This window comes from Musa acuminata, chromosome BXJ1-4 (genome assembly GCF_036884655.1).
Source record: "Musa acuminata AAA Group cultivar baxijiao chromosome BXJ1-4, Cavendish_Baxijiao_AAA, whole genome shotgun sequence".
NCBI lineage: Eukaryota > Viridiplantae > Streptophyta > Magnoliopsida > Zingiberales > Musaceae > Musa > Musa acuminata.
The window spans coordinates 25,621,951-25,694,039 of record NC_088330.1 but is presented as its reverse complement, the minus strand read 5'-3'; the positions used below and the strand labels follow the sequence as shown (position 1 = coordinate 25,694,039).

At 34.9% G+C, this 72,089-nt stretch overlaps 5 protein-coding genes across 5 annotated transcripts in view; 2 read left to right on the top strand and 3 right to left on the bottom strand.

The window, feature by feature from the left end:
* LOC103981825 (transcription factor MYC2-like) overlaps nucleotides 1–577 on the bottom strand; it is a 2,965-nt gene extending 2,388 nt beyond the window's left edge. Inside the window, exon 1 of the mRNA XM_018824179.2 lies at nucleotides 1–577. This exon is cut by the window's left edge and continues 1,798 nt beyond it. Within this exon, the coding sequence (XP_018679724.2) occupies nucleotides 1–443 (443 nt within the window). The 5' untranslated portion in view covers nucleotides 444–577.
* Nucleotides 578–11,531: 10,954 nt separating this feature from the next.
* Nucleotides 11,532–37,839, top strand: LOC135651144 (exosome complex exonuclease RRP46 homolog). Its single transcript, XM_065170997.1, has 8 exons — nucleotides 11,532–12,062; nucleotides 14,386–14,499; nucleotides 32,713–32,813; nucleotides 32,910–32,930; nucleotides 34,023–34,095; nucleotides 34,172–34,239; nucleotides 34,930–35,062; nucleotides 37,197–37,839. The coding sequence occupies exons 1-8, from the start codon at nucleotides 11,948–11,950 to the stop codon at nucleotides 37,310–37,312; spliced, it is 741 nt and encodes a 246-aa protein (XP_065027069.1). The 5' UTR covers nucleotides 11,532–11,947; the 3' UTR covers nucleotides 37,313–37,839.
* Nucleotides 37,840–39,547: 1,708 nt separating this feature from the next.
* On the top strand, nucleotides 39,548–41,206 carry LOC103981827 (E3 ubiquitin-protein ligase Os04g0590900-like). Its single transcript, XM_009398575.3, has one exon. It carries the CDS (start codon nucleotides 39,762–39,764, stop codon nucleotides 40,839–40,841), a length of 1,080 nt encoding a protein of 359 aa, XP_009396850.2. The 5' UTR covers nucleotides 39,548–39,761; the 3' UTR covers nucleotides 40,842–41,206.
* Nucleotides 41,207–48,068: 6,862 nt separating this feature from the next.
* LOC103981828 (mitochondrial carnitine/acylcarnitine carrier-like protein) lies at nucleotides 48,069–62,112 on the bottom strand. The gene is made up of 3 exons (XM_009398576.3): nucleotides 61,973–62,112; nucleotides 53,272–53,663; nucleotides 48,069–48,773 (listed from the first exon to the last, which is right to left on the bottom strand). Exons 2-3 carry the CDS (start codon nucleotides 53,661–53,663, stop codon nucleotides 48,275–48,277), a joined length of 891 nt encoding a protein of 296 aa, XP_009396851.2. The 5' UTR covers nucleotides 61,973–62,112; the 3' UTR covers nucleotides 48,069–48,274.
* Nucleotides 62,113–70,770: 8,658 nt separating this feature from the next.
* Nucleotides 70,771–71,854, bottom strand: LOC135672479 (heavy metal-associated isoprenylated plant protein 4-like). The gene is made up of 4 exons (XM_065180956.1): nucleotides 71,689–71,854; nucleotides 71,381–71,562; nucleotides 71,217–71,301; nucleotides 70,771–71,145 (listed from the first exon to the last, which is right to left on the bottom strand). The coding sequence occupies exons 1-4, from the start codon at nucleotides 71,792–71,794 to the stop codon at nucleotides 70,835–70,837; spliced, it is 684 nt and encodes a 227-aa protein (XP_065037028.1). The 5' UTR covers nucleotides 71,795–71,854; the 3' UTR covers nucleotides 70,771–70,834.
* Nucleotides 71,855–72,089: the final 235 nt, after the last annotated feature.

Genomic DNA, 72,089 nt, shown 5'->3' with positions numbered 1-72,089 from the left:
AGCACCCGCTTGCGGCGAACCTGCTCCGCGGCTGACGCGGCGCTCGCCGCCGCCGGCTGCTGCTTCCTCTTGTCCTCCTCGCAGCCCTTGTAGCAGCCATCGGCCCAAACCAGGAGCGATTCCCCGGTATCGGTGTCCACCGACGACTGCCAGAGGATGACGTATGTCCAGCTATCCCTCACCCCCTCGATCAGTGCCTGCAGCCGCTCATGCAGCATCTCCTTGTCGAGGTGCGGCGCCGGTACCGGTGCCGTCGCCGTGGCGGAAAAAGACCTCGACACATCGGAAGGCGTCACGGGGGCCGGCGGCCGAGGAGGAGGAGAAACGACCGCCCAAGGGCATCCCTGAAGGTCGGCGGCGGTGGCGATGAGGGCCTCCATCATGGAAGCGCTGTCGTCGGCGCACAGGTTCATTCCCGCGGCTGTGCTCGGACTCCACCACATCCACTGTGTCCGCCAGGGTCCGCTCACGAAGCGCTCGTTATGGCTTCCTCAGGTCCCGGCGCAGGGGGTTTGCAGGGGAAAGGAGGCGACGGGGAAGGAGAGTGAAGCGGGCAAATGAACGGCGACGCTTCTTTCGTTGGAGGTTCGATGTGGAGCTGAATTGGGTCCCCTTTTATACCTCCCAATTTCACTGCTTCGATTTCTGTCTTTTAGCTCCCACGCGGATTCTGTCAACCGACGGCTTTCGCGATGCCTGGCGACGTGCTTTGAGATTACCGAACCGACCATGATGGGACACTAGGTGGCTAGAAGAACGGCATGCGGCCGTTAAACCCCGCTCTTAATGGCTAATCCAGTATTATAACTTGTAGACATTAGATGTTGCTTTCTATCATTGTCACTGATTGCGTGGCTTTCGTTTAGCCGATGACAGCAGCCGCCACCTGGCAAGCGACCGTGACGTACCCGAATGGGACCGATGAGGCCGCAAAGAGGAATCAAAAGGACGAAATGATTAGGAAACATTAATCATCCATTCCCCTCCTCACACGGTAAGTGTTCCTTCAATTGCAAATATACATATATTTCCGATAGCATTGGATTTGATGTATTCCAGTTTGGTGCCAAATGACAACGTGTTAGTCTATGTTTCTTCTTTCGAAATTGTCCCTTTCAATTTAACTTTCGTTCATAATAATATATTAACAAGGTTTATTTCTTAAGTTATTTGGGTTACTACCTGTACATATTGTAGATTTAAAAGTAATAGTTGAGGTTGTTGTTATCATGTAATGTTTAATTGCTTAATGGTTCAACTTCTAAGTGAATTAGGATTATGACTTGTACTTCTACTCAACCAAAGCCCGAAGAAGGAGACTTGGTACATAGTAGTATGAAAGCGAGCAAGAGAAGGAACAAATAACCTTTTAACGTTGTCAACCATTGGGTACCCAAACTGAGTTCGATCGAGTTTTGGCTAACAACATCAACAATGGATACGACTTGAATTTAATTGTGTTGTAAGTGTTTCCAATTCTAGTTGTCTATACACACAATGGATGTAGCTATTGCTGGTTTTTTTTTTGGCAAATATATAGTAATAATTTTTTATATTGTCTAAATAATCTGTGTCTCCTTTCTTTCACCTAGTTTACATTTTATTCCCCTCTCTCTCTCTCTCTCTCTCTCTCTCTCTCTCTCTCTCTCTCTCTCTCTCTCTCTTCACTTCGAGATACTTTCAAAGAGCACCTCTTAAGACGTAATTATCCATGTGATTTAGTATATGTCACGATTTAAATTGATGGAATAATTGACTCATTAATTTAATGTATATCCAAATGTCTGAACATGAATTAATAATAATAATACAGTACTTAATTTAGATTTTCCTCACTTCCAATAAACCCAAACTCACGAGGCTTAAACTCTAACTATCTTCATCCATGAGAAATAATATCATTTGTCATAATTCAATACAACATGTTTAAGCCTAAATTACTACTAGCAATAGATGTGTTTGTTGGACTAAACTCGGAAAGTACGATATCAATATCAGTTTTGAATATCTATTATATTTTTAAGTTATATACATGTTTCATTAGATATCACTAGACATCCAAAAGACATAATGATGTGAATAATAACATAATTGTCTATTAAATATTTAAAAAGGAAACTAGACCTTTGTACTTCACAAGCCATAATCCACAATAACTAGATACTAAGATGAGTTGGTTGGGTTTAGTTGACTTTTGGTGGTAGATCCTAGTCTAATTAGTCACTCATGACTTTGGACAATAAAATTGATTAACTAACCAATTGGTCCTTGATTGGGATTTCAATATCGTTTTGTACTCATCTGTTGATCATTTATTTCACTTGTCTTATATTGTATTTTATATATGATAATATTCATATTTTAAAGAATATATAAACTATTGTAAAGTTAAAATAAAATTTATTATTTGGATACATCGTAAAAATATGTATTAAAATCTTCCATTCATACATGAAAAGAAACTAATATCATAATCATCCACCTAATCAAACTTTGGTTCCATATTCACTTACTCTAGACTTATAAGACTAATCAATTTTTACTTTCTTAAGACTTAAGAAAAGGCCATTATTACATTCTTCTAATTCTTCATTCTCATATTGGTGTTTATTTTTTTCTTTATATATTCCTAAAATAGGTTTCTCCCAAATATTTTTTTTATCTTATATGACTCACAAATATGATTAATGACGTACATCAATGAGTTTCTCAAGACTTATATATATATATATATATATATATATATATATATATATATATATATATATATATATATATATATATATATATATATATATATATATATATATATATATCATTAGATCTCCGAGTAATATATTATTTTTTCTTCTATCAAATTACAGATGCGGTCTTATCTTAAGGAAGAATAGAAATGAACTGATCTCTAAGTAGTTACTCATCAAAGTCGTTGCACAAGGAAAGAATGAGCATGAGGGCCACCATTGTTGACCCTCTACTTTATTGGAGTTGTCATTAGTAGCTCTTACATAAGGAAAGAGGGGGAATGAGGGCTATCGCTAACCCTATGCTCTTATCTATTACTCGTGGCCCTCACGCAAAGAGGGAGGGGTTACAATGCCCATCACTATCGTCTCCTTACTTGCATGAGAGCTACAGTGAATCTAATAAGGCAAATGGCAACAGTAAAATAGAGGGATGACAATAGCCCCTGTTCCTTCTCCTTTCTCATTCAAGGATTATGAACAGTGACTCTAACGAGGCAAAGGGTGATGATAGAGCAGAGGATCAACGACGACCCTCGTGTCTCCTTCTTCATAGTGCGAGTATTATAAGCAAATAGCTTCAACGAGGTAAGAGGAGTCATTGTAGACAATGCTATTGGACAGTGACGATGGGTCCAACAAAACAGTAGACTATGACAAAAAAAAAAAGGTGATAGTAGATAAGTATTATAAATTTTGATATTTTTTAAATTATAAGTATGATTTACAAAAAAAAAAATGGCTAATTGATTGAAAATATCCTAAATAAAGATACCCACGCAATGGGAAAAAAAAAAATAAATCATTAAAATGATTTTTAGTCAAATAAAACGATGAATTGTAGTCTCACCAGCCAGGAAACAGTTTTGCCTTTAATTTGTTTCCTTTGCCATTGTCTGAAAAGGAAATCGAAGTGACAATTAAATTGATGTCAGAACCATCACATTTGATTGATATGACATCATTTAATCGGTGAGGGAACTGTCCAAGTTCTCGGCCAACATGTAGGAAAACGCAATGTGACCTCCCTCGGTAGAGACCAATATATCTTTACTGTCTCCACTTGCACCACACATCAAACACAAAGGGGTCCTTTTCATAGCTATATGCTGTCGAGAGGACTGCTTCGGCTGGTGAAGGAACCACACTCGGCTACATACATCCACCCTTTTTCTTTTTCTGTGTGTGTGTTTTTGGTCTCGTTACATCCTGCGCACTGTGATTCACGTGGGGGAATGCATTAGCACGGCGCTCCCCATCTTTCCTAGATTCATGCACCTCCATCAACTGGGTTCAATGGGCTCGATGAATTGTTTATTCCCTTACCTGTTCCTCGTACAACTGCTCTATCTCTCCTGGCATCATGCGGAAACAAGCTGAGTTAGCTTCATGCATCCTTATCCCAGGCTCATTCATGCACCTGCAATGGATATGCAGGTTCACTGGCCTCTATGCATCCCTCACCTTTCCTCGTCAAGGTTCATGCATATGCATGAATTATATGGCGTCAGTTCATATGTATTTGGACTTGGGGACATGGATCCAATTCGAACGTTTCACAGGGAAAGAATGTTCTAATGATATATATATCTCCAAATTGTTTTCATTCTATTTTTTCATCCCAACTGCCACTATGTTTTGATTATATTAATTTATATATTTTTTTATATAAGATATAGCAGCAAAGAAGAAAGTCATGTCGATTCGACCATTATTTTAAAAACTACTCAAAAAATCATAATCGAACTGAGTATCGTTTCAATATTTTAAAATTTTTATGCTACTACATAAGTCTTCATGAAAAATTTAAAATAAAATTTAAATATTTTTTGAATAAATAAAAATTAAAAAAAAATTAAAAATAGAAAACCTATGATAGCATCAACGAATGTTGGTTGGTTAAAATTTACAAAATGAAATTTCAAAAAAAAGAAAGATATGATACATCATCATCAGCACTAAATCAGTGTCTTTTCCTTACTGTTTCAAGGAGTTGGTCGTGGATGTCTACATGTCACATTTGATGTCAAACAAAGAGGTGTCGATGGAAGGCTAGGATTTGTTTCTCAAAAGGAAACGGGAATCTCAAAAAGTCATTTGCTTGGGGTTCATTGAACTCTCTGCCTATTCGTGTTCTTGGCGTGCCACGTCGCACTCATGCTTCGGACTTTTGTTCCATTGGTCCAACACGGCAGCAGCACGGCTTTCCCCATCTGACGTTGTGTCTGCTTGTCCTTCTCTCCTCTTGCAGAATCGGAAACCCATTGGGTCTCCTCACAATTGAGAGAGAGAGAGAGAGAGAGAGACCCATTGGGCCTTCCTAGACGTGAGTGGGGACGGTTAATTTTGGAACACATTGGGTCGAGTTGGGGTCCAAATTTGTCTTGCATCTGGACTAGAGTCAAGTTCAGATCGGATTTAACTTGATAGTTAACATACATATTTGATTAACATCTAAAACAATGATCATAAGGTGATGAATTCACTTACTAAACGTCAAGAGTATTAAAGCCTAATCCAACATACTTTTTGGTGGCATTACCAAACTCATAATTTTTACATTTATAATATTAGCGTGATGAGGGTGTAATAGACCCATTTATTAAAAGTTGAGGGCTTAAAATCATCGTCATTTTCTGATATATTTTTTATAATATACTAACAAGTTTAATTGGTAAAAAAAAAAAGACTTTGTTAGATTATCACAAAATCCTCTAGGTTTCATAAAACAATTATTAATCTTTAAACACATTAAGTGAGTTAGTTTAAACTAACAAACTACTATTAATCTATTAAAAATGTAAACATATACCACTTATCACATAATTATAACACGTGGTATTCAAACAATACTTCCTCGGAAAAGACACTCAATAATACAAAATCACATCGATTGTAAACTAATAATAATAATTGAACAGATATATCATCATCACTCTACTAAAGCATGAACAAAAGCAGTGGTACTCAAACAATACTTCCTAGCAAAAGAAACTCAATAATGCAACATATGGTACTCAAACATGTGGTTCAATTATTATTATTATTATTGAAATATGTGGTACTTAAACAATACCGCCTCGCAAAAGAAACTCAATAATGTAAAATCACATGGATTACAAAATAAAATAATAATAATAATAATAATAATAATAATAATAATAATAATAATAATAATAATAATTGAACAGATATATCATCATCACTCTGCTAAAGCACCAACAAAAGCAAGCTCGAAATAGGACACAATGGGGGCTTTTTCTAAAGGTGATGAGACGATGATGTCTTTAGTAAAAGTTTACTCTAAAATAATTGTTTATGTGGTGATATTAGGATCTTTCATTTATTTACATATGATGCTCTTTATTATTTATAAGATTGAGTCGAACAACCCAGGTATTGGAATGACTGCAGCATGTTGTTACATTCTATCTATTGCTATTAGTTTCCGAAACTTGCCGGTGGTTGGGACACCTCCATCATTGTGTGTGTGCTATTCAATCATTTAAGCCAATTTCTGTGTCTTTGTTCTACTTCGCGAATCGGGAGTGTGTTTGTCCCTTCGATTTCAATCCTTGTCTATCATATTATATACTCTCATTCTTGTTAACTTGTTGGGTGACTACAAATTTGGATGTCTGAAACTTGGAGGATTGTTTTAGCTTCTGTTCAAGTAAGCCTGATGTAGAGCAGTGGAGGTTATTCCACGCATGGAAGCGTGCTGCTTCTCTTATTCCACACCCATCTACAATAAACTAAGTGGTACAATGGAACTACACTAGTAGTTTTTGTTCTTTCTTGCATGCATATAATGAGACTCGCTTTATACGACTGCTAAAGTTGTGCGATCAAGATCACTTTAATTGTACTTGTTATGTGATAGGATTTAACACCTTATATCAACAAACATCTTCTTTCTTCGAGGAAAGGAGGATGAGGACACCTCCAAGGAAATAGGTAAAGAAGAACTAGGCTTAGATATGTTACTATAATTCACATACTGATATCTCTCATCATTTCCCTACAACCTTCCAAACCCATAAAACTAGGCTTAGATGCTAATATGCTTAACGAAATGTTATGGAAAGAAAAGCTAATCTCTTCACTCCATAAAAATTCATGTAAAAAATGATTCTAGAGACTCAAAATACTTGTCCAAATTAAAAATAAGATAACTAAATCGATATGGATTTTGGACCATAATTAGACCTTAATTTGGACTCGTAATATAGTCAAGAAAAGATAATGATGAAAGGACATTACTATTGCTAGAGTAATCTTTTACTCGGATTAAAAGTAGAGGATGGCTACACAATGTATCTGATGAATGCTTCCACTTCTGAAGTTGCCCATGAGCTAAACGTCTTTTTAGTGTGCTCAGCGAAACGTAGGAATGACCCTTGTTGGCTAATTATCCCCTGTGATATTTGGATGTTGCATCATAACATAACACAAAGATCATAAAAATGATTTAAGTTATTGAGATTAATGGTTTTTATACGACTTTTGCTTCAAAAGAAATAGATAATTTTCGAAAGAGAAATTAAGAACGAAAGAAAAGAAGAACAAGGAGAAGAGAAAAGATAAAATAAAAAAGACCTACGATAGAATATATCATTAATAAGAACTCACAAGACATTTATTTATTAACAAACTTACCCTCACCTCTTACCTTCACAAACAAAAGGAGGGCTAAACTAAACAATGGTTTATTTATAGAAGTTGATTGATGGAAACATATTAACACATCCCAAACAAATTTCCTATTGCTAAATAATAATTATCCATTCCTGAGTAGGAAATAACTACTGCAATTTATGCTATTCCCAATTAGGACTTTTTAATAGGAGACCATTTTTGATATATGTAGCCTATGCCACTTTTGATGCAGCGTCATCAAATACCACTAAAATTAAGAATTAAAAAAAATAAGAGTAAATTTGACTCGTTTCAAAAGATACAAGAGTAAGTTAGAAACCAACATGATTTTTTTGTTACATCAACCTATGTCTAGTCTTAGGCTTTTCAACTCCTAAGAAAAAATTCACAACAACCAGAACTAATAAATTTCTTATCAAATATCTTTCTTTTGTTGGGCAGATAACTTATTATTCGATCCACAATAGATTTTAATAACCCATAGCTCATTTTAGCAACTCTTTCTTCTTTTAATAACCCATAGCTGTGAGCTCGGCTGAAAAATTGCATCAACATGGTTGAAAAAAAAGAAGAAAATGATAAAAAAATAAGATAAGAAAGAAATGGAAGAAGACAAGAACAATGCATAGGTGGTTCTCAATCATCCAAGTAATATTATCACCTCAAGTTAGATCAGATTTATAATGAATTCTTACTGTAATTACTTGAAAAGATTTTAAATATTATACATAGTAACGTAATCTTTGTATCCTAATTATTCTCTCGTGATTGTTAGTTAGATTTTGGACCAGATATTTTAAGTTTTGTATATTCATTATTTTTATAGTAAATTTTTTCTAACTTTTCTTGTGGTTTTTACTATTCACGTACGTTGGAGAGGTTTTGTACGTAAATCTTAATGTCATATTTGATTATAATTGTTATTTAATTCTGTTGTGTATTATGGTTTACTTATATTTATTTATATATAAAATTTTCTTTTTATCCGATCGTCTCTGTAAAGATTTGCTCTTCCAAAATTTTACGTTTGAAGATCTTTTGTTTCCCCCTTAAGCTTAGTTTGAATGCTTCAACCCTTACGTTGAGACTTAGGGAGATATATCTATAAACAATATATTTTGTTAAACTAATATTCAAGAATCTTATTTCAGTTTAAATTTTCTTCAAAAAAACGTTTCTTGTCAAGTGTAAACACTTACGTGATAATATATTCACTGGATTAATGTTGCGATTGCAATTAGTAGTTTTACCTCTTGGGCAAAAAAGGGCATGACTTACGCTTTTCTTAAAAATCTATCCGAGTATTTGATTGGAGACAATTTGATTATGAAATTGCTTAGATATAATCTCAGTGGCTCTTACTCTAAAATTAATCAAATCAATGTTTGTGGAAAGGTATCATATTCTTACATATTGCTATATAAGCATTTAGTGTAGAGCAAAGATGATAGGCCAATTTCAATATTTTTTATATAAAAATAATGTAAATGGACACATAATGTAACTATTCTCAGATTGCTGATTCTTAAAATTCCTGACTTAAATCATTTATAAATTACCTGTAGGTGACATATTTTATATATTATTATATTAAATAATTTTTTTAATAAAATATGGTTTTGACTCCCTTTGTTGTATTTTACAAAGAAAATATGCACTAAAATTTGTTAGGTATACTAATAATTTAAATATTATCAAATAATTGTAAGAATATTAACATTATATTTATTTTTTTGCTAACATAAGCATTTATTTACATTATTTTGTAAAAGAGCATTACACTACAAAACTAATCCAATTATAAATCACTTTTGCAAGACACGTTTGATATATTAGAAGGATTAAATATTATTTTTGAAAAAAAAAGATTATCTTTTGCTACTATTATATAACAAAAGTGTAGACAACAAATTGAAGAAAATGAGGTTATAATATAATTTTTTGACATTTATAAGAATCTTGTCTAAGCTACATATGTTTTAGACATACTATGTTTGGTGTAGATTATTAAATAAAATAGGCCATTTATATTGTTTTATTTAACAATGTCATGCTCCTTAAAAAAATTATGAGAGTATTAAAATACAACTTTGTGTATGCTTCCATATTGAGCACAATATACTTATTTATATAAACAATATATGCATTTGAGATTGAATTTTTATGATTAGTTTTAAAGATTTGTAATAATGTAATTTATTTTCTAATGTTTTCCACATTTTTTTTTTATTTTTGGTGCAATCATTTATGTTAATTTTTAGTTATTTCAAACATTGGACAGTTTTTGGAATTCTATATTTTTATTTAAATATTTATTATCAGCCAGTCATCCAATAGAAAAGAAAAAAACGAAAAAAGAGTCAATTTTTGGATATTTTGGGTTATTTAAAACAATGGGACGCTCTTTGCTAAAAATCCCAAAATGAGCACTTTACGATAATGACAAAAATTATAAGTTATTTAGACAAAATACTTATGAAATTTTATAGAGCAATTAATAAAAAACAATTTTTGGGCATTTCCCCCCAAAAAAGATACCCACTTTCCTACCAATATTTTTTTAATAACAATATATTGTTTTAGTTCAATAAATAAAAACATTAGTCTATTTGAAATATTTAAACATATTCTTCCACAATGAATGATTACAAATACTATGAAGTTCTCCAAAATATATAAAATCAACTTTAGGACAGTGAGAAAAAGTTAATTTTTTTGTCATCCCTTGTTTTTTTAAAAAAAATATGGATCTTCTTAATTTCCATCAAACCCATTAAAAATCTCATATATATTTCTTTACAAAATTTTTAAAATTATAATGATCAATAATTAAGATTTATGGGGATTCAAATTAATTAGGGCTTGGTTACAATATTATAGTGTTGTTGTGGTTCAATAATAAAAAGATATTATAACTAGTATTTGATTATAATAAGAAATTTTACCATAGTTTATTCTGAGACATGTCCAAATTTTCTTAATTTCCATCCAAAACCACACAAATTCTTATACAAATCATTTTCCAAAATATCAAAACATGTAATAAATTTGATATTTAAGATTGGTGTGAATTTAAGCTAATTAAGGTTTGGTTACATTGTTTTTAATAAGGTTAAAAAGCAACTGCATATTCATTCAAAATTTTTTAATAAGGTTAAAGTGTTTGGATTCAGTCAAAAGCCACTGTATTTCATTCAAAAACACTTTAGATGAGTAATATCTCCTTTCTTGTCATCATTTATTTATAATAAATCAATAAAAAATATCATATGATTTTCTAAAATATATAGACCTCAATTTAATCAAGTTTAAGTGGAAAAAAAAGTAAGAAATCATTTATTTTGATTAATGCCAAAATAATATATTTTCACCTAAAACAATTCAAAAACTCTCAAATAAATTATTTTATAGAATTTTAAAATGTATACTAAAGTTAATAATTAAGATTGACAGGGATTCAAACGAATTGAAGTCTGGTCATAAAGTCTTTTTGATGAATTGATCGAATCCAACAGCGTATTGGAAAACGATTTTTTTATTTTTATTTTTCTGACTGAAGAGTATTTTGGTTATTTGAAACAGAAAAAAATATTCGAGAAAAGCTCAAAATCTGAGTTTTTTTTTTATGACGAATAATATTGATTTCATATTATTCTCCTCCTTGCCTACCGCCCGCCATCTCCTCTTTCTCCTCTCCCCTCCTTCCTCGTCGCCCGCCCTATTCTCCTCCTCTTCTCTCGTCGTCCGTCCTTACCCCTCCTCTCCCCTCCTTCCCCGCCGTCTCCTCCATTCCCTCTTCCCTTCCCACCTCCTCCTCTCGTGGACGACAGGCCATGGATGGCAGGCGGTGAACGGCATCTGATGGTGGCGACGGGCGACAGAGGTGGAGGGGTGAGGGTAGTTTTGGTATTTTGAAATTAAGGATTTAAAAAAAGAAAATTAGGGATATGGTTCTGAAAATATCCAAATATAGGTATTAAAAAAAAAAACAGCCCATAAACTTATGTTGGAAGGATAAATATAAAATAATTAACTTTTTTGCAGGTATATGTAATTTATATTTAAATAATAATTTATTTTTCGCACGTCGAATGGCCTGAAACTGGAGGATAATTTTGTCCGCCGTTGAGATCTCACATCTTAAAGATGTGTTTTCGTCGATTTTAAAGATGCACGATAGAAAACGCTTCGAACCTTTTCGACCCAAACCTACGGGGTTTTCCGCCCCCATCCGCCTCTGGCACCGTCGAAAACCTCACTTTCTGGGTTTTCCTTCCCCACGATCAGCCGCCATACATCTCGGCAAAGACCTTTCTTCATGTCTTCGGCACCAGACGCGCCCTCCGCCTTCTCCTGCACCTCTTCCTAGCGCCTGTGGGCGTCCGGCGACCTCTGTATGTTTTAGTCCCCTCCCACCTCCGCCGCGTCGAAGTCTGGCCACCTCTCGCTGACTCTCCATAGTCGTACGGCAGAAGACGTACACCCGCCGCAAGTAGCAGACTATTTTGGTTGATTCTTCGGCTGTGAGTGGTGTAGCGTGGTGAATGGGAGCAATGACGGTGGATCGGGCGGACGGACGTAGCGTCAATCAGTTGAGGCCGCTCGCTTGCTCTCGGAATATCCTCCACCGAGCTCACGGCTCTGCTCGCTGGTCCCAAGGTAACATCCGTTCGAATTTTGTGGTGAAAGGAGATATAATTGTGTGGATTTGATACTCTTTCGGGTGTCCACTGTATGTTTGATTTAATGCCTTCTTTTCCTACTCCACATTTGGCAACGATTCATAATGTTTGGCACATGTCTTCGGCATTGATATCACTTTTACTTTGAGTCATTATATAACGTTTAGCATCGACCCAGAATATCTTGCCTGATTATGCTAAAATGAACTTCAATTTGTCTTTTGGATCCTATGGAAATGCAGCTTCAGAGATTGTTGGGCTATCATCTCTTGTATTTTGCTTTTGGTTTGGTTGGCTGTTGTTGTATTCCTAGTTGTAGCCATGCCTTTAGGATCTCTCGTCTAATATGCTATTCACCTCATTCCCTTCTGTTAGAATCCAAATTACAGTATTTCTTTTTCAATAATTCTTGAAAATGGATTATACTGTTTAAGCCGATATATGCAGATTGGATAACCCAAAAAGTGCTAGTAGTAAGATACACTTAAAATGAAAATCAAACTTGGAAAGCTGCTGAACCAACATCAAGAGTACTGTTGTGAAATCTCATATTTTAGGTAACCTGTTTGTTCATATTGCTAACTTTTGCTTTATAGCCTTCTTTGGCTTGAGAAACAACTTCTACCACGTATGCCTGGTGGTCTGCATTGCTGGTAGCATTAGTTGTTGTTTGTCTTGCTGTTTATGATCAGATATGTTGGTATTGCTTAGAGGAACAATGTGCTTAATCTTTTTGTGGTTTGTTTTAAATAGACTAATGGAAAGAATAAATTTCATGGGTAATAAGGTCAGATCTAGTGTGTCGATTTATGCTTTGGTGGAGCACTTGAAGTTATCGTTAGCTTTCCAGAATGTATGACTTTAGCCTTGACATTCTAAAAGAAGTCGTTCCAAATATTTGTAGATTACCAAGAACTTGAGGAGCCTTAGCATCACGGTATGGTTGCTCAATTGTGAACTTGGTGATCACAGTTCGTATGATGGATGTTGCTTCCTTTACTTATAGTGGTAAGACTACATATATTGAAACTCCTAGACCCATATTGGTAGTAACCTCATCCACCAGGCTCATCCTTTTGTATAGTTAGATATTTTAGAAGGCTAACAGGAGAGTTTAGATGGTTTTAGACATAAGATTGTATTTTATAAAATAAAACTTCTAATCATAGGTGGATAGATAGTGGAGTTTATGTGTAACTTTGTTTTATTATTAGGCCTTTGGTATTTATTTCTGCGGCAGTATTATCACTTGCTGTGAGTATCTTGGATACATGATTAATTCGGGAAATAATTAGATGTTTGAAGGGATTGCAAGACAGTTTAGTTGCATTTACTTATTTGATTTGGAGAAAAAATCATACTCTATAACAAGCTATAGGTGGATTTTATGGTTGTGGTGGAAATCTTTGTACTTCTTGGATATGATGATGCATCATAGCGCTTGTTTAGATTTTTTGGAGTAAAATATGCTTGTTTATGCTCAAGTAGAACAAGGTAATTTTTGCATTGCATCAATTCAAGTCATGTCTCTTCTATTGTTTCTACCTTTACAAGGATTGTGTTTCATTGTATAGGATTTTACTGTAAGATTCTGGATTCCTTCTTCTTTTGCCCTTATTTTTGGTCATGTTATGGAGATTGGGTTTTAGGGATTATTGCTCCTGTAATGTTCAAATTTATTGGAAAGTGAAATTTGGTTCTCTCGGATCAAGATTTTACTTCATATCTAGTATTCAAAAGCTTCCAATTGGTTGTGTAGTTGGTTTATTTGGTGTTTATGGTTTTTTCTTCCGGAATCTTCCATTTCAGAGTAAAAAAGTGGAATCTGACTACTCAATCAGATATTTATCAAGTATCAGTTCAATTTGACATACTCAGTCTCACATCAAACTCTCTTTTAGGGATGCAAGATATATAGATCGTGAAACAGAATTGGTGTGTCTTTTTGTTCAGGATGTTTTGAATATTTTTCTTCTTGTCATTTGGATTAATGTAATACAGTAATTATTACACTTTTACTTTTTTCAAGTGCAATAAAAATTCATATAAATTTTTTGTTGTATTTAATTTTTACCAAATGATAATATCTCTCTGCTTGTTTGTATGTTCTATATTGTTGCTAGTCATTTTTCTTATAATCTGATTACCTCCATATGTATGTGCATAGAATGAGCTTATACTTTGTTCTTTAAGTTGTGATTTATGTTTGGTCATATAGTTAATTTCTGTCTTTTACTTTAGCTTGGGTGTACAGAAATTGCTATTTACAAGTGATTATATTCTTCTTTCCTTGATCCTAGGTGATACAATCGTATTGGCTGCAGTATATGGACCAAAAGCTGGAACAAAGAAGGGTGAGAACCCTGAGAAAGCCTCTATAGAGGTTATATGGAAGCCTAAAACCGGGCAGATAGGTATTTCATATTTGCTCATTTATAATTTTCTCTCTGATCTCTTGCACAAAAATATGAATCAAATAATGGTTTTTTTTTTTAAATTATTTGTTTGCTGAGTAGCTGCATTAGATTGTTTAATGTCTTAAAAATGACTGCAATTTGTGTTAGTTAAGGTTTTGCATGGCACATTTGTGGTATGTACATCCAAGGTTCATGGTCTCGTGTCAATCCACAGTGCCGGTCCTAGTTCGGATCTATATGCACTAGTTAGTATCGGTGTATCATGTGTTGGTATGTCGGAATGCATCAACAAACAGGAAAATCGCCAGAAAAGCCTAGAAAATACCTAAAAAATAAAAATAATCTTATTTTGGATTTTTTTATTATAATTTAATACAATTTCAATAAGATAAGTCGCAATAAGGATAAGATAACAAATTTATCTTTATTTGAAGTTGAGGAGCAACTTTGCTGCATGCTCCTCTGTTTCTTCTGTTGATGTTGAATCATTTACAAAGATTTGAGTTAAGATGTTAGATTACGTGTCGACACTTTAAGATTTTAACATATTAAGTAATAAATATAATCATATTTTATATACTTGCTTCGACCACTAAAATGAACAATCAAAATGAACTATGGGACTGCATAGCCCATGGATCAGGGTCCTCGATCCTATGAATCTATATATAGTGTACTAGTAAACTTAATGCCATTGGTCTTTAACGTAGTTAATGGTCGTTGCCTAATCATCCTAAATAACACATGTTTTTGGAGTCTCCTGAGGCAAGTATGACTATATCATGTATGACTGGGGTGTTTAGAGTACACTAGACCTTCTGATGATGCCATTGACTTGCTACTTGTATCAAAAGAACGATCAATCTTGGAAAACAATGATCAACTATCATTGTACATTTGTCGGCCATAGGATCCTCCATAAAATGATGGTTGCGAATACGACAAGCTTCTGCGTCATAAGTATAAACGTTATACATGGATCATCGAGCTCCGTGATCTATCCGTTGATCATTGGCAAAATGTTACGTGGGTATAATCTCATATGCCTGTTGATCATTGGCAAAATGATGTTGAAAGTATGAATGAGATTGATATTCTTCAATAATATTATAAATCTTATTTATAAATTAAAAGTAAAAATGGAGTAAATTACTTAACATATGAGTTTCAAGGAATATATATATATACATGTTAATTATAATAAAGGAAAATGATTGATACATATATATATTGTTAATTACTACAAGAGAAAATTATCATGGAATATATATATATATATATATATATATATATATATATTATGACAAGAGAAAATTATGAATGAAAAGGTCCACTAGATCACATATATTATTATTATTTTTGATTAGGTATATTATTATTTTGGCAATATAACGTGTCTTCTCTTTTCTTTTTGTATTCTTCTATATTCTTCTTCTCTCCCCCTTTCTTTTCCTCCTCTAATATACAACGCCATAGATCTCAATTATCTCTACTATCGCTTTCCGGGGAGTGAGGTTGGAATATTGATGAGAGGAAGAATTGCCCTCTTCCGTGTGGGGTGCACTCACCCTCGCCTCTTGTCTTCCTTGCTAGGATTGCTTATTGTTCCCCTCCTCTCTTAGGTCGCTCTCTCCCTTGAAATCCTAGCAAGAATCTATTCTCGTCTTCGATCCGTCCCCTTTGATTCCTTCTTTTCTCCTTCCTTGTGAACGACGTTCTCATTTTGGTTGTGTAGGATTCTTCGATGGTGGTCGTGTGCCCCTATTCTGGCTGGAACTCGATGATGACGAGGATTGTCTCCTTCCCATCTTAGGTACCTCTCTTCCTTGCTACTGAAGTCACCGAGCGCTCACTTATGCGCCCAGGCGAGGTGAGGTGAGGCCCAAGCCACCTCGAAACTGGGTCAGGTGGGCTCTTTCAATTGGTCATGGTCCAGGTGAGCGCTTGGGTCTAAGGGCTGGGTGGGCCAAACTGTCACGAACTTAGCTGGAATTGCTTAAATCGTGAGGCACCCTTGCGGCCAAGACGCGAACTTAGCTTGGGTTGCCTAAGTCACAAAGCACCCTTGCGCCAACTTCTCAGGCTTAGCTGGGATTGCTTAAGTCATGAGGCGCCCTTGCGACATATGCGTTCGCAAAGGGTCAGCCTAGTTGCAATCTCGTATAGGTCCCGAAGGACCTGTAAAACAGAAAGTTGATTAGATTGAAAACGAGCGACGGACAAGTCCCGGTGTCTCACAAAGAGGGAAGCTTTACAAGCAATTCAGCAAACATCTTGTGTGCACAGGAGAAAATAGAGGAAGGAGGAAAACAAGGACTTTAGAACGTAGGACGAACAGTTGCAAGTCTACAAACAACTGCTCATCAGGTGTCGGGCGCGAAAGCAAGTTCTCGTCAAGTAAATGTGCGAACTTGTGAAGAGTTTTTCAACGCCCGACAATATACCGAAGTCCCATCCAGCCCTGTGCCACCCGAGGGGTTCCAGGGTGTTGAGATGGTTGATGTTTCGCGTGCAGCTGCGGCTTGTAGAAAACAAGCCGTGGCACGCGAAAACGGAGCTGTTTTATGCAGTTCGGCCCGGCGCGGTGAGCGGTCGCACTGCAATGCTGCAACCTGTTCGTACATGCATTTTTACAAGCAAAAACATATAAACTAAGGCAAAACATGCTGCCATGTCTCGGTACAAGCATGCAAAAGCGACGAACGGTTCGTTGAACGAAGTTGTTGCGGGTGCGCGACGATCGTTCGTGACAAAACGTGCGCTTGTTAAAGGTTAGGCTTGGTTGGATCTTTGATCGAGCCTAATTCTTGATGGTTCGGGTTTGATTGAACTCTATCATCCAGTTCTAAAACCCCGTGCGCACATGAACAAGCCCTAATATGGCGTCATCCTCTCTAACGAACAGCGACTACAGTGTTTTCCAATGCACCGACGAACAACAATTGCAACGTCTTCCTCTCCATTGGTAAACGATGACGACGATGTCTTCCTCTGACGAGTTCTTCCTCGGTATCTCTCTCTTCCTCCTTTGTGGTAGCACACTCCCCGGACCACGACAACACCCTTCCCTCCTTTACCGCAACCGCTAACATCTCCCTTCGTCGCAGCTCCCTTATCGTCCGCACTAGCATTCACTAGCGTCTTCCCCTTCCCCCATCCTTTGTCACAATTCCCCCTTCCTCACTAGCATCTTCCTTCTCCTTGATAACTCTCCTCCCTTCTCCCGGACCATAGCCCCCTCTCCATCCTCTCTCCTCCCTCTTTCCTGCCCAATGCACAACAACCCTCTCCCAAACCTCCTCCCTCTTTGAACGACCAACAATCGGTATTATCCTAGCGATGGCAATGGTGCAACACGACTCCTTTACCTGCCATCAGCCTTCGTTGCCTTCCCCTACTCTCAATCGACCTGCTCCTTTTCTTACCCTCCCTCCCCTACAAAATTATTTTTTGTTTGTGAATAGTTAATACTTATGAATTGTTTATGAATAGTGTTAATTATTGTATTTGTGACTGTGAGAATTTTGAATTGTTAATTTTTGCTATACTTTTGCATAATGTTAATTTTGATGTTAAGCTTCTTTTGTTTTGTTATTTTATTATTAGATTCAGACAATTTAGCACTTTAATATTTTGTATATGGTTAAATGAATGTAATTTGATATTTAGTAGTGATAATTTGAATATAAAATAATGTAAAACTCATATTTTGTCTAGTTTTTATTTTAATGCTTAACTTTCTTTTTAATTATATTTTTTATTATTTCTATATTGGTGAGCACCTCGCTTCACCGCACTTAGTGCCTTAGGCATTTTTGAACCTTGCTGCTTTTTAGCGCTACCTTTAACAATACTATTCCTTGCAAGAATTCCTTCTTACCCCAAAAACTCTTGCAAAAATCCTCACTCACCCCAAAAACCCATGCAAGAATCTCTTCTCACCCTGAATATCCTTGTGAGAATCCTCTCTCATTGCGAAACCCTTGCAAGAATCCCTTCTCACTACAAAAACCCTAGCAAGAACTCGTCCCCTTCCCATATCTCTCTTCGAAAACCGTAGCAAGAGTCCCTTCTTCCCTTCTTAGGCCACTTGCTCCATGGAAATAAAGCAAGAACTTTCCTCGTTTACTCTCTGATTGGGGTCCCTGTTCTTGTCATCCAAGAACCGCACCGAGGTGGTTGCGTGCCTTGATCGAGGTTGTTGGAACTCGACTTTGACGACAAGACAGAGTGCATGGTTACTCTCCATCAAATGAACGACTCAATCTTTGATTCATTTTCATTTCTGGGTTTTCCGTAACCCCCTTAACCAGTTTGTTTCATCTCCTTATCCTTTCTTCTCTTGTGCCTTTGAAATTATATTTTGAAGAACATGTAGTTTTCTCCATCAATTTTATTGCAAATATCTTATAAAACATGTTTCTTCCACATGATATCGCTGAAGATTTAGGTGAGCGAATGACAAAGAGATCCATTTTGGGTCAAAACACAAGTGAAACTCCCCATATATGGGTCATCATTGCAAATAAGAAAGAGATTGAACTTAATGCTGGTTAATGAAGTGCATGTTTAGGTTAAAACACAAGGATGCACTAACATAATCACCTCACTATATTTGGGTCAACATTGCAAATTGCAATTTAAGCATTCCTCATGGCTTTCCATTCTGTTCTTGATGCAGCTTAGCTGAAGACATACAAGAATAATACAAACTTCTGGAAAGTGTTTGTTTCCTAAAGCAAATATTCATCATAGATATAATCTTAGAGGTTAACTCCTTTGGTCTCATTTGTTCCCTACTTCCCTGCAACATTGGCCTGAGAATAACTAACTCTTATTAAGTCATAGAAGCATTTAGTGGGGCGAATTGTCTTTTGAATCATTTGTCCATAATGTCAAGGAAAATAGTATATCCTTTTAGAAGGAAGTAACTGCCTCAATGATGCCCTCCCCCCCATGAGACTAATTTACTTTTTATGAACCATGTACTGGACAAGTTCTTATTTCATTTATAGCAACATGTTTAATTTTCTCAGGATATCAGCATAATAAATTGAACTTATCAATTGATTAAATAGATTATATTGATGTTATTAAAGATATGTATGATAATGTAGCTATTAGTTTTAGAACTATAAGGAGTATGTCTAGTGAGTTTCCTATTAGTATAAGATTACATTAAGGATCTGCATTTAGTCTCTACCTTTATATAATGATAATGGATAAACTCACTAGTCATTTACAAGAGAAATATCTCAAGTGTATGTTATTTGTTGATGATATTATTTTAGTTGATGAGAGCTAAAATGGAATTAAATATAAACTTGAGTTATGGAGACAATCCTTAGATAGTAGAGAATTTAGATTAAGAAGGACTAAAACCGAAAATATAAGATGCAATTTTAGTAGTACTAGGAATAGACATGAGGATATAATCAAGTTGGATAGTCAAGAAGTTCCTTTAAGTAAAAACTTTATTGTAACTTGGATCAATTATTTAACAAGATGGAGAGAAAGATGAATATATTATTCAGAGTAAAAATAGGAAGGTTAAAATGGCGAGGGGCATCATGAGTGTTGTGTGATCATTGAATACCTTTGATATTAAAGGAAAATTATGTAAGACAATTGTTAGATAAGAATGTTAAGGTGAATGTGTGAAGTTACTCGGAAAGATAGAAAAAATAAAATTTTTATTCATGAACAATTAGGTATCATTTCGATAGAGGATAGAATGAGAGAATTATTTAATATGGTATGAGCATGTGCTTATGAGACTTATGGATACAATAGTTAGAAGAGGTGAAATGATTAATGTTAGTGGTACGAGGAGAGGTGGAGGAAGACTTAAAAAGACATTAATAGAGACCATATATAAATATTTAACTACTCTTAACTAAGCATATGAGTTTTCATAGATCTTAATGTTTTACAATTTTGTTGATGTATATTCCTTGACAATTTTCTCGTCCTAACTAACTTATATATATATATATATATATATATATATGTATATATGTATATATATATGTATATATGTATATATATATGTATATATGTATATATATATGTATATATGTATATATATATGTATATATGTATATATATATGTATATATGTATATATATATGTATATATATATATATATGTATATATATATATATATATATTCCTTGAAACTCATACATACATACATACATATATATATATATATATATATATATATATACATACATATATATATATATACATACATATATATATATATACATACATATATATATTCCTATTCCTTGAAACTCATACATACATACATACATATATATATATATATATACATATATATATATATATACATATATATATATACATATATATTCCTTGAAACTCATACATACATACATATATATATATATATATATATATATATATATATATATATATATACATATATATTCCTTGAAACTCATACATTAAGTAATTTATTCCATTTTCATTTTTAATTTATAAAATAGCATCTACAATATTATTGAAGAATATTTATCTCATTCAGACTTTCAACATCATGTTGCCAATTTTCAACAGACAGACTATGATAATATTAATCTCACTTCCATTGTATCTTAGATGACATACATAAAATGCTACCCTTAGTCCATGTCCCACCCAAGGCTAAGTAGATGGAACCACCAACTGGTCATCGTCGGTGTCATCGTTGGTTAAGGCATTGTTGTTGACATTGCTACGGACGTTGCAGAGTGTTGACAACGGTAGAGATGTCTTGCCACCAGGCTAAAATTATTGCTCATCAATTCTTTCCAAGGGATCGGCTGATCCTATTGCCTTCCCCTTCACCTTTGCACAAGCATACGACTATGATTGTTGGTTGCCATGACCTTGACTAGATGGACTCGAGTTTGTTTGATCGCCAAGTTTAGATTGAGGGGATCTCCTCTTGCTAGGATGTTGTTTCTTTTCTTCAATGGCATTGGTGATAAAATGAGATAGATGTGGGGGGTCTCCTATCGCATCAAGCAAAGGATTCCCTTTGTTCTCTATTGCTTTTAACCTATTTTGATTGACGTTGAAAATATTCATTGGAGAACTGGAGGTCAAAGAGATTAATCTCTGGTTCCTCTGGCTCCTTATCGAGCTCGACATATCACAGCATTAGACACATCTTGTAGTGCACATATACAAGCTTCTATGGCCGCCTATATGATTGCTTGTTGCACGCCTTAGTGTGAATTAAGGTTAACATTGTCCAAACGATTTGGTCAATATAACATGTTGTAAGTACAAATTATTCAGATTCTAAATGAAGTTGAAATTAAATATAATTGCATTATGAATGTCTTGGTCCATATGAACTATTGTCTTACGATTGATCATATGTATATACTGACTAACCTTCCACTTATTGTTCAATGCTTTCTTAATCTCCTCTCTAGTCGTCATCAATATATGTCTTAGGTGGGGCATCTATGGACGCTTCTCCATATTGATTTTGTGGAGGATAGCATAAAGTGCCTTGAATAATGTTATAATTTCAGTTCTTGAATCCCTAAATCTTGATAACTGAATATTCTTCTTAATTTTTTTACAATCAAGTGATTTTTAATAATGAGAATTGGTCCATTCTTGTGACTTGACCATTGCCTTTAGTCTATGTCCCTTTGTTGAATGAGCTTCAAAGCAATGAAGTTTATTACAAATCGAGTGATGTCAGGCCAGAAGATCTCTTTATCTGTATACTTTTGCATTAGTTAGTGCACCTAACGATGGTTGTAGATGAACTTCGTTATGGATTGTGCCTTTGCTACTGTCCTTCTGAATGATGTTAGTTTGTCAATATCTTTTATCATTGAGTTCATGCAATGAGCTACACATCAAGGCCAAAGAAAGGCTTCCTCTACTCTCTATCAACTACAACCCAACTTTCTTAAAATTTGCTATATTAACGATGACAATCTGCACAATTTATTGTTGGCCAATCTCCTCTATTACATTATCCATGAGGGTCTCTATAAAGTTTGCATCTTATATTTTTTTTGATGCATTCATAGACTTGTGAAAGACCACCTTTCTGTTGCAATGCACTAAGAAGTTGATGATGCTTATTCTGGTCGGTCCAATCGAAGAATCACACATAAGTGTCATCCCATATAAGTCCCATTATTTTTTGAATGATTTAATCCAATCTTCGAGTTCTGCTACTTGCTCATCTAGAGAAACACCATGTATCTCCTTCGGCATGAGAGGTTGAGTGTCCATATTAGCCTTTTGAATTGATGAAATTATGCTATATGGTAATATGAATCTTGGGCTTTATGCACTGGAATCTTGTGGAAATTAAACTATTTGGCAATGATTTTGTTAATATTTTGCTTCTTTTCTTTTTGTGTGCATCATCATTGCTTGTCTGTTTTCTTGATTATTGAGAATAGGCTTACATATCAATGTCGACAACTATAGGTGTTGATCACTCATGAAACCTCATAAGCTACGTTACCTCATGCTACCAAATTGAGCTTGTTCTTCAAATTGGGCTTATATATTACCTAATGACCCTAATTGTCCCTAAAATTAACATAAACACACTAATCATAAGAGAAACACACCAAATTGGCTCTAATCATCCTTAACATATTGTGATTGAGTCTAATTATCTCTAAATTGGCCCTAAAAGTAAGGTAATGACCCTAATTATGCCTAAATTATAAAAAATGACACTAATCACCCTTGACATGTCGATGAGACCTAATTATTTCAAATTGGTCTTCGAAGTTAATGACCCTAATTGTACCTAAAACATGTAATTAGGCCTAAGCCTAACCAAGGTCCGCCATACCGTACCGTACCGGAGTTTCGACCCGGGCTCGGTACGGTACGGTACGGGTGTACCGACCGGTGTACCGAGGTGTACCGAGCGGTACACCCGATTTTACCGATTTATCCCTCCAAAATACCTGAAAATTAGAAAAAAAAGTTAGGATAGGGTTTTCAAGTTACAAATAAATATAGTAATAGTATAAGTTTAGCAAAATCAATGTAAATTAGGTAAAAATAGTATCACATATCTTTTTCAGGCTTTGAGGTAGTCTTGTTCGAGGTTCGTATTTCAGTCCGTTATAGATTGAAATATCTACAGAAAAATCAGTTGAATTGTTAGACTATTTTGTTACAATATAAACTCTAAAATTCAAATGAAATAAATTATCACATATCTAGATATACCTGATTGTTGTTCTACCACCAAAACGAACGACGGGCTTCCACGGGTGGCGGATCGGGGTCCTCGATCCGATACATATTAATATGATACGTTTGTTGGACCCAATCATGAAATTGATCCTATGACATAGTGTATTGATATACTGTGTGCCATTGATGCATCAATGTGGTGCTGATCGTAGACTGATCGTCATGAATCATATTTGTCCGAGGCAGCTCTTGAGGCATATATTGGTGCTGTTCTGTATAATGTTGTTGCTCAGAGAATGATGACCAACTATCACCATATTGTTGTTGCCCGTATGATTCTCCATAATACGATGAGCCTCTTTCTGTGTCTATATCATGTATGCTCTGTCGTATTTGTTCATATTCATCCACTGCCTTCCCCTTCCCCTTCCCCTTCCGCGCATAAACTTGACCAGTACCTTGTCGAGTTCCATGATCTGAATCTTGAGTGGCATGTGTAAAATATTGCTCCTCAGTCCATTCACTACTCTCAAGTTGTGTAGACGAGACCAACGATTGTCCGACATCACCGCCATCATCTGTCGAGGCACTGCTGTCCGTGTTGCTGTCATATCTCTGGACCGAGCGAGAAAGAGAATGTGATTGTGAAGGTGTCTCGTCGTCCGACCCGATTCTTTCCAACGATGCAACTTATGCTACTGCCTTCCCCTTTGCCTTTGCACGTTGGGGGGATGAGTGTGACCGTTGGGTGTCGGTAGTTCCTCGAGCAGTTTGACTCCTACCATATTGTAATCGTGGGGGATTTTCCACCCGTTGGGGTTGTGCTTCTTCTTCTTCTTCTATTGCCTCAGTGATAAAACGTGAAGGACACTGAGGATCTCCCGCCTCATCAAGTAGAGGATCCTCTTGGTTTTCTGCTGCTTCAATCCAATCTAACATTGGCTCTGAATCTTCGTTGTAGAATTGGAGGTCAATGGGATCAATATCTGATTCCTCTGGCTCCTTATCCAACTCAGCACATCGTAATTTTAACCGCATGTTATAATGGACATATACTAGTTTCTCTAACCGTTTGTAGGAGAGTTTGTTGCGGACCTTCGTATGAATCAATGCAAATGTTGACCAATTACGTTCGCAACCACTAGATGTTGTTGTCTGTGAAAGTACACGAACGACAACCTTCCTTAAATGTGGTGCATCGCCTCCAAATTGTAGCCACCACTCGATTGCAAAAATATATAAATAAGATTTTATTAGCATAACAAATAATTAACATTAAATATAATTGATAATCAATATGCATAACTTTTCCTTACTAGGATCCATAGTGTAACGACACGATATAGCTACAACGTTGGAGAATGAACCAACTGTTTCTCGAAATAATCGACCCTCCATAAGAGCATCGGCTGCCTCGGTAGTGTTTGGCAAGAGCCGATATATAACATTTTGTAATGTTGTTAGGAAATTATTTTGCGTTCCGAGAGGATATCGATATTGAATTGCCATGTTTAGATAATACGCTGCAAAACATAATTTTGTTAGTATGATTTTTTATTATCTAAATAATAATAAATTAAATTATTCTGAATATGAATTTACTTGTATTATGGATATCTTGATCCATATGAACTTCGGTCCGACGATCAATGATTCATACGTATTGGTCGGCCTTAAAATCATCTTTGAATGCTTTCCTAACCTCCTCTCTTGCTGAAATCAGCATATATTTAAGATACGGCATCTGTGGACGCTTGTCCATATCGACCTTACGGAGGACAATATAAAGTGGTTCCACACCTTTAATGATTTCTACTATAGTCTCCCAAAATCTAAAGGAAAGAATGGCCTTTTCTGTCTTCTTTCCATCGCTTAATTTCGAATATCTTGATTCAGACCACTCTTGTGAGCTAGCCATTGCCTTCAAGCCGTGCCTTTTTTGCTGTAATGACTTTAATGCAATAAAATTGGTAGCAAACCGAGTAATTCCAGGTCGAAGTATCTCACCGTTTACATACTTTTGCATTAATGCGTGGACCCAATGATGATTATATATAAACTTTGTAATTGATTGTGCTCGAGCTACGCAATTCTTGACCGAATTCAACTCACCAATATCCTTCAGCATTAGATTTATGCAATGAGCTGCACATGGAGTCCAAAACAAAGTTTTTCTTTTTTCCATCAATTGCAAACCGACCTTTTTGAAATTCGCTCCATTGTCGATTATTATTTGGACAATATACTGTGGTCCAATCTCCTCTACCATAGTATCCATCAAGCTCTTAATGTATTTTGCATCTTGGATCTTTTCAGTAGCATTAACGGACTTATGAAATACCACTTTTCTATTGCAATAAACAAGAAAGTTGATGATACTCATTCTTGTTGGTCCTGTCCAACTGTCACACATCAATGTCACCCCATATTCGTCCCATTGCCTCTTGAAGGATTTGATCCAATCCTTTAGTTCTGTCACTTCCTCATCTAAGTACATGCCGTAAATATCCTTCGGTGTTGGAGGTTGGATCCCCGTGCCAGACTTTTGAATAGAAGAGATCATGCTATGATAATATGGACCTTGGGCTGTGTTGGCTGGAATCCTCTTAAAGTTGAACCATTTTGAGATTGCCTTCCCAATATCCCGTTTTTTTTCTTTTGTGTATGCATCGTCAATCCGTGTCTGTTTTGCTGTTTGTGGGGGATAGGCTTGCGGATCAATATCAACAATATCTGGTGCGGACCTCCTGCCAAGACCTCTCATAAAACCACGGAGTCCACCATACCTCATGCTACTAGTTCGGCCTAACTGAGAAGGAGTAGTTGGTTGCCTCATGCTGGTTGACCTTTGGATTCTACTACCACTGCCATGCTCCAATTGTGAGTCAGGTCGTCGATGCCTCATTGCTTCATCGACCGTATACTGATGCTCCAATGATGCACGAATCCCAGCTGTGAGATCCGGGTCGACTTCATCGCCGCAACCCTCATACTGAGCATAAACTGGTTCCTGTGTAGCCTTATGATATTCTTCCTCAACTCTTGCCTTTTTTTTAATGTATCTTCCTTTGCTTGTTTAAGCTTGCTTTGAAATAATTTACGGATCTTCGTTGGAACATTCTTGCATTTTGCAACATCAGGATATCCACCAGCCAATTGCATTTTCACTCGAGTTATTCTTCCACCCTTGCCAATGTAGTCATAATAAATACATTGCCAATGATGACGGTTTCCATCTAGCTTTCGGGCATGAACCCATGCATCATCATGTGACTGTTCCTTTCGTGCCATGATCCTATCAAATTTAAATCAAATAAACTATAAAGTATAAACATATTAATTTGACCAAATATCGATCATAAATTACTAATTGCAACATTAAGTATTTTTATTAAATCATAACTAATCATATTTTATCATCATAAATATGTTACATGCATAAAAGAAGTATTAAAATAATTATATACACTAATTACGCTATTAATATAGTTAATTTTTCATTAATTACTTCTCTTTCAACACTATAAACATAACAAACACCCTAATAGGTATTAAAGATATTGGATTGACATAAAATCGAACAAATTTTGATTAAATCATCATTAAAATGACTATTCGCAGTATTTAATAACTTTAATAAAACATAATTAAACTTATTTTATCATAATATATATGTTAAACACATAAAAGAAATATTAAATATGTAATTTTAATTCAATATGATTCAAATTATGATAAAATCATCATTTATCTACACTAATTATACGATTAATATAGCTAATTTTTCATAAATTACTTCTCTTACACTACTATAAGCATGACAAATACCCTAATAGGTATTAAAGACATTGAATTGATATAAAATCGAACAAATTTCGATTAAATCATCATTAAAATGACTAATCGTAGCATTAAATAACTTTAATAAAACTTAATAAAACTTATTTTACTATCATAAATATTATTCATAAATATTATTCATGATGAAATACACTAATCATAATCTTAAATATCTTAATTACTCTTTAATTAAAGAAAACAAATACATACCTCTTGATTAGAAAGTTCTTCCTCTTAATCTTCCCAAATTAGTCTCGATTGAATTCATAAATCGTTGTTTTATAGAGTTTAGGAGAGAAAAAGAAAGTTTGAGAGAGAGTTTAAGAGAGTATAATGAAATAGGGGAGAGAAGAATGGTTTAAATAGGAGGAGAAAAAGTTCCAACGGTCAAATTGATCGTTGGAACACTGTAGCATTGCTACAGTGCGGTACGACCGTTACTGAGTGGTGCCCGACGGTAACGGTCGAAATCGACCGTTACTGAGTGGTACTGGGCGATACCGAGTGGTGCCGGACGGTAACAGTCGAAATTTCGACCGTTACCGCCCGATTTTGCCCCGTATCGCCCGATACGGGGTTTTTGGGGTGTACCGCCCGGTAGCGGGCGGTTCGCGTATCGAAAACCCATCAGACCGGTATGTACCGCCCGGTACGGGGGGTACGCTTCGGTATGGTAGACCATGGGCCTAACTACCCAAATTGGCCCTAAAAGGTAGTGGCCCTAAATCCTAATTATGTCTAAATTATAAAGAATGAATCACCCTTAACATGCTTAATTACCCCCAGTTGGCCATAAAAGTAAGGTAACGACTCTAATTATGCCTAAATTATAAAGAATGATGCCAATCACCCTTAACATGCTATAATTTTAAAAAGTTAGCTCTAATGTCAGAAATACACTAATCAATTATAATTACTCATAATAATAAGACACTAATTAGGATATGATCAAGTCAAAAGCTAACTAAAATGTAGAAAGAGCATAAATACCTTTAATTAAAGAAATCTTCCGGCAAATGACACATTTAAATGTTTCAAGCTCTAATCACTAATTACGATGCTTAATTGAGAAAGAGTGAGAAAGAGTGATTAAGTGAGAGAGGGGGAAAGTTATGCAAGTGAGTGGCAGTGAAAGAGGCAAGTGAGGAGTGTTTTAAAGAGTGGAATTGGCCCTAAAATGGGGTCCAATGGTCAAGAAAGTTATGCGAGTGAGTGGCAATGAAAGAGGGGAGTGAGGGGTTTTTTAAAGGGTGGAACCGGCCCTAAAATAGGGTCCAATGATCAATTTGACTGTTGGACCCATTTAATCTTAGCCCTTTATCTGGTATGATCAAAATCCAACTGTTATCGATTGATACATGTTGGTAATGGTCAAATTTTAATTGTATTTCCCAAAATATGGGGTGTACTAGGTGGTAAACCCTTGTTTGTCAAGTGTCGCCCAATACGAGGAGGTCTGCATGTCGATCGTCGGGTAGATTGGTACGTGTCGTGTGTTTTGTACCATACTGGGTAGTACAACGTTCTTTATGTACATCTGCCTTTGTATATGTAATTTATTAGAATTAAACAAATATATAAGTATAACTACTTAATTGTATAATAAAGTGTAAGTAAATGGATGGTAAATATTTGCCATATCAAAATAAAAAGTCATGTTTTATTATCAAGAACTATATATTTGAGGTTCTAAAATAATGAAAATAATAGAAATAATTAAACTAAATATGTTACCATTTTTTGTCATATCACTTATTGTAACGCCCTAGTCCAACTTTGCAATTCCCTGAAGTTTTCTTACAAGAATTGCAAGGCCTAATACCCATAATACATTTATTCCATATTTCAATTCATAATTAATCTGCTCACAAGATATTTATAACCTATACAATTAATTCAATAGCTCTTTAAGAGTCCATAACGTTCCAGTCCCAATAGCATATATACAAGATAATCTAAATGTGCGGTAGTGCTAAGACCTTTAAATTGTTCTTCCATCTATATAAAAAATGAGTTACTCATATAAAAAAATTAAAAATAATCATATGAGTAAAGCATAGCTCAACGGGCATTGTAACTCACATGCTAGCAAAATTTATCATGAATAAGTCTTTGTTTAAAATATATAAATTCTTTATGCGTTCAGTGCATGCTTTTTAAAAAAAATAAAAATAAAATCTCTTTCTATATTTGTATAGTTTACACAAGTTGAAATTTATATGCATTTTAAATCATAATTTGCTAACATAAAATGCTTGTGATACTTTTCAAAGCAACATATAATTAAATACTTCATAATAAAAGCATAACTATAGCTAATATCATATATCATATCATAAATCATTATACTGTAAAAGACTATCATTAAGTATTCATAAATAAACATAAATATAGCTAAGGATTTACAAGTGTAAGCATATCTAAGGTGTACATATTAGAATAAAAGTCATGATAGTATTAATGGTTATGATCACGTTATATTCTTGACAAGGCAAGGTTCAAAACCATGTTTAACCCTATGGTGTAGATAATACATCTATTCATGTGTAAGGATCTAGAAGAAATTAGTTTATAACCAATGTATAATCTCCATTAGTAGGGTTAAGATCATAGCCATATTGAACAAACAATTGCAATGTCACCTAAGATAACACATCTAATACTTTTGCAAACTAAGAGTTTGAACAAACTTTTTGTATGTCATTTAAAATCTGAACAATAATCAATCTTGTTTTGTTTCTTTTCAAATACAATGTTAAATCTGACATTTTCAAAAATAAGTAAACATTTCTTTTAATAAATGCAACTCATATAGTTTCTTGATAACAAACATATACATTATTTTACAATAATTTTGAGTAATAAAAAATACTTATAAAACAAGAAATAATTGTTCAAATCATATGCTTTTCTACATTTTCAATTATATATATTTTTTATAATACTTTTAAGTAATAAAATACCTTATAAGTGATGTAATGATATACATTTATAAATTATAACCATATACATTATTACTTTCGAAACCAGCTAGAGTGTTCGTATACTAACCTTTAATTATTTTTCGTTGTTACAAACATATAATTCTAACGAATACAGTTCGGATGTTTCCTTTTCTTTTTCCTAGATCATTCAAATAATATAAATTAATATGACGAAGATCAACATCTTAAGATTTAAAACTACACAAAATGATATCCTCATGTATCATATTCTTCCTATACCATTCTTTTGTTATTTTTCAAAAATAATTATTTTTCTTCTTTTATTTCTTTCACACCGGAAGTCTCATATTAAATTAGGAACATCACAATTAATTGATCTATAATCTTATATATTTTTCTGATTGGTAGGAGAGGAAGAGAATTTAAAAATGTACCTAACACACTTTTCCGGGGCTTAATAGAATCTTTCTGATATGAAAATGGGCTTTTGATAAATCTCACTTTTTTCTTCTTTCTTTTCTCTGTACTATGATATCGAAGGTGCTTTCTCTCTTTTTTTTCTTTTCTTTTCTCTTTTCCCTCTGTTTCTCTCCTTTGTCTTCCTCTCTTCTTTTCCCTCCTCTCTCCTTCTTATACAAGAGACTCTCTCTCTTTCTTCGTTTTCCTCTCTCTCTTCCTTCTCCTTTCTCTTCTTTCTCCCTCCTCTTCTTCTACGAGAGATCCTCTATCTCTTCTCTTCCTTTCATCTTCTCTCTTCCTTCTCCCTTCTCTTTCTTTCTTTCGTTCTCTTATGAGAACCCTCATGCAGGAGGTGGTGCGGTCACGGGACAGAGGCAGTGGGGAGCTAATTGATCTTTTATTTGTGTCTTTTGCAATTTAGTCCCTGGTAACTTCTGTATTTATGTTCAGGTACTTGGGCAAAAAAATGGATATTACACTTATGGTCAAATAGATATATGTATTAGGCCATGCATTTTGCACATTGTATACTGCAAATTGAGGCTGTTTAGACGAAGTAGGAATACATAACTGAATCCAGTGATTGCCATCTCAGCGGCATGTTTGGACCTCATTGGAGGCAGCATGGTACTTTCGGCATGTAACCTATAAAAGCATCACAAACTTCTGTTCTTACTTATTATTTTGAAAATATTGATCATCATAATTCTTCAAAATCACCTGAAGGGACATTTTAATCCTTCAGAACTTCTTACGGATTTTGTAAGTCTTTGTAGCATACAATCAAATAAGAAAAAAATCTGTTTCAAGATATGACACCAAAACCTGATGTTTGCCATATTGTGTCCAATAATGACCCTATGACATGTCTAATAGTTTCAGAGATTGATGATTGCAATAGTAAGATCACATATATTTGATGTGGGACAAGGCTGTTATTTCTGAAACCTTGCAAAATCAATGCATCCTTTGTTTACCTAGGAGCAGTGGTCCTGATAATAAAAGCATAGAGGTGGAAGTTCAAGCCATGGTAGCTTGATTGTGATCGGAGGGTTTCACTGAGAACTTTGGTATCCTTGGGCAATCCTGTAACTAGTTCTATAATTTGCTGGATAAGAAGTTTTTTAGCAGTGCTATATTAATTACTTCTGCATTTTTTTTGCCTGTTGAGTATTTTGGATATGTAGATACTTTATCAGTTTTTTGGAGTCTCCAGTTCCAGATCCTTTTGGAAACCTGGAAACTTGACTCGACACCCATGCCATGAATATAATAATAGTTGTGTGGCACGTTGAGTGACATTTGATTAGTTTAAGTTGATATATGGATTGATCTATGTCTTTAACGAGATATTGCTTAAAAAGTTAGGTAAGATTTAGTCAAAAAGAAGAACTTGATTGTGGAGAGTGCTTTAATTTGTTTTTGCCAAGATTAGAAACCATCATACATGAGAACAGTGGAGAAGTGACAATGTCAAAGCAATGACAAATGTGAAAATATATTATTCTTTAGTTTTTATTGAGAAGATAAACCTTTATGATATGTTTGTATCTCTAGATAAACCTTTATGAACATATATGAACATATAACAGTTCATAGCAAAAATAGAATGATTTACCTTCTTCCTCAATGATTAGCATGTTGCTGTTGAAACAGTTACCCTAAGTAGGAATTTTATTTTTACTTTGGCTGCAAGTTGATAGTGTCTTTCTTATTCTGTAACTTCTTGTGACCCCTCAAGAACATTTCATTGGTTCTTCAGGAAAACTGGAAAAGGAATATGAGATGATCCTGAAGAGAACTTTGCAAAGCATATGCTTGATGACTATCCATCCCAATACAACAACCTCTATCATAGTTCAGGTTAGCGTGATTCTGTAGTTTAGATGTAGTTTCCAGATGTTTTGCAGTTTCGTATATGCATTTGACCTCTTCCTTACAATATTCTTTTTGTTGCAGGTTTTTGGAGATGATGGTGCTGTATCTTTTTCCACTAAATTTTCTCTACTGTTTGCTGTTTCTTGTATATAGCCAATTTTCTTTGGAAGCTTATGATATCCTGATGGTCACAACTTGGATGTTGGTCTATGGATAACTAATTTGTGAGATGCTATCGCTTTTTGATGACATCAAGCTTAATTAATTTTGATTTACAGTATGAGGAGGCTAATAATATGAATAGTGTCAATATACACGATAAGCCATTTGTTATACTAGGGTACTTTCCCTCGCAAGCTCTGTGCCCTTGAACTTGTATTATTTCCCTTCAAATTCATTCCCACTGTTATTTCTCAAACGCAATTGGGGTAGTGACTAGGTGGAAAACATGTCGTGGAATGCCTAGTGCATGCACACTTGGAACCCTATATGCAAATATAGACAGTCGTGTGGCTCCTATATATTATTATATGTTTTTTGTTGAAAAATAATATATCTAAACATTCAATATAGGCATGTAAATATGATGATTGTTGTAATGTCTAGTTTTTCTTCAGTCTTATTGCTTTCGCAAACTGCATTAGGTTTTTTAAATATCCTTGAATATCTATGTTACTGAAAAATAAGTTATAGGCCAAATTTGGTATGGGAATTTAAAATTCTAGGATTTTTGCACAAATTCGAAGTGAGAATCTAAACTCTAATTGGTTCTTCAAATTCCAAGTGATAATCAAATTTGGTTTCATGGGTGATTTGGAGCATGATATATATGAGTGTTAATTTTTAAACTTTAGACCTTGGATTCAGGATGTAGGATTCCAGGAGGAGGTATTTTAAAAGGTGGATTCTTGAGGATGCTCGACTCAAATCCTTATGAAGTTTCATATGAAATGGGTTTTGGAATTTGAATGAGATAAGATTTAGAGGTTGGAATTTGGATGTTGTTGTTTTCAGTATATGCTTTTGAGGGTGGAATATCTTGGGTGGGATTTCTACCATATGGAACCTTAAGGTATATTTGAATGTTACTAGCTGAAAGTCAGTAGGAAAGTGTTAGATATTTATGTATTAGCTAACTCAAAAAGTTTCTTGTGTGGAATTTTTTAAAAATGTTTTCTTGACCAAAGTTTGTAGCTTCTCCCTTGCGCCATCAATGCATCATGTGCTGCACTTGTAGATGCTGGTATTCCTTTAAAACACCTTGCTGGTAAGTTCATCAAGGTGACATATATATTCCATCATTGTTGCATGCCAAACTCAACGTGTAAAGATGGCTTGTGCAGTTGCAATCTGTTGTGGTTTAACAGAGGGTGGATCGGTGATTCTAGACCCTACTAAGGCAGAAGAGCAGGTAATTTAGCTGTAACAACATGCTGTCAAGTTGATGCCTGATGTAATTATTTTCTTTATGAATAAGGGTTGCAAATCCAGCTAGTTCCTAGGATATTCCATTTACCTTTCCATTGACTCTCCAATCTTGCCACTGTTTCTTTTCCAGATTTACCATGCAAATAGTTTTGTTCTTATCAATCTGATTTAGATGGGATTGCAAGTCTGTTTGACTAGAATGTGTAATTTATCATACCTAATGATGTAGGAAACTTGAACTGCCATTTTTCGTCAGTTTTATTTTACCGTAATAGATCACAAAAAAATGCAATAAAATGCGGAACATTACTGAGTGTTGATAGAAATGTGTAATCTGCTTTAGACGAGATTGCCAGACCATTTGACTCGAATGTGTAATTTTTCATACCTAATGATGTTTCAAACTCGAACTGCCATTTTTTGTCAGTTTTTTTTTACCATTATAGTTCACAAAAAATGCAATCAAATGCAGAACATTACTGAGTGTTGATAGAAAGTCTGAATATTTTTTATATTCTTGAAAATTTAACAAGACCAACATATTTGCCCCTAACCTAGATGCAATAATACACTTGCTTTTATATAGAGGGACTATTAAAGACAGTTCATTATTAACTTCCACTAGAAAGCAAAAGTCCATAAAGGTCACTGACTTCTTTAAGCATTGTGTCAGAAAATTCAAGCATTTGCTTATTTGGTGTTTCCAAATTCTCCACTATCAGTCCTTCCTAGTGCGCCATCAGCAGAGGTTGATGGACCAATTGAGAACGGAATCATCACATCTGTTACACATGGGGTGATGCCTGGTAAAATTTGCACCAATCTTTTTATATTCTAATGCTACAATATATGGTCTACTGTTTTTGGCATTTTACATAATAGGATAACATAAGATCCTGTTGGTAAAATATGTGGACCCTCTTGCTCTATTTTATGTTAAGATTGTTATCATAATTGCATCTCTGAAATGTATATATCCTGTAATTTACAACTTAATGATGCTTATTCTTATTCTATTTGATCCTTCAGCATGTTAATATAAAAATATGCAAATCCTTGTGTCCATTTTGTACAAGAAAATCAAACATTAGTGAAGAAGCAAAGTTGAGATAGGGAATGTTGAATATTAAAAACTGCCTTAATATACCAAAATCTTTATTGTTTAACAAAGCAATTTGGCTCACACTTAGTATTATGTCAAATTCCTGCTCTGATATGGTAAATGCAGTTTTTTTCCTTTTGTGATGCTCAACAATAATACAGCAGGGGAACTTGATGATGGAAACTTCAATTATTTATTTGGTTAATTGGAGGAATTTTTATGGGATTTTTCTGAAGTCATGTACACTTTGTTAAGCTATGCTTTTAGCAAGTTATGGTTGCTTGCTGAATGTTTGACCCAGTATGGTGTCTCCAGTTAAGCTATGCTTTTAGCAAGTTATGGTTGTACAGTCGGCACATGCTAGAAATTGGTTCATGGTGATTACTAAAACAAATTTCCATTCAACTTCTTTATTTTGACACCATTTCTATAGCTTCAGATGGTCATCATGCCTTTATATGGTGTCTCCAGTTCTCCACATCATGTGCCTGATTATGTGTTAGACTGTGAAGGATGGGATCATTCTTTGATGTAACTCTTCTATGTTATTATAGTTTGAACTTTAATATCATAATTTAATCTCAAAATTAAGTACCAAAAGTGCACGTTAATGATGAAATCTGTGAACTCAAGAACTAGCCCTCAGAAAGGGTCTGACTATCACTTTTTTTTAGTCCATGCAACCAGCCTTTAAAGGCAATAGCGAGTTACAGAAGCTTAGTATCTAGTAAAGGAGTGGACAGGAAGGTTGGAAGGAGTGACAACTGTGATGAACTGTGCAAAATGAGCAAGGGTTAAAGGAGGGGCTGGAGAACACTCTGTTTAGTGGTTAGAAGATGTGGGTGGGAGAGGGTAAAGGCTCGTCTCATGTGATCAAAAGGGATGAGGAATTGGGAGGTTCTTGGGAATCTCTTATGATAAGAAAGTGAAAAATGTGCCCTTTTTTGTTCCCTCTGGCATGGATAATCTTTTGTGGTAACTACTTGAAAAAAATGTATACCAGACACTGACAGCCCACTGAAAAACTATATGTTCTGGATATAAAATGCTCCAGAAATCTTGATGTTTATTGGGATCTCCAAACGATGACTTGACATACTAACTATATTTATTGGTACATAGGCATACATGTTATGGCACACCCTGAGTTATTTGATTTAGCTGAGTCTATCCTGTATGTACTATGCTGACTGGTACTTACTGAATCACGAAAGACCACCAGTACTCGTACATGAATAATGATCCCCCATATTGCAAGTCACATATGATTTTCTAACTATAGAAAGGGAGAATTCTAAATATTTAAAATATTATTTTTTTAAAAATACTGCCAAACAAGGAGTCAGCATAATACATGCCTGAGATTTTATTTGACAGGCTTTATTCCATCAGGAAATTGCTTTGCCATTTAATATCTGTTTATTAGCCAAAACTAAATTTGGTTTACTTTTTTGCTGTCCAAATTCTGCCTTACTTTCCATCACCATTATTATCTTATGAGTGCAAAGCTAGAGAGCTTGGATTACAATCCTTGACTTTTGGTTGTGACTTGTGATGGGTAATTATTTGTAACATTTGATATTCACTTCTGTCTTCTACTGTACTGTCTAGTCTTATGATTAATCTGTCTATTGAGGGTGATTGATCGTAACCTGTAATTTCAAATGTTACTAAGTTCTTTCTCATAGTAGGTAATTACTTGGAAATTGAGATTTTTATTTACTAATTGCTTATTTAATGCTTTAAGAAAAAGAAAAGGCACTGTGAGAAAGAGAAACACAAATGTTTATTCTATGTTCCCCAAAACTAATTCAGGTTTCTCTGATGCTTTTAACTAGTGGTTGACTATTTCAACTGCCTTGAACGTGGTCGTGCTGCATGTGCAAAGATCTCAGAATTTCATAGGAGAAGCTTGGAGTCACAAGTCCTGGGTGACCTTACTAAGGCGACATAGTCAAACATATATCAGCTCTGCTCAGGTACATTGGAGCAAAGTTATATTTCGGATACTATACTGTCTTAGTGCTGGCAAAGATATGAAGTCTCAAAATGAGTTTAGAAACTTTAGTTCTTGCTAGAAAGCAAACATTTGAAGTTCTTGCGGATGGCCTGAATTTCATGGATTTGTTTGCAACCTTTCTGAAGCAGATGTCTTGACAGTAACAAGCTGTTATATGGGTTCGTCTAGGACCTAAGGGACCAAGTACCAGGTTAAACTATAGTATCCTTGATAGCTGGCAATGAATTTATTAAGATTTGTTGGTGTTGAGAAAGGTTTAAGTGCTTTACTCTTTCTGGACCTGTTGCTTGCTTTTGCCCTGTTAAACTGATGTTCTTAACACTTGTTACCTGGGTGTACCACTTTATTATGGATTAGCTATTGGAGAAAGCTTGTTTTCTGTATGGACAGTGTACCCGTTTGTCTTTCAACCTTGTTGGTAGGTATTTTCGCAGACCTGCCTTTGGTAGGGTTTCCTCCTATATTTTGTTGTTCCTGTTTTGTTGCTATGGACATTTGTTGGATTCAATACCTAACTTCTCGTTCTAAGGTGAGACTGAAAATAAAACTGTTTGAAGGTGGATATTTTAATATAGATTTGACATTTAGTTCTTTTGGGACGGCGAGCATCATTACACTATTAAGATTGTATTTTCTGAATACTGTATACATTCATCATTTCCAGATTCCACATTTGTGGGAGGCTCATGCACAGGATTACTCCTATTGTGCTTGCTTTTGTTTTAATTTTTTATTGTATATTTTGGCTGACTGTCACATATTGGTGAACATTGTTCGGTTAAACATATGTTGGTGGGATGTGCCATCTTTGATTTGATTGATAAAATGTTATGCAACTTGTGTTAGGGTTTCCTATGTACGTAGGTGGAACTTTTGTTTGGATTCGTAGATGATGTATTGTAGTACCATGTATCTCAACCTGGTGCAATCCAATACATCTATATCCATTGACATCGTATCACCGATTTAGTAAAGGAGAGACCACTTGAGGATCTATTGCTAATATGACATATTGTGAATTCTAATATGATTGGAAAAATAGATTAAATTTGGTGTGGGTGGTATCTAAGCCCGAATGAAAAAGATGGATGGTTATATTAGGTTATTGACAATTAGCGTAAAATTATTGATCAACTTAACTTGGCACCCATTGTGGTGCAAAGTAGGTAAGGGTTTTTTTTTTATTGTTTTGAATCAATAAGAGTAAAGAAGTTAATAGAAATAAGGGATTATATTAGTAACTTGAAATATAGTAATACTTTCGTGAAGGAGATTAGAATTGGTGGATATTATGATCAATTTTATTTGCTTATACGAGACTGAGTGGGCAGGGAAAAAAAGATCTAGAGGGAATGATAGTGTTCCATTTAAAATTTGGTATACTAAATAAATTAAACATACAAATGGTATAGGAATTATTGTTGATAAGGATTTTATAAATAATATTATAGATGTAAAAAAGTTTAGAGATAGAATTATATATCTAAAATTTGAGAAAGGATCAAATGTTTTAAATGCAATTAGTGTTTGTGCTTTTCAAGTTGGATTGGATGATCAAACCAAAAGAGAATTTTATGAAAGTTTAGACGATATTATTGAAGAAATGTCTATAATTGAAAATTTATAATTGGAGGAGATTTGAATAATCATATAAGGGCATGATAAAGGATCAACTTTAAGATTAACATCTATGACAGAAACTCAATCTTATAAGGGCATGATAAAGGATCATTAACCGGAACAAATCAAGAATCCGATAGAAATGAATATGAATACATACAATTGATAAGCTATTATATTCCTTGTATATATGGATCTTCAATCAATATGTGATTTAACGATCAATTACTTTAATATATATATAAAATATAAAAAAATAATTTTTATATATATAAATTTATGATAATTATGAAAAAAAAAGTCATTTACACGTTACCATTCTTCAAACACGATGAGCTGATAAGGACTGCTATTCCTTTTGCTATATCAGCGATGTGACCAATTTGTGCAAAGAATTAGCGGGTGAAAACTTTCTGATCGTTTGTGGTGATTCCACCTGTTGAGAGAGAGAGGAATTTATTCTCCCAACATGCACTTTATCTCGCTCAACATCCCACGCCATAATCACACTCAAGCAACTCTATCTTCCTCTCTCTTCTTGCCACAGTGGAACGAACAAACATGCAGCTCGATTCTTTGCTTTGAGATCAAGCCATTTGATTCTTTCATCGTTTTCCCAAAAATATCCTTTCGGCATGAGAAGAACTCTCGCTCAGACTCCCTTTTCAGTCTACCTCTCTCCCAATTACCTGTAAATGGACCTTTCAGTGATAGCACATTCGCTGTGAGAGGAGTCTCTCATCCTCCAGCTTTCTTGTTGGCCATGGTCACCACCAGAAACCAGAAGACCTGGCTTCCTTATGAGCCACCAAAAGACTGCTCCATGGGCTTATGCAGCATCTATTGCCACCACTGGTGCTACACCTTCTTCTCGCCTCCTCCCCCTATCTTACTCTCCGATGAGAGCTCACGGTCGACGACCTTCTCCCCCCTCGTGATCGCAGTCGTCGGAGTCCTCGCGACCGCCTTTCTCTTCGTGAGCTTCTACGCCATCGTCTCCAAGTACTGCTGCACGTCCGAGTCGCTCCGGCGGCAGCAACATCGATCGGACGCCGACGACCACGAGCTGGCCGATGACCTTGGCCAGTCATCCCGCGGCGACCCGTGGCATGTCTCTCCAACCCACGGGCTCGACCAGGCCCTGATCAACAAAATCACGTTGTGCAAGTACAAGAGAGGTGATGTCTTGGTGGAGGGCACCGACTGTTCTATATGCCTGGGCGAGTTCCGGGAGGACGACAGCCTCCGGTTGCTTCCAAAGTGTAGCCACGCCTTCCATCTTCCCTGCATCGACACTTGGCTGAAGTCGCACTCGAATTGCCCGCTCTGCCGGGCTGACATCGTGGTAACGGATGCAGAGCAGCCGCCAGCTCCTCCAGCTCCGGTGGACATTCCACAGGTCGAAGACATCCAACATAGCGACGAGATGGGGCCGCTCAGAGAGGATTCAGCAGTCGTCGGCGGAGAAGAGGAAAACCAGCTGGAGAACAAGATCGAGATATCGCCACAAACACATGGAAACTTGGAAGGGATGGAGAGCAACGCAATAGTCGAGATAAGAGACTCTGACTTCCAAACACTTGGGAGATCGGCTTCAATGGGATCTTTGCATCGCGGAGGGGAAGTAAGCATGATGGACGAATTTGTAGCTGCGAAGGAAAACGGAGTTTGGATTGGAACTACTTCCTCAACGGGGAGGGGAGGAGGGGATCTCAAGGACAACAGCAGGAACAGTAGACCGCAACTTGTTGTGAGCACAGCACAGATGAAGAGATCCTTCTCCAGTGGGAGGTTCGGCATGAGTAGGAACGGGAGAGGAAGGAATGCGATCCTTCCGATGTAAGAAGAATATTCTTAGTCGGAAAAGGAATGGCCGTCCAGCATGAGAGAAAGCGTTGGTCACTACTCGTGTGCGGTGAAACAGTAAAAGATTCACTCTTCGGTAAGCTCGGGTAAGTCTAAAACAGTCCTTACTTGTCTCAACAAAGGAGATTTTTCTGTCACAGTGGTCATAAATCCTGTTGATATCGCATCCGCACCTCATAGTGTGAGTTTTCGAGGACTTGCAATTCCAAGAAATGTGCTGCATAATAATAGATCAAATTGTATTAGCTACTACTGTTATCCCGGATGACCATCGGTCAATCGGTCAATGCAAACAAACAGCAATAACAATAATACTATATCCAGTGACACGCTATGAAGTCATAGATGTATGATATGTTTATAAGCTTGTGTGTGTATGTGTTGTGTTTGTGTGTTACATTACGTGTTACATCCCATCCTTTATAAACTATATTAGGCTTACACAAATATCATTCAAACATCCTAAAAGATAAAAGATAAAAGATAAAAGAGGAGCTAAAGATAGGATTCAAACACATGACCTAATGCGATGATAAATATTTTGATTGAACTATCACAAATCCTAAAGGCTCTAGTTGTTAGAGGAGATCCCGATATATATGAAGTTGGTGTGTGTGTGTGTGTGTTACATTACGCGTTACATCCCATCCCTCGTAAACTATATTAGGCTTACACAAATATCATTCAACATCCTAAAAGATAAAAGATAAAAGAGGGGCTAAAGATAGGATTCAAACACATGACCTAATGCGATGATAAATATTTTGATTGAACTATCACAAATCCTAAAGGCTCTAGTTGTTAGAAGAGATCCCGATATATATGAAGTTGGTGTGTGTGTGTGTGTGTTACGTTACGCGTTACATCCCATCCCTTGTAAACTATATTAGGCTTACACAAATATCATTCAACATCCTAAAAGATAAAAGATAAAAGAGGGGCTAAAGATAGGATTCAAATACATGACCTAATGCGATGATAAATATTTTGATTGAACTATCACAAATCCTAAAGGCTCTAGTTGTTAGAAGAGATCCTGATATATATGAAACACAAACAATATAATTGTGCAAATTATTAGAAGCAATAACACATTGTTATTGTCTTTAAGTAGATGTTCTAGTGGGTAAGATGCACTTGGCACAATCATAAGATTATGAATTTTGAATGAAAGAAACATTCTTATTAAAAAATAGTATGTGTATGCAACATCAATGTCCAAATCCTTTATAAATACCTGATATTTTATTGCATATTATAGTTTAATTAGGGCAGGTTAATATTTGGCTAGTACTAGTGTAGACTAAGGTCGTCTTTGGATGGATATACTTAAAGATGTATATTTTTTAACATAAATAGTAGTAGTATTAATGACAAATGATCATCCTGATGACAAGATGATAACACATATCTCCCTATAAGAAATTAGTTTCTAAATAAATACCAATATATAACCCTCATGCATTAGATAACACAGAGCTATCTTTCGAATGGGAATAGTGGTTTTCAAAGTGCGAAATCATTGAACTCCATTGAGTCTGAGCATGTAATATGTGTATATATACATATGTATATATATATGTATATGTATATGTATATGTATGTGTATATGTGTATGTATATATGTATATGTATACATATACATATATACATACACATATACACATACATATACATATATATACATATGCATATACATATATATACATATATATATACATATATAAATATGTATATACATATATATGTATATACATATATATATATATATATATATATATATATATATATATATATATATATATATATATATATATATATATACACACACACACACACACACATATATATATATATATATATATATATATATATATATATATATATATATATATATATATACAGTAATAACATTGGTAGTCTGATGATAAAAATAAAATTCCTTTGTAACTTTATCATCATACTACCAATGTTATTACTGGTACGTTGACATCTCTCATGGAGAAATAAATTTATAGGTGCGATTTTATGCAATTCTCTCTCATTTGACTAATACGATCAAAGTCCAAACATCTGAAAATACAGTTCTAGTAGATCTAAAAAAGAGAATATATTCATGTTGATGTTTCCATATATTTGGTATTATATACTCTCATGTAATAGTTGCTATTGGGTTTATAAATTACAATCCATATAAGCTTTGTGAGGATTATTTCTTAGCGAAATATTGGTAGAATACTTACGACGAGTTTCTCAATAAGAAGGAAACAATATTGGATTAAGAAAGTTAATGATAAAATTACTTTACCCAAAGAGTCCTAAACAACTAAGTAGAAGGCATGGATAGTGGTAAGATCCATAGAAAGTGCACGAGATGTCAACAAGTATGTCACAATCGAGCAACATATGAATTTTCACTCAATGTTATCAATTGCAAAATAATGTAGTATCCTTCAATCTTCTATATATCCTAATTTTGTTGTTCTCAACAATGGTTTTAAGAGGTGATTTTTTTTTTTGTATATAATATACCTATACAAGTTTTAGCCAAATATTACACAAAATTATGAAGCATAATAAAATAATGTTATTAAGTAATATGAAGTTACTATTGCATTAATTAATGTTCCAATCATGTTCCAAAGTTTGTGATGGTTTGATAGGAGTTGACCCCATTTTCCTCGAAAATGAGCTAATATATACTCAATATTCATAAAATCTATATAAAAAAAACCAATTTTGACACAATATGATCCTAAAATCATCAACAAAAATAAGAGAGAGACTATAATCCTTGTTAGATATATGTTGTAGTGGAATTATGAAAGTCTAAGGTAGTTTAATAGAATTTGGCACTGGTATACCAAAAAATGAATTAAAATATACTTGTTAATAAAATATAAAAAAAAACCAATTTTGATACAAACTGATCATAAATAGAAAAAAGTACTATAATGAATGTTAGAATCATATTTTAGTAAAATTAAAAAAGTTGGGGCAGTAGGAGCCTAACTAGAGCTCAATAGAAAAGGAGGCTTATTGGCCTATCTTATTTATGATTTTTCTTTTCTTTTTTTGTGTTTGATTTTATTTTCTGATTAGATCGATGATGTAGGCACTATGTCTTCCATTTCATACCGCTTTTTCTTTCTTATATGTCTAACTCCGGTTGTGGATTTGATAGGGTTGAGGATCCCCTGCCATGTCAGCATATGTACCTGCGACCATGTCAGCGTGTACTGCCAGCACAGCAGGCTGCCAGTGTAGTTAGTTATCTAGGTGGACCAATCAGCCACATAGCTCGAATGCGCCAATATCAATTGAAGCCCAATTAAATCTTGCTTGGGATGACTTGTGTGTGCAACCTAAACCTAGTTTCAAATCGATAGAACCAAGACAATCCCAAATTGGTCGAACCCAAGACGAGTCCATTTAAATTCGGTGGCACTCGGGCTCCTTGCTCGGCCTAGTCTAGGAACCCTAAACCACAATAGGTCCGACCCCAACCCTCCTATGTGATCGAAAGACTACCTCTTGATTCATCGTACAAGTTTCGACTTTACATAAATTAGATGTTGGCTTGGTCTTGGGATAGTCTTATGTGAAGTAATTCGGTCGGAACAAATATTATTAATAAATATAAAAAATCTTTAGAAAAATATAGATAATCATAGAACATACAAAAATACTCCAGATTAATTTTTAGAACAAAATAAATGATATGAATGAGATTATTGGATTGCATTAAATGGCATAATAACCTCATATTATTGATTTAGAACACTTAAAATTGCAAATATAAATGCTGCAAGGAAAATTAAATAAATTGAAATGATCAAATAATAATAAAACATACCCCTTTGTTTTATATTATCCACCACCTCCTGTGATGATGACACCATATCCTACCCTATAAACTGTTGATGTGATATAAAAATATCAATTAATGCATAGTATCGATTCTCTTTTGAGTCTATTACACTAAAATAATAAATTAAAATATATTCATTTGAAAAATATATTATGTTTGATAATTAATTATCAAAATCAATACTCATGTGGTAATGATAACGTGCAAGTTTGAATTGATTTAATGGAATACAGTCAAATAAATCTATTTCAAAACCAAACAACAAGAAGATAAGCATCACAAGTCAAGAGTTGTACATGGTATTTAAACACCATAACAACAATCGTAAAATCCAAAGTAAACAAAGACAATTCAATTGTCACAACTATAAAATATTTGAAAAGCAAACAGCGACACCACAAAGAGATAGACATCATCTACACGAATCTTACACAGCATTTGAATACCAACAAAGAGATAGTTATCAATGTAAAGTAATCATCGTTAACAATAGAAACATTATATATATATATATATATTGATATATATCACAAAACATAAAACCACTCCACATAAAACATAAAACTTCTTCATCAATTTGGTAGCGTCTTCATTGCCGTTGTCTAACTTTCTCGTAAATTAAAATATATTGGTAAGAAAATTAAAATAATTTGTATTAGAAAATTAATATCTTATCACTTATGTGAAGTAATCTCTTTGAGAACCCTCGGTATTGATGACTCGAAATCATTAAACTTCTATTGCTTATATAGCACATCATATCACCCCTTCAACAACACATTCATATTCCTAAAGAAAGATGGATCGTGTTTTAATATTTGGTATATTTTTATCTAATATAGTCTATGAAATATTTGACTGTTAAAATCCTCGATCAATCCCTTTTCGACTAAATGAAGGATGGATGAGTCTGCATGGTCTTCAAAACTATCATTTTGGTCATTAAGTATCTAAAGCAATTTCATATTTTTGACAATTGGTACGTACTCATTATTTGGTATAGCATTATCTCATAAATGAACATTCGAACTTGGAATGCTTAAAACACAAATAACATTATAAGCTAATCATGTTACAAGGCAACGTATCTTGGTTTTCAAAGGAGCAACAAAGATTGGGTGATTTTCTTTGGGATAAAGATGGATAAATTGAGATACTTGTATAGACTATCACAAAAGATATGTAAATACACTCGTTATTGTAAATCAATAGTTACTTTATCTTTTAATATAACTTTCAACTTTTCTCCATTGCATTCATTCTAACTATTGATGCTTACATAAGACTATCTCGAGAGTCGAGAATAGTCTACAATATGGGATGGAGTTCAAAAATCCATCATTGAAAAAAAAATTAGTAATCATAAGATTATAATTATTCTATAATCTATATAATTCAAACTACTTAATGAAACCTTGATTACTATCAAGACTAGTACCTAATCTCTTAGGTATCCAATAACCTTTCATGCCACCCTATTTCAATTTTCTTATTCGATCCCTAATAATTGGAATCTTATCGATGAGGTATAAATGAGTAACCATCTTTTAATTATACTTTGTCAGTGACTTCAGATCGCTTATAATATAAAGTAAAGATGGGAGTTCATTGACAAAATAAAATATAAACAAGTATGTATAAAATACACAACTGATGAAAGTTGTCAATGTCGACGATATCATTACTAAAAATGAGATTACACATAAGATCTTTTATTTTTTTATATTTTGTCTCTTTGTCTTATCTTTCACGTGCTTCTCACGCATAAAATCCCAAGCTTCTCCTTCGAGGTTGATAATTTCTCCCCACAAAGATATGCCAAACATAAAAAGCTAAGTAAAGTCAATGGGGATATATTAAGTTATATTCATCCATACAAGATGACCAAATAATATGACCAGCAAAAACTTGATAGCCAGGGATGGTAGGAATGTCTAATAAATATGACACTAGCTAGGATGATAAGTGATATGGCACATTTCAGCATTATCCATGTGACAGTAAATAAAGGACCTCCGAGTTTACGCAGAGCGATACCTCGGACGAGGTGACCACATGACCCCCACGTTGTTCAGCGTCATACAGTTCAGTGCTGGACACCCTAGAACAGTTCTGCAAAACTCGGGATGGCGTTGCACGATGTCGACCCGTACAGATCAATCGATGATCGTCTACGGGATGAAGTCATCCCACTTGGTGTTGTACAAGTTGACGCCGAACACCATAGAGTCATTCGGCAAAACTTGGGCCGGCACCAACCTGTACAGGTTGGTCGGTGCTCGTCTACAAGGTACAAGCCATCCTCTTAAGGAATCAACAGCTATTAAAGGACCGCGTATGACTGACCACCTCATTGTAGGTATAAAAGCCAACCCTCTAGGCAACGAGTGGGGGCTTCGAGGACTCAACTCTCTCTTATTCCACTCAACTCTAATTTAAACTCCGGAAGGATCAAGTTCAAAAAATCTCCCTCCCGCCCTTTACCTGAGTGTACGAGCTCGATGACGAAGAAGTAGACGACGAGGCCCACGACTCAACCTAACCCGATGCTCACTTAAGTCACCCGAGTTTCTACGTGGACAACCTTGCACATCCGGGATTGGATCGAGCCATGCTAACTCCTCAGCCACGACGTAAAGGTTCACTAACAGCAAGGGATGATACGAATGTTTACGAGATTGACCAAATACGATTCTCCTAACTTCCTCTATATGACATTGCCAAAAGAAATAGTGACTCCCCAACACATTTAAATTGGACAGGTTCAATTTCAATTGCAATTGGTTCAGGGGCATTTTGGATATATTTTCAAAAGTAGGGACGTCCCCTTGTCATTTCAGAATACGGGGAGTAAAAGGGCAATAGTGAGAGTTTAATTGCCGTTTCGGGAAAGCAGTAGCAGCGGTAATGAAACCAGAGATTGATCGTATCACGTGGACGGCGAGCCTCACAGCTTCAGTAAGATGCGTCAAACTCATCGAGTCAGCTATATTTACTTGATCTTTTCTTCAACCACTCTTCTGCATTTTTAATTGTATATAATATACTATGATATTTTAGCTGCTTTTATTGTTTTTCAAAATGCAGAAGAAATTCCTGTCGTTTACATGACCCAATTTTAACTTGATTGATTTCTGTTTCAACATACTCTTCATTCCATAACATAGTTTTCTATAATAGAAACCCTTTTCAGCATGGAAAACCCATCTTGAAATTTGCCCAACAGTTTCCTTGTCTTGGTAATGCAAAATCTTGTAGCTCACTCTGTCAGTTCACTGTCAACTACCAGTTATATACAGCTGCTATGCAACTATCATTTGCAGGAACCAAATGTTTGAGGAAAAGAATTTCAATTTGCTTCCAGTATTAAGTACAAGAAATGATCAGAAGCAAACATGTCAACAGTAAACTGATGCTTCAGACAGTCAAATAAGGATTTCTTGAATGACACTAGAAATGGACTGGTACATTGCAGCAGAGTTACCTAGCCCGAAAAGAAGAAAGAAAGTTGCCCCAAGAACACAAAGGAAAGCAACAATTCACCCAAGGCTAGATCTGGTGATCTCATATGCTAAGAAACATGCTGCATTGGCAGGAACACTACGAGCCATGGCTGGTCCAAAGCCTCTATATAGGCCCTTGACACCCTCTGAAGCTAGTATTTTTCTGAAGGCATCAATGGAACTGGAGTACTTTGGGTTCCTATAATCATCAACTTGAATGACACTTTTTACAACATCTGTTGGATAGACCGATGCCCAGAATGCTGCTCCAGCCAGCCCTCCGGCGACAATCAAATGGCCCCTACCGAGTCCTGAAGTATCAGGACCCCCAGCAAATTTTTGCTTAAGAGCTTCATAGACACCAAACATTACAGCATTTCCAGGCACTTCTCGTGAAAGTGTCGGGGCAAGGCCTTTGAATAACCCTCTAAGACCAGCTTCTCTCATAACATGCTTTGCCACGTCCATGGGTCCTCCATATTTTACTGCACCTGAAGAGGTGGTTGAGCTTGCTAAGGCACTCTGAGCTTGCAGCCTGTTTTAGAATGTAACTCAAAAGAAGAAACACAACTTTTACACCAGCAAATCTAATGTAACAATGAGTGCTAAGATTTAAACATAATATTTTAAGTGAAACATGCTTCATGTAGAGAACCAGTGTCACTAATCAGTGTAGTCAGTATATGCTATAGTTGGATTATGAACCCTTCATAGCTTAACGTCAAACAAATCAAACTTACTTGAAGACTAATCTAAAGATTTCTCTAACAGTATCAATAACTAGGGAACAAGAAGAACAAGCATGAGATAATGAAATGAACCCAAATGAAAAATTATCTACAGGAAAAACAAGATGCCTCAAAGACACTATATATTTACACTGCAGAAAAACATGTTATTTTCAGTTTAGTTAATTGAGGTAGAGAGTGAAATCATTTACCAATCTAAGATTGGGAGGAGCCATCAAAATGGTAATGGATGCACAAAAACAACACACAGTAACCATTCTCAACCAGCACTACTTTCACCCTCTGCATAAAATAAGTTGCTGTCGTTGTCGAACTTCTTCAACTTAAATTTTGTTTTTGGTAGCACCATATCTAATTGTAGCACTGAACCTCTCTCACACAAATTCCTCAAAAACCAAAGCAAAGGTGGATGGGCTTTAACTACCAAGAATACAGGGGCAAACGATGAATTTGACCTACATAAGAGCACTTTATATATTGCGCTGGAGTCTCAAAGAAACTTCAAGTATGAATTCTACAAAACCATAAATACATTTTGGACATATGTTAAAAGCACTTATACTATAAGAGGAAGCTGTAGAGAAGCACTCTTGAGAAATCATATGATACCCATTTTATGGTGTTCTGACAGTAGGAGATGGAAACCCTATTTATAGATGTCACTGATAGATCAAAATCAGTCAAATCAGATAACTATTCATTTACATATAAATAAAGAAGACCAAGGGTCCTTTGTTCCATGTCAATTCACTCTTTCTAATGAATAGGACTTTGTCTTGATAGTTCACCTTGGTACTCCTCATTGGTTCACCTTTTGATATTGATCCATAATTATTTCTATTTTTGATGGCCTAAATTATGATGAAACTCCAATATAGGACTCAATGAATCATAGGGCATGCCTATTGGAAACTGGTTTTGAGTTCCTAATAAAGGGAAAGAAAAAAATATTAGATCACTGGAAGCACCATAAGGTGATATGTAATTTGTTTCTGTTCGATAGTAAGAGGACAATTGTTATATTAATTACAATTAATTGATCATGAAGAGTAAAATTCTTCGAATCTCAGTCACAAAAGAAGCCATTTTTTAGTAATAATAAAAAGAGGCACTAGGTAATGAAGCAGAACAATCAAAAAAATCCTAGTGAATGTTGCAGCAGGGTGCAAACTAGTAAGAGCATTCAATTATTTGGACAATATGCTTATGATGGGAAAATATATATTTGTTAGGAAATATTATTTTTGTGGAGATCAGATAATTTGAATTTCATAATAAGCAATAAGTATGGCATTCAGCAGTACATGACCAATACCAAACAGGAAAGGAGTGTTTGGCAAAGCATTAAATCTATGATTGCCAACCTCATGGACAAATGAGATGGAGACTACAGCTGATGTATCTGCAGAATTCCTTTTGCCTGTGTATGATGGAAGCAAAATCACTTTTATTTTTCTGTTGTAAAGGGCAAATGACGAAGATGAGATTTATGCCCAAGACCTTGCAATAATTTGTCAAGATCCTAAAAATATATCAGATGAGGTTTCAAACGCTCACCCTTTGGTAAATGGGTCTGGTACACCATCACCAGACCAATGTTTAAGATGTAAAATCACCATGTTTGAATACAATAATTTCAATTTAAGTTGGTGTAATAGGCAGGCTGCAGATGCAAATAAGCACAGAAAACTGGATACTGTCCTAATTAAGAGACATTTGGCTCCAAATATTTTATGATTTGAAATATAAATTCCTTAGGAATTTTACATAATGTTCCCTCTGTGACTACCATTTTACAGATTATGCACAAGAGAACTTCTGAATTTGTGAATACTTGGGTGGAGGATTATAAAATCCCTGATATCATTAGAAATGACTGGAGCAGATGTGTTACTAGCTCTCTCATGCTTCAGATAATTCAAAAACAGAAGCAGAGCTTGAACAAGATGAAACTGATAATTGTTATGCTAAAATCACAGCTTGAAGACATCCAGAAGCAATCATATGCTAAACCTGGAGACCAAGTCACAGTAGCAACTGAAAAAGCTCATCTGTTGGAACACTCAAGTGATGAAATATGAGGAAGAACTCCTTAAAGATTGGTCAAAGATCTAACTGTTTGCATCTGGGGATAAAAAATGTCCTCTTTTTGCTCAGATGCACAGAGCCAATAGGATAAAACTAGGATTCAGTTTATCATCAACAAACAAGGTGTTGAGATAATATGAAATGAGGATTCTTGAGGAGTAGCGAACTTTACAAATAATTAATTGGATAACAAGTATTGCATAGAGTGAAACTAAATGATCCAATCTTGGATGAAGGACAAAAGTTATATGATAAAGACAGAACTGGCTAATTAGGCCATTTGAGTCTGAAGATCCCAAGAAGGCTTTATTTCCATTTGAAAGAAGGCCCAGGTCCAGATGGCTTTATAGCCAAATTTTATCAAATTATCAGGGACACTAATGGAAGTGAGGTGTTAAGGGCAGTACAGAGTATCTTTCAAACAAATAAACTACTGAAACAACTAAATACTATTACTGTAACATTTAACCCAAAAGACAAAAAGCTACTTAATTATCAGAATTGGACTAATCTCTCCTACTGTAACATTCTCTACAAATGTCTTGCAAAAATTAATTATTAATAGGTTCCAAGATGGTCTGGGCAAACATAAAAATTGTCAGAAACAACATTAATTAAAGGGAGAAGGATCTTGGACAATGTAGAGTTAAGGCTTCTGCTTCGTGAACTGGGAGACCAATGTTCAAGTTCTGGAAACGACCTTCTTGATATAGAGGTAATGTTGCAAACCCAAATTGGCAGGAGCCTTGTCCAATTAATACCCCTTCTAATCTTGGACAATGTGCACACAAGAATTTTCTCAATTATCACAGAAATACCATTTTATGTTGATACACAAAAGTCTTGTGATCCCTTATCATGGGAATATTTGGAAGGATGTTAAATTTGATATTTCTTCCAGAAATGATAAATTGGATTTAAACCTCTATCACCTCTATTTTGTTTTCAGTGATGTTAAATGGGAATATAATTGGCTTCTTTCCTGGGCAAAATGGCCTTAGTTAGGTGATCCATTGTCACACTATCTCTTTGTTAAGAGGGATGGAGCTCTTATTTGGATGTTTGGGGAAGCTATCTATATATTCCAAATTTTGGCTTTCACCCAAGTTGCAAACAATTGAAAGTGAGCCACTTGATATTTGTGAAGGTCGTTGTTCTACCTAAAATGTAGTTTGAAGATGTCATTACCTGCATACTAATTTGGCATACATCTAGTTCCATCTAAATTACAACCATAAGACTGTTAAGTGCTGGTAAAAAATGACATCACAAGCAGAGTACAAAGTTAGACTATTAGATTTTTCTTCTATCCAGGAACAATGAGTCTCTGTGCTTTGTATTTTCCAAATTTTTTGGTAAGTGCATTTGTTCTATCTGGAAAAGATGACAAAGGCTGTGGATGAAATCAGCAGGAAACTCCTTGGGACTGAGTGGAACTCTGGAGGAAGAAAAGCTTGACGATTTCGAATAAATTGTGCAAACATCTGACAGTAGTTGGTTTACAGATATGGATGATGAAACTGTGTGGTTCCTCTACACTTGTAAGGGAAGGAAGAGATGGATAAAATCATAAAACACGGAAAAAGAATCCTGTTGACTGGGCATGATCAACAAAAGCATGTCTTCACTCTTTAATTGGCAGTTTTGGACAATTTTCTGACCCAAATATAATAGTGAATATAAATTGCTCCAAGATCTGTGTTTCTTACACTAAAAAGGAGGCAGTGTGACATTAATCCTTTACTTGTTTATACTCTTCTGAGATTTGGAATAAGGTGTTTGAGTTTGAAAATAGTAGTAGACCTGATATTGTAATTTACTACAATTGAGACACTGTGGTTTTTCTTTAATTGTAAAGAAAGAGCCCTTTCTGAGAACAGAAAGAAAGCTCTGCTAATTGCTTTGATTTAGTACAATTGAGATCAAAATGGTGAACTTTCAGACAGCATCATCTGGTTTTGCTAAATTTGTGATGACTACTGTGGAAGGCATGCAAAACATTTTCAGAAGTGCCTTAAGAAGGCAGTAGAATGGGCATGTTTTGATTGAAATAGATTGTATTTGTTTTTGTTCAGTTGGAACAGTGCTCGTAGAGCCTTGGGGTGGAAATAATTGCTTGGAATGGGGCCTAATGCACATTATACTATTTAGCATGTAGTTTTATTGTTGAAGATAAAATTTACCAGGGTAACCAACCTGCATTTGATCAACTCTGTTGGACAGGCTAGGAAAGAAACTGCAACACCAGCACCAGCACCACATATAACCTGCTGGTTCACTGTCAAGACAGTGCCAGGTTCTGACCTCAGTAATGCTTCCATTTGGCCCCTGACAGTAAATAGAAGAGCATTGAAGGCTGCGACAGTTGCAAGTGGAGCTCCCATTCCCTTATATAAGCCTCTTGGGCCTTCTGCAGAGATGGTCTGCTTAACTGCATCCATTGCACCAGAATACTTGGGAGGCTGCCCAGGCAGTGGCGCAGGCTGGCTTTGAAGCTTGACCTTAATTGTATCAAAGGGGTGCCCAACAATCAGTTGTGCTGCACCTCCAACCGTACCAGCAGCTAAGTCCTTGGCAACATCTGCCATCTGCAATATTGAAAAATCATGAGGAGATTTAGAAGTTTGGACTTTGATCTTCCCAAGGTTCCCCTGATCTATCAGTTGTACAAATAAATAACAAATGAGTAAATTAACTCAGGATAAGAAACAATCTATATGAATTCATTAAAGACAATGGTAATAACGATGTGAGATGAAAAAGTTTAATCTCCATGCGAATATTTTATATTGTCCACTGGTCATAATAAAAAACTGAGGTATCCTGAAGCCTAATGAATGCTCATGCTGGCATTAAGACCTGTAGCTCAAGGATAAAATCGTTCTATGGTAATAAAAGAAAACCAACTACTGTTTAATTCAGAGATGAAAAAGGCCACACAAGAAACTTACACATGGTAACAGATATAGATTCTTGTTACTGTCAAAGTCGGCTACAATTAAATAAAAGTATTTTTTATGCACATTTGGTGAAGACAAACACCCACCGACTTCATAATGTGTTGTGCAAGAATACCTTGTATTTCTTTCAGCAACAAGTGTTAGTGTCACTGGAATGGAATTTTAGCAAAGAGTTGGGGATATTATCATTCAGATTTTTGGGGAAAAATGGTGGAAATGTTAGTAATGAAATTTTAGCATAAGAAAGAATGGGTGTTTGACCAAGTGGACGTCTAAAGCATAACTTGCAAAACAATTTACAAATTATTTTTACTACAATTTATATTCTTACTGTTGAGTACATTCTTGTTAACTTTCTATGTGCAATAGGTAACCAACCAGAAAAGGTATTTAAGAAACCTCGGATATAGGTAGAAGCACAAGAAAGAAAGAGACAATCTCAAAATTAGGCAAGGTATCTAAGTAATCAAATGGAGGTTGGATCTTGGTATGATAATAAGGTTTAGTATAATATAGAGGTAACAACATGTACATTGACTCAAACTCAAAGTTCACATTACGGTCTAAACTAATGTACTGGCCAGCTAGCGGTATGGTACGTATCACTCTGTACTGATGCACTATGTGTCGATACAACAAGATGTATCGACAGTATGAAAAAAAGGCCAAAAATAGCTCCGAAAATTCCTTAAAATAGGAAAAAGTTAAATTAGGGTTTTTAAGTTAAAAATAAATATAAATTTAGTATAATTTTAATAAAAATAATATATATTAAGAAAGAATATTAGCACATATCTTTTTTGGGCTTTGAGGAGTAGTTTTATGGTATGTTTCTAACTATCATTCTATTGATATTGAATTATCTACAAAAAAATGATTTGAATTGTCAGATTATTTATTAAACAACTTAAACTTTAAAATTTAAATGAATCTACTACAAAAAAAAATGACAGGACTCCACAGGTGATGGATTGAGATCTTCGATCTGATATATTTGTATATCAATTTGATATGTTTGTCGGAACTAATCATAAAATTGATCCATGACATAGCAGGGTTTGCCATGCTGACTTGTAACGAGCGATACATACCGGTTTGGCAAGATACTGGTACACGAACCACCCTCTACCAGGCAGTACCATCATATGACCCTATATCAGGCCATACGAGGTATGTACTAGGCGGTAACAATTAGATTTCAATCATTACCGATCAAGGGTTGAGATTGCCCTATTTCAAACGGTCAAATTAACCATTTGAGGCTTAGAAAAGGGTTTTTCCTCCTCTCTCTTTCAACTTATTTTACTATCTCAATCTCTTCAACTCTCTCAAACTCTTTTTCACTCACATCTCTCTCAATATCACATTTTCACTCTCCTAAACTCAACAAAGTTATGACTTATAATTTGGATCAAATTCAGGAGGCTAATCTGAGAGGATTAAGAGGAAAAATACTTTAATCAAGAGGTATATATTCTCTTTCTAGATTTTTACTGATTTATGAGATGATTAAATTTAAGCCTAAATAATGTGGTGTATGACTTAATATCTAATATGTTATTTGATATATTTTTTATGGTAGAATACTGTTAATTAGGGAGTAATTAAGATCTTCAATGTTGTGATTAGTGTGTTTAATATTTATTTTTTAAAATGATAATTAATAGGTCAAATCTTTATATTTTATGCATATTAAGGTAATGTATATGTTTATGATGATATAATATGTTTAATTAGGTTTTAATTAAGTTTTTTTAATACTATGATTAGTGGTTTTAATGATGATTCAATCGGAATTTGATGGGTCAATTTAATGTCTTTAATACAAGGCTGTTTAACATTGATTTTTTAATGTCTTTAATTCAATGTCTTTTGTAAATCATTTCAAAACAAGTTACAATAGGTAAGGGAAGATACAATAAAAAAGAACGCAAGAGATGAGGAAGAATACTATAAGGCTACGTAGGAACCAACTTATGACGACTATAAGGATCGTGGCGATGAAATCAACCCAGATCTTAGAGCTAGTATTCATGCATCATTCGAGCATCAGTATATATATGAGGAAGCAATGAGGCACTGACATTCACATTGGGAGCATGGCAGTGGTAGTGGATTTGCGCCACAAGGAATCTAGAGGTCAGCCAGCATGAGGCAGCCAACTGCCCCTCCTCGGATACGCCGAATCAGTAGCATGAGGCAAGGTGGAATCCGTGGTTTTATGAGAGGACTTAGCAGGAGACCTGTACTAGATATCACATGAATGGTCCGATTTCAAGTATTCAAGATCGAGCGATAGAAAAAAGATATAAAAGACTATTCTTTCTTTAAGATTTTGGGATACATTAATGAAATCATAAAAGGTGTGGAACCACTTTCTGTTATCCTTCGTAAGGTCAATATGAACAAGTGTCCACAAATGCATTATCTCATACATATACTGATTATAACAAGAGAAGAGGTCAAGAAAACATTCAAAGATGATTTTAAAGTCGACCATTACTTACAGATCATTGATCATAAGACTTAAGTTCATATGGACCAAGATATCAATAATGCAGGTAAATTCATATTCAGTGTAACTTAATTAATAATTTTTTTAATATTTAAAAAATTTATATTCAATTTCGATATAGTCTTCGAACGCTATCAGATTTATTATCAACACTAATAAATATTATATATTGACTCTTGTCAAACACTACCGATGTAGTCGATGCTATTATGGAGGGCTGATTATTCCGAGAAACAATTTGTTCATTTTTTAACATTGTAGATGTATCGTGTCATTACAATATAAATCATAGTGAGGAAAAGTTACACATATATTAATTATAAACTGTATTTAATATTAATTATTTATAATACTAATAAAATCTTATTTATATCTTTTTGTAGTCGAGTGATGGTTATAATTTGGAGGAGATGCACCAAATTTAAGGAATGTTATTGTTTGTATACTTCCGCAGACGATGACATCTAGTAGTCGCAAACATAATTGGTCAACGTTCGCATTGATTCATACGAAGGTCCACAACAGACTATCGTATAGACGATTGGAGATACTAGTATATGTCCACTATAATATGCGGCTAAGGTTGCGGTGTGTCAAGCTGGACAAGGAGCCAAAGGAAACAGAGATTAATCCCATCGACTTCCAATTCTACAACAAAGATTCAGAACCAATGTTAGAGTAGGTCAAAGCAATAGAAAACCAAGAGGATCCTCTACTTGATGAGGCAAGAAATTCTCAACGTCATTCGTGTTTTTATCATTGAGACAATAAAATAAGAGGAAGCACATCCCCATTAGGAGGAAGATCCCCCTTGATTAAAACATGGCAAAAGGAGCTGGACAACATCGAATCAAACTGCTCTAAGAACTAGAGACACCCAACCATCACAATCGTCCGCCCAACGTACAAAGGCAAAGGCAAAAGGGAAGACAGTAGCATCAGCAACACCATTGGAAAAAATTAAATCGAGCGACGAGACACCTTCATAATCGCATTCAGCAACCTGTTCAGTCTAGAGACATGGTAGCGACGTGGACAGCAATGCCTCAATCGATGATGGCAGCAATGCCAGGGAGTCGATGGTTCGGTCTACACAATTTGATAGTGGTGCATGGATCGAGAAGTAATATTTTACACATGCCACTGTAGATTCAGATCATGGAGCTTGACGAGATATTAGTCAAGTTTATACATAGAAGGGGAAGATGAAGGTAGTGGATGATTTGAGGGGGGTACATGGATTGAGGAGTAGTATTTTACACATGCCACCGAAAATTTAGATTATGAAGCTCGATGAGGAACTAGTCAAGTTTATACATAGAAGGGGAAGAGGAAGGTAGTGGATGATTTTGAGTAGATACGATAGAGCCTACATGACGTAGACATAGAGCGAGTATCAATACACTATGTCACCACGATCAGACTACGACCATCGCCACATTGATACACCAATGACATATAGTGTATCAGTAGTACACTATGTGATAGGATCAATTTTAGGATTAGATTCGACAAATATATATTGATATACAAATATATAGGATCAAGGACCTTGATCCATCGCCCGTGGATTCTATCATTCTTTTTAATGGTAGAACCAGGTATATCCATCGATTTATTACTTAATTCATTTAAATCTTAAAGTTTAAGTTGTTTAAAAAATAATCTAACAATTCAAATAATTTCTTTATAGATAATTCAATATTAACGAAAGAAAAATCTGGAACGTACGACAAAGCTACTCTTCAAAGCCCGAAAAAAAAAAGTGTCACTATTCTTTCTTAGTTTACATTATTTTTACTAAAATTATACTAAATTTATATTTATTTTCAACTTAAAAACCCTAATCCAATTTTTTTATATTTTTAGGTATTTTTAGAGCTATTTCCGATGATTTTGGGCATACAGTCGGTACGCCACAATACATATCGTACCGACGCATGGTCGATACATCGGTATAGACCGAAATTGCAAACTTACGATATAGTATATTAATACACCATATGCTATTGGTGCATTATTGTGATGATGGTCATAATTTGATCGTCGTGAACTACACATGTCTGAGATGGCTTATGCGGCAAATATGATTGTAGCAAATATTAGTGCGGAGCATAGAGAACATCAAAACTTCTACTTTCACCACTGATCCGCTACGCCGTATCATAAGATTGATCATCGTACTGTTGCTCGAAAAAGAATGACCAACTAGCACGTCAAGCTCCATGATCTAAATCTTAGGTAATATGAATAAAATATTGCTCCTTAATCTATGCACCACCCTCAAACCGTGTAGATAGGACCATCGACTCCCCTACAATGCTGCCATCGTCAATCGAGGCATTGTTGTCGACGTCGCTGCCATGTCTCCGAAGCGAGCAAGTTGTTGAATGTGATTAAGAAGTTATATGCATACCTTTGATTATAGAGTTCTTCCTTTAACTTAGGTGTTAATCCTCCCTAATTAGCTTCCCAAGCTTAATCCAATCCACATATCATAGCTTTATGAAGTTTTAAGAGAGTATGTGAGAATGAAAGAAAGGAGAAAGAAAGATATTGAGAGAGTATAAGAGTTTGAAAAAGTGAAAGGGGGTAAAAGAGGGGGAGGAAAGTGTTTAAAAACCCTTTCAAATGGATTTGACCATTGGAAAGGGTTAGATCTGAGCCATCTATCGGTAACGATCGAAATTCGACCATTACTGATTGATACAGGTTGATAATGCGCAGATTTTGATTATTATCAAGCGGTATAGGCCTATATCGGGCAATGCAGAGCCATTTAGTATATATCACCCGGTAAAGGGTGGTCCACATACCGATCCCCCATCGGACCAATACGTCCGACCCATACCGAGTGGTATACTATGGTATGATGAACCTTGCATTATCTATCCTCTGACCATGCATTAGTGGGATTGGTGGGAGCCTTGTGCACTAGGTTTGTTCTTAACCACAATATCAAGTGAAAGTTATAATTGATACTGTTGCGGTTGATGGACAATGATGTGAACATGCATATTATTTATCTGACTTTTTAATTATTTTATTTTATTGTTTTTTGATAGCTTTCTATGTACTGAAGCAAGTCCTAGCACTCCTCTAACTGATTTTAAGATCGAAAGAAACATAAGCTTATCCACATGAATTTAGCATGCTAGATAGATGTAATTCATCTTTAATTATCATGTGTCAGCCTAGAACTAAACAAATCAAAAGATAAAGGGAAAAAAAAAATCAACCTTTCTAACTGTAAAATACATCCCTTAAAAATATAAGTTGAGATATAATACCTAAATTCTTGCCTTGGTCATCTGAGAATATAGTTGAAAAATATATGTTTCTTTTAAGTTTCATAAAATGAAACAACAATTCTTGGAGAAAACCTTAATAGATGCTCTGTAATCTACGGGTGAATTTAACCCAAAACCATCAAGATTGAACATAAAATTAAATGTTTTAACCTCAATTTATCAATTTTTCTAAACTGATCAATTCTGCTTAAACCACCAGACTTGGTAATTATCCAAATTTTGATTAAATTTGCTAGCTCAGGCCATCTGGAATAATTCAACCAAAATCAGTACCTTCATATTGAATCTTTTGATTTCTGGCTAAAATTTCATTATCTGTTGTTATAATGCTCATCTAATAAAGATGCAACCTTTTTATGAGGCCCAGAAGGACCTTTAGAAGCAAAAGCAAAGTAATTGATGGTCAATGTGTAGATAATGGAAGAGAGACAAAAAGGGCATCGGCTCCTGCCAATGCGGGTCCAGGAAAGGTCAATGTAGTCAGCCTTACATCTAATAAAATGTTCTAAAGAAACATTTGTCATTGAGTGAAGTAATATGGAAATAAAATGTTCTAGAGAAACATTTGCTGTTGAGCAATATAAAGTAAAAATGCATGTGGGAGGTATCAAAGAGTTTGACAACCTAAGACTTTCAGTCAAATGTCCATAAGACAAAAATAAATTTACCAATAGATATGCAATCCAAGTGAAAACAGATAGAAATTCAGATACCCAATACCATGACCTAATGAGGACTTCCATTAGGTGACCTTGACCAAAATAAGCACATCCAACCACCCAAAGGCTAGCTAGCCTATTGAAGTCACTTATGGCTATCCACTTTCCCAGCCTTCCAGTTTTCAAGAGTAGACGAGCACATAAGATATTGGAAAGCCCTAAAAATAGATAGATAGGTAGGAGAGTATCCATAATACACAAATATCAGCGCTCGAAATCTATGTTTTGGATTAACTCTTCAATCTTCAGGAATCCAAAATGAAAGAAGATATTCAAACGAGCAACACAGTGTTAACATAATTTGAATGTGTGCAATCAGATGGAAGAACTCATGCTATTGGTAAGACATAAGAAAAAAATAAAAGAACTTCAGAACCAGGATTGCATAAGGAAAATATTTCATCCGTTATGTATTTCAGGCCAGGCATTGGAGAAAGTTATTAATAAAAACAACTATGAATCAGCTTTCTTATGACTCCACTATCATTTTATACATCACAGTGACATGGACAAGGCAAGATGAACCACCTTGTTACTGCAGTGTAGCTAATTGCAATAAATGAATGTATTAATACATATTTTAAAAGAACTCCATGTTTTCACCTGGACCAACAGCACTCAAACACCCACATGCTACTAAACAATCAAAAAGCTTAGTGCTCATAACTAATGCTTTGTTCACCATAATAAAAAAATCTTTTCAAAAAGACTAACAACCTTAAATCAGGTTTTCCAATACTTGATTTATTATTTTCAGCACAAGATGACGAAAGACTCTCCAAACCTTTCCAGAACTAAAATAAAGCTGAATCATTTCAGCCGATATCAGGCACCAAAACTCCTGTCGTAACACTCCAATTGGTTCCACATCGAAAATGAATAAGACTAAGATTGGCTTATAAAGATTTGATGAGTATACTACTACTATCAACTTCAGTGTAAGCATTTTGAGTTCAAACGAAGTTGACGAGCCAATTAACCTATCGAATCATGTCATTTGGTATCAGAGCCGACTACCCGTGAATGGAGCCAATTAACTTAGCACATAAGGAAAGAAGGATCTCTTTTCTGTTTTGGCAGACAAGAGTTCCATTGTCTTCATCAACACCGGGAAACAGCTACAAGAGAATCCCATTCTTCAACAAAACAACAAAATCAGAACATCTGCTGCAATCACATCTTAAGATCAGGGGGACAAATCTTCGATTTTCCAATATGCCGAACAATGTCTACGACGAGGCATGCTCAAGAACACAAAGAAGGGCATTGGGTAAGGGGAAATGATTTTTAGAATCTTTTTCTATGGGGAACTCCAAGAGAATCTTGTTTTAGGAAAACCACAGAATGGATCTGGAATTTGTATGAAAAGCAAATTCATGGTCAGGGAGAAACCTTCGCAGAATGCGGGACCGTTTTCTCCCTTCTTCTCACGGCTGATTCCGAAGGCGATAAGAGAGCACACAAGGCTGCTGCGCCTGTCTTTATAGCTCCCTTCGTTCGTTTTAAGAAGAGAGAGATCGCATCCGCGAGCGGCGGTGTACGCAACCACACCACACGAGGGTAGGCGGTGACTGGAGAAGTGCTCAAACTAAGCAGCACTTTTCGTACCCAACATTCGGATCACCCGCCTCGCCAACTACGTTGTTACTGGAACAAAATGATGGTCCCACGTAGAGCCACATCTGACCGTTAGTCATATGTCAGGTAAGGAAACGGGTATCTGAAGGATCAGGAAAGGTATTTTCCGAATAGCAATCACCATTGGACTTGTTGGGCCCCGATCTGATCGTGAAGTGGGATTTCAGATTTGGGTTGGTCGGCTGGTGTAGTAGGTTTAACATCAACCATAGAAATCTCCTTTTTGAGATTAGTTTCCCACTATTACTACAAATCAATTGATCTTAATGTTCAGCTCTCAAAAATTATTTTGGGAATAGTTAGTTTGAATTTGAAATATTATTTCATAAGAACAGAATTTTTTTTTTTTGTGTGTAAAATCATCATGCAAGATCAAACCACACAAATAAAGTGATGTCACCCTGATTTAGTGGATGATATGGTGTCGAAGCTCTTCAAATGGCCATGCAAGAATTAAGACTACATGGTGTTTTTTGTTTAGTTAACCAATCAATCGATCGATGATTAGGATTTATTTTGATGTTGAAGGTATTTAGTACAGCAATTATTTGATTGTAACTTTTCATCCAGCCTTAATTTGGACGTTATCATTTAGAGTTAAAGTGGCTAAATAAAAGAGACCTCCACGAATATTTATGGCATGGCACTTCAATGTTACAGTAGATTCCTGACTAGTCTATTACACCAAACCACCGGTCCTCAAATCGCTTTATCTTTAAGGGAAGATTGCATGAGTTCTCGACAAAGTGACGGACTAAGATGCAATGATAGTATTATGTTTTCATTTAAGAGTTCTATTTCCTTTTACAAGAGCTGTAAAAAAGAAAATAAAAATTCTACCGGGCCCAAAAATATTATTTCAAAAATAGTACAATAAAAATTATAATAAATGAAATAACAAAACCAATTAGACTAGCATAAACTATTCGGATAGGACATTTGGACCAGATGTTAAATTAGGCTCTATATATCCTTTAAATTTTAAATTAAAAAACAGATTCAAAAGTACATTAATATTTTCATAGAAAGATTTTTCTATTTTATCTATAGTTTTTCTAATATAAATGATAAGTGACAAAGACGAGCTTCGAAAATACTCTATTAACATTGTTTGTCTTTTCTATCCATAAATTATTATTATTATTTATTATTTATGGGCATAACTTAAATTGGAAAACACTCGACGAACTTTTTTTTATTTTATTTAGAACAACAATGATAGGAAAAATTACAACTGGACGGATCAATACTGGAATTTTAAGCAAGCAAAGTAGGCAACAGTTTCCAAACTCTATGAAATCATTGCAGGGGTTATTCACACACAAGCAAAATATATTCCCTACTAATTTTGGTTGTGAATATAACATCAAAACCTTGTAAATATATGGAATATGATCCGAGTATTGTTGGACGTTTGACCTAAAAGACTGTGTAGTCTCTCTAGTTTGGCTGATGTGGCTTGATGTTAGGCCGATGGTGTGGATGTTCAATTTGGATCTTTGAATTCATATTTCATAAGATTTTGGTTAGAATTCAAAGATAATGATCAAAAGAAATAATTTCTCCAAATTTCTTCTTTGTCAAATAGTAATTTCAAGATCTTCTAATTTACTACGATTTGATCACATGAACCTTGATTATGATATAGTATTTTTTTCGACCAACAATGATGCATCATAATCTTCAACTCAACCCACTCAAATATGACAGCTTATCAACATATTCCCTGCACAAAGTTAAAATTATTTTAAGGCTTTTTTTCATGACCAAAGAATGCATTAAAGGAGTTAGTTAGCAGCTATGAATATTTCTTCATGACCAATGAATGTATTAAAAGAGTTGGTTAGCAACTGTGAACACTTAATTTCGAAATTTTCTATGCATGAAGGGTTGTTTCATGCACTAGTACTTATGTTGGTGTTTAGGGCTTAGAAAGGACTTCAGAAACTGATGATATTTTGGCAGAAGCTCTCTTGGAGTGCTCCCATAAACTCTGTATCTCTTGATGTGTCCTTGAATAGTGAGTCTTTTGCTTTTAATTTTGTATCCTTGTTTATTATCTTTAGGGTGGTGATATTTTTGTATCCCTTTTAATTTTAAACTTAGTGGTGAGCTATTTTTTTTGTTTTTACCAAAGTTATTTTGTGACTTTGCTCCTTTTTCTGTTTGAAAAACTCATTTCCAGCAAATACGATTATACTGTCGACTTTTCTTGTGAGTTTGTTCATCTTCTATCTGAAAAAAAACTGTATCGTTAGTTTTCTTTCGAAATCTATTCTACAATCCTTATTCTTCTGCATCATATCGTATCATTGAGATGATCTCTTTGGGTTGCACAAAAGGCATCTTCCTTGTTCCAAGATGATTTAGGTCTCTATGTTAACAATGGTTTCATGAACTCTTTTGTAAATTTAAATAATGATGATCTTGATTAAAAGAAAATGAACTTTGATTCTATCATTGAATCAATTTAGTATTCTATCTTCTAATCAATGACTGGAAATCAAAATATAATGCCTTCTTTGTCTCATTGGCTACTTTTGATGATGAAGCTCTATTTTTCGTTGTTGGTATAGTGTCTACAACCCGTATTAAACAGAAACATCGATGTGTGAGATAAAAATTAAAATATCACTAAGAATTAGTCTTATATTTCTTAAAGAATATATTAAAGTTAATCAACTTATAGTTTAATATTGTACTGGATATAATATATAATAAAAAATTCATCTCATATTTCTAAATATTAAAGAATACTAAACATAACGAAAGACTAATGAATTGTGATAACATGTAGAGGTAAATAAATGGATAGCCTTTGAAAGAACCTGCAATGAATGATGCACATAAGTGCATCGCTTGTAACGACGAACTTTGAATCTCAAAAGAATAAAAAGATAGACGTCCAAATGTAATCGAGCCATATTTAAAGAGAGAAGATTTTTGAAACATTATTGACATGTGAAATGAATATTAAAATGATGCATAATTAGTCTCAAAATTTTGAGCACTAAACAGACTCAGATCATGTACATTGGCGTTGACAAATAATTAATTTTTTATATTGGTATAATGTCCAACACCACATATAGTAATAGTTGGACTCAAACTTGGATACATTTAATTTTTTTGATAACCTCCTACGTGGAGATCTCATTCAATATTGTCAATCGGATCCATCCTGATTCTTATCTTCCTTACATTGCTTGGACAAGGAGATCTCATTCAACACTGTCTATCGTATCCATCCTAATTCTTATCTTCCTTACATTGCTTGGATTGCTGACTCTGTTTGTGGAAGTTGTGTAAGCAGTATTAGTGTCTTCGTTGCTAGCTGCATAGTTTGATATGAACAGAAAGTGCATGCAAGATGTGTTCGAGAAAAAGGTTTCTTCTGCTTTATTCTTCAAGTATATTATAAATAACTTCTCTTTCAATAATTTCTACATATAACGTTTTTTTAACAAAAGAGAAAAATTAAATTATTATTTTAAGATTCTACAGAATGACCTTCTAAGGTCATTTTACTATTAAACAATAATTCATTCCGTGTTTTCCATAAAAATTCTATTGGCAATGGCTAATAATAGGAGTAGGTCAGTTTGTGCAAAAAGATAATATTGAGTTGTTGTCAACAGGTCTAGACATTTAAAGAAAAATGAACATTGAATGAAAAGATGCTGGATGGATTCTTGTTCTTAGTGACAAAGAGGGTGAGTAACAAGTATGACTATGTGGAAAGTTTTTGGTGAAGTAGTTTCCAATAAAATATTTGTATACATGAGAAAATAGGTAGCCTTCAAAGGCAATGCTAGTCGTGCCTACTTTGATTAGGATGAGGTGAATCATATTGCTTAAGCAAATAGTAAGCATTCTTATTTATAGCCTTACCCGAAATTTTACTCTACCAAACCCACACATCATTCACAAGGCAAATGACCGATTTATATAGAAGCAATAGATTGGACCGCAATAATCCAATAGCAATTGTGTCGATCGGATGAAATAACATACATCTGTGTCGAGAGATAGATTAGTAACATCAACATAAGTAGGTTTTAAACAAAGAGATACATCAAATAATCAAGGATCGTTGAGACATATCAAATAACCGAGGATCATTCAAGAAATTTATATTAGTGTCATCTCCAATTTGTTTGAAGAAACTATGTTGCAACTCACTCATAGCTATATTAAATAGTTTGCAACCCCCCAGCTAGCTTTATTTAAAGTTGATGTTGTTTAAGGATAGATAGGATTATATTTGGCATGCATAATTTTGGATCAAAGGCACTGATCATTGTTTAAATAACAAAGGACTCTATAGGTTCTTGAAGAGAAAATTTAAATAAATTTAACTATTGAATTCTAAGGCCCTCTAAGTCTTTATTATTAGTAACAATGCCTCAATTAATATAGTGCAACCCTTTTTATTTTATATTATTATGTTGTATAAAGTTTTTAATTAAAATCTTAATTTTATATAAAATTTAAACCGACATCCATGTCACATTAAGTATATGTAAAGGTATGGAGTTGAAAACTGATTTAATTAGGACTATCCAACTAGCTTGAGAAAGATAATTTTGTTGCCAATGTACTAATTTAGATCAAATTTTATTAAGGATAACATCAGAAGGTAATATTCTCGAAGAAATTATGGTTCTTAAGTATTTAAATGGGAAATCCTCTTGTATAAGAGAGTAGATATTATTTTTTATAGGCCTTGTAGTTGATTTATGAAAATAAATTTTGGGGAAATTGATTTTTTTTATTTGTTAAGATCTCATAGGTGAAGAAGATGGAGTTGATACTTTGAATAGATTTTTTATTAGCTTGAAAGCATAGTTAGATATCATTAATAAATATTATATTACTAACATGACAATTAGGACCAAAGTGAAAAGGTGTTAGTTTTGTTTGAGATGTTGCTTGATTTCAAACATAAGGGTTTTAGCTACTAGGATAAATAGATAGAGGGATAATGGGTCTTCCTATCTTAAAATTTGACCACTAATAAGGCATTAAAAGAAAGAAGAGGAAATACATGTATAAACGCAATGGATAAATTTAGGTGAAATATTCATTAAAGTAAAAAGTTGTGCAATGGAATGACAACAAAGTCTATCAGAATTATGGATGCTTCACCCAAAAATAAAAACCGATTGTTCGCCCCTAATGAGGTACTTAAGAAAAGGTTTGAGCCAATTTATCCTCACAAACTGAAGACTTTAGAAAGGATTCAATAGTTAACATCAGATAATGCAATAAGATATAAATGATTTATAGTAGATGAGTTTTTAACTTTAGGTATAAAAGTTAGGAAAGTCTAGTTTAGCTAGAAGGAATATAATTGTGATCAAGATACCAATTGAAAGCATCATGGAGGGGCAATAATGTTCAATAATATCTATTGAATTCCCCAGTAAACCCATTAGACCCTAGGCTTCTTTCAATAAGGGTCAAAGGTGGAATCAGATTAGAATGTGTATTTAGTTTTTGAAAAGAAAGCTAGTGGGTGATTAATAGCTCCAAAGATTAATATAATGATTGTTAAAGGATAATGATATATCATTTGTATCCACAATTACATAGAGGTTATTGTCATTAATGCTCATAATAAAATTTCACCTTACATGGTAAGTCAATAGATTATAGAAGTATTTTACATTTATATACTCCTCATTAGTCTATTCATATTTAGCTTTAGCCCATCATTTGAGATTTATTTATTTTTAAAAAAAATAATGAAGATTATAAAGATATTTAAGTTGAAAAGGTCTCGGTCACTAGGATTAGAAATATCTAGAAAGGCTTCTAAAGTGGTTATGGATTCATTAGTAGATTTCAATCTATATTTTAACACTCACATTGTTTATTTTAATTGGATAAAACATATCTAGTTTTACATAAATTATGATAAAAATTATTAAGTGAATTATGTTAGGATCGAGTCGGTACTAAAAGAGGGGTGAATTAGTGCGTACGTAAAATTATGTTGAGTCAGAAAACTTCGTACGGTAAAATCGTATCAAAAAGTGTTTAACTTTAAAATTATTCCTAAGAGTGTGCTGCTAAAGTAACGAGAAAGTAAAGCAATTACAAAGTAAGTAAATGATACTGAAGAAAGAAAACACACTAATTTATAATGGTTCGATCGTTATGACCTACATCAACTTCTGATTCCTCTTCCGTCGAAGCCATCGGCATCCACTAACGGCCTTTCTTCAATGGGTGAAGACCAACTACCCTTATAATTCTATTCTCCTTCTGACAAGCTCAGGATAGAATCTTTATATCCCCACTCTCTCCTCTCTTAAACAGAAATTAATACTTAGACTAGAGGAGGAAAATTCTAATAAGATTACAATAGAGTTTTTTCTTATTTTTATTCTCAGTTCTTGTGTTGTCTAAGCAGGATGAGAGGATATTTATAGGTCCCAAATGGATTAAACTTGGAGCCAAAAAGTGTCTCATCCTCGATTTTTGGGTATTGGTGGTTCCACCGCTTGTGCTAGGTGGTACTACTATCTACAACACTGACACTGGGCGGTATCACCACCCAGATTGATGGTACCACCACTTGACATAGTCTGGGAGATTGTGTTTGAGTAGTATCATCACCCATACTAACGATACCACCACCTGACACTGGGCGATACCATTGCCTAGTTTGATGGTACTATCGCCTAACATAGTCTCGGAGACTATGCCTTGGAGACTAAGCTTCTAGCGGTGCCACCGCCTGGACCAACGGTGCCACCGCCTAACCCAACTTTTGGGTCACTGAATGAGCATTTCTCTTTACCCAAAACATCCCTAATTCGGGTTCAGTTAGCCCTAATTGAGTTGGTTTAATTACATTCGAAACCAACTCAATTAGAATTAAAACTACTTCGATCTAGACAATTATTACAAAGCATTAATCATATGTTGTCCAACATATCATTGGTTTATTCGGTGCTTCATCCAATCCTTTGGTGCATCATCCTCTCCTTTGGTGTATTGCTCTATCGGCATGTTGCCTTCTAGCAATATTCGATCTCCTTGGTGCAATGTTTGATCTACTTTGCCCGATGCCCGAACTCATGGCATAAAGCCTTCTACCGATACATCAACCGATCCTCCGGCTCAACATCAAATCTTCTGACATGTTCCACTTCGGCCCAACATTGATTCTTCCTGCATCACTCAAAACATATATTAGATCATAAACTCATCAATCAATCCATTTCATCGTCGATATCCATCCGAGATTCAATAAATTCCTATTTTGATTAAAGGAAGAGGCCTAAACAATGTTAACTAAGTTATTTATTTTAGGATAATTAGTCCATAAGTTTTGAAATCAAGAAAGCTTGGCCGAAGGTAAATTAGACAAAACCGAATTAATTTTTAAAGGAGCATGATTTGAAAATTAACTAGGTCAATGATAAACAGAAGAATTAAAAAAAGACTACATCCAAATAGTATTATAAAAAATTCGATCAAAAATGTGTATTTAGAACCAAAAAACCACTAATTAATTAAATTGGAATATTTAATAATATCTCAAAAATAACATATAGAGATATTAGCATTAAAAGGATAATCCATAATATAATTAAAATCACCCAAAAGACACCAAGGTAAATCTAAAAAATTTAACTCAAAGTCTAGACCATAAATGATTCCACAATGAAGTGAATTACTAACATAAATATCAATTACCAACCATGGTTTAGAAGAAAATTTTATAACTAGCTGAAGAAACTGAGTTCGAGTAGATATCACCTAGACTTGAAATTTTGGGTAAAACCATGCTCATAAGATATCTCCTGAAGCTCCAATTGCTGGCTGCAAGGCATTGCGCCAATTCATACCGAAGGTTTTAATAAATTTATATGATTGATCAACAGTGACAAGATTAGTGTCAGACAATAGATTCTATGGACATAAGTGAGGAAATCATGAATCAACTTCCTCCTTCTAATTCTACAGTTCTAGCTAAATAATATCATTAACAGAATACAAAGAAAATGGAAGAAGGATTCCAAAAAGGGCATAAAATCAAGTTTAAAATGCTAGATTCAAAACCAAATAGGTTTTTTTTTTGAGTTTTTTCTTACCTTTAATGGCCTCATTTATTACTTTCAAGTTTACAAGGATGTTATTTCTTATGGAACCATGCTTTGGATAGTTAAATCTTTATCTTTCTATATCAAGTAGTCTCCGAGAAGGTCGCTATCTTCGAAAGAATGAGTAGAGGTGGGGGATGGATAAATTATGAGATTTAAGGTTAGAAAGAACATTTTTAGCTTTTGTCAGAGAGAATAAAACTGTGGAAAGGGGAACGAGGGATGGCAAGTATAGCTAAAGAAGGGATACGAGGTAAAGCATCTATCACAAGTGCTTTGTGGGAGAAAGATTTGATGTGTTCAAATATTGATTTGCGTAGAAGATTACCAAAATTTATTATGGTGATAGGTGGCTCATACTACTGTTATAATTTTATTTTTGACAATTTCAAACAAAAAATCGCCTTGAGCTTCAAAAAATATGTTTAATCTGTTCACATTTAAACATAGCAAAAGGACATATTTTTGGGTCATCTCAGCCATCATCAGTCCAATCAATCTACATCACAGAACAAGCATTTGGATCCTCATCGGAAAACCACTGAGGTGCATGTGTACAGTGGATGAAGTAGGGAACAACTACATCTTTCGTCTTCAGCTCCTCTTTCTTTTCGACTGTCAACTCTTCTTTGCCATCTTTCACTTCAAGCTTAATCTTCTTCTCCTCCACCTTTTTCTCGACTTTTTGCGGTACAATCTCCGCGTGTTTGCGTGCTTTCTTGCGAATGTGTTTGATCAGTTCTTCTTCCTTTATCGTGCCGACAATGGTGCAAGTCTGCGCTGCTCGGTTGGTTTCAACCTTGTGAATCTCTGTGTTATCAACGAACAAACCGATCAAAATGCAATTCTTATGGTGAGTTACTAAACAAGGGTTTGTATACCTTTGTGTTTAAGCAACATCAACTTCAGGTCATTTTCACAATTCGCGCAGTGCAGGTGAACTTTGATGACTGTCGTCTTTATAACCTGATGAAGCATTAGAAGATTAACTGTTAGTGTGCACACATCAACGTCTTAAAAGGCTTCATCTCTACAGAGAGCTTACTTCTTTCTTCTCTTCCTTCTTTTCTGGTGGCTTTACTTCTTTCGGCTTGGGCTTGGGGGATATCAACTCAACCTTCTTTCTGGTCTTCCTCTCAACTCGTTCTTGAACCTGTTTTACGTCGAAGTTGCTGCCTTTTACAATGACTTTTCCGCTGGACACATTTATATCCACCTTTTGTACTCCTTTTCCACCAATAAAACCAATTAATTCTACTTGATGATAATTGATATCGTTTATGATCACACACATGCAAGTGCAAGCTAAACCACCACCAAGCAATCCAAACAAAAGAAGATAGAGAAGCTAACCTGCGTTCCGAATGATGTGCTTCTCGACGGCACGCGCGCATTCTCCGCAATGGATATGGACTTTGTATTCTGCAACAATCACTTCTTCGGTTTTCTTCTCAACCATGTTAACCGGAACAAAGAAGGAAGACAATGCAAGAAATTGAAAGCATGCCAAATAGTAGAAGATCTCTGTAGCTTTTACATGAATCCTGTATGTGGAAAGTGAGGCAAAGATCCAAAAACCTTCTTTGTTGGGTTGAGGTTGGTGGGATTTGTTGAGGGTGGTTCACTTGCTGTGGATAAGTTGCAGGATGGCATTGGGATTCTCTGCGGAAGAGCACCTAATTTAGACTATGTATCCTGTAACTTGAAACAGACTCCCACCTAACTTGGAACTATGAGCCGTACTGTACGTTTTA

Excerpts from the sequence above, each read along its gene's own strand:
- LOC103981827 (XM_009398575.3), top strand. The coding sequence starts at position 39,762 with ATGGTCACCACCAGAAACCAGAAGACCTGGCTTCCTTATGAGCCACCA.
- LOC135651144 (XM_065170997.1), top strand. The coding sequence starts at position 11,948 with ATGGGAGCAATGACGGTGGATCGGGCGGACGGACGTAGCGTCAATCAG. Across the intron at positions 12,063-14,385 it reads CTCTGCTCGCTGGTCCCAAG|GTGATACAATCGTATTGGCT; the intron begins GTAACATCCGTT and ends CCTTGATCCTAG. Across the intron at positions 35,063-37,196 it reads TACACATGGGGTGATGCCTG|TGGTTGACTATTTCAACTGC; the intron begins GTAAAATTTGCA and ends GCTTTTAACTAG.
- LOC135672479 (XM_065180956.1), bottom strand. The coding sequence starts at position 71,794 with ATGGTTGAGAAGAAAACCGAAGAAGTGATTGTTGCAGAATACAAAGTC. Across the intron at positions 71,563-71,688 it reads GCACATCATTCGGAACGCAG|GAGTACAAAAGGTGGATATA; the intron begins GTTAGCTTCTCT and ends TTGGTGGAAAAG. Across the intron at positions 71,146-71,216 it reads GATGTTGCTTAAACACAAAG|AGATTCACAAGGTTGAAACC; the intron begins GTATACAAACCC and ends TTGATAACACAG.
- LOC103981828 (XM_009398576.3), bottom strand. The coding sequence starts at position 53,663 with ATGGCAGATGTTGCCAAGGACTTAGCTGCTGGTACGGTTGGAGGTGCA. Across the intron at positions 48,774-53,271 it reads ACAGAGTTGATCAAATGCAG|GCTGCAAGCTCAGAGTGCCT; the intron begins GTTGGTTACCCT and ends ATTCTAAAACAG.